Source organism: Uranotaenia lowii, chromosome 2 (assembly GCF_029784155.1).
Source record: "Uranotaenia lowii strain MFRU-FL chromosome 2, ASM2978415v1, whole genome shotgun sequence".
NCBI classification, from domain to species: domain Eukaryota; kingdom Metazoa; phylum Arthropoda; class Insecta; order Diptera; family Culicidae; genus Uranotaenia; species Uranotaenia lowii.
Genome location: NC_073692.1, coordinates 135,571,079 through 135,643,167, shown reverse-complemented (window position 1 = coordinate 135,643,167; position 72,089 = coordinate 135,571,079). Strand labels below are relative to the sequence as shown.

The window sequence follows — 72,089 nt, the reverse complement described above, 5'->3', positions numbered from 1 at the left end:
GGGTGTCCAGTTCGCCCCAGGTGCTTGCTATGCCCTATCTCCCCTACGTGGAAATAAAAGAAGAAGACTAACCCTCAGAAAATATGTATTCTTCAGTCAGAAATTAACCGAAAGAGTAATTAAATGTGAGTTTGTTATCCAAAAGGAGAAATTTGAATGCGTAACGCATCACTGAAGAGCAACATTGAAGTCATGCACTTTTAATTTCTCACGTAGGTACAAGAATGTTTCACAATTGGTTTAAAAATACGAAGATAAATTGCATCAAACTCAATGACCTTTTGTAAAAAAAAAAACGTTCGTGTATACTGCTTAAAATATCAAACAAATTTCCGTTCAAAAAGTTTAAAATAAAATTCTCAGCGAAAATAATTAAAATTTCAAGACGGACAAAGTCATCGAGTTGATTAAATCTTTGCAACATACAACAGAAAAAAGAAGGCAAATTTTTTCAGCAAGTATCCTTCAGCAAAAATTATCCGACAGAGTAATTAAAAAGTAAATTCGTGATCCAAAAGACGAAAGAAGAAATTTAAACGCGTAACGCATCGCTGCACAACGTTGAAGTAATGCACTTTTCATTGCTGTCTGCTAGTAGAAGAATGTTTCACGTTTGATTCTTGAGAAAAAAAACAGAAAAAAATTGCAACAAACTATCTACGGTCAATGAACTCATAAAATATTCATAATACATCCATCAATAGAAATAATTGAAAATAAAATTGTAAAAAATATTAAAGCTTTCATAAACGCAGTAAGTACTCAAGCGTTCCCTCAGCGGAAGATAAATTTGTGTTGCCAAACTAGAACTGTTTGCCAAATGCTAACAACTTGATCGCAGAGTCAAGTCAAAAGCAGCAAAGGGTTAGGTTTGTTTGCTTCTCCTGGGTCGAATTCGCATACATTCGTGGGGTAAGGTGGAGCAATTTGGGGACCCATAAACTCGGGAAATATCTTTCAAGTTTCTTGCAAAAGGGCTTATTGCCCCCCGAGGACCCTGTAAGAAGAGGTACTGCTGCCTCTTCAAAGTGGAGTTCAGCAGTCAGGAATATAAATACATATATTTATATTCTGGAAACATTATTGCTGGAAGAAAAAGCGGCAAGAAGGATTGCTGCTGACTGACGGATGACGGCGCGCAGACTTGGATAAATATGTGCCTCGGTTTGTAGATTTTGGCTGCGGGTACGAGTTGCTTAATAACTCTCCGTGGTAGTTAGTTTGTAAAATTGAAAAATAAAAAGCAACATACAGAGTGTCAAAAAACTTTTCAGCAGTTTTTGAATTAATAGCATTATCATCAAGTTTTGAAATTCTGAAAAGGAATTAAAAGTTTCTAAATTTCGTTACCAGGTGTCACTTGTCAGATCAGTGTTTGGAACCTTTTTTTCATTCACATTCACACAGCACATTTCTGTAGTGCTTCAAAATTTTAAATATTATGATTTTTCCAGTCTGCACACATCATTCAGAAACAAAGTATTTACTATTTAAAAGTTTGTTTCCCTTCCAGGCTTTGAAACCTGGTGTTTTTTTATTCCTCCAACCTAAGTAAGTTAAACCCAGACTGGATTAAAATCAAACAATAAGGGTGTGATAATGGATATGTTCCAGTAGAGCAAATTCGCTCCGAAATTATCATGCTTCCTTTACCTTCTCGGGGGCTGGGTTGGTTTCGTTTCTGTGTTTTTTTTTTTGCTTTGTTGGTATATTTTGTGTGCCAAAGCAGCTTGTTTATTCTTCTGTTTGCACACGCAAAAATATGAGAACGTTTCTGCTTGTCAAATATATGAAGGTATGAATAATGTATGCATACTGAGAGGCTATCTTCATTGGGACGTTGTCAGACGGTTTTTTTTTTTGACTCTGTATGATTTTGGGATTGTTAATTCACCATTAAAACAGCCGAACACTTCTCCTCGGAAATATATTACATTAGAGTTTATAGTTGGAGATTACCTTTATTTGGCTGATGGACTTATAAAGGGTGATACGGTCAAAATTTGGTCAAGGGAAAACGCGTGTAAATCGGTGAAATCGATTATTAAAAAAAATAAAATTAAATTTCTTTTTCAAGTTTAATTAGTATAAAATTCAGGAAAAATATTCAGTTAGGCTTCCGCTTTTCCAAATCCGATTTGCCGGGCCTTACGCTTAACCCCTGCCATCAGATTTTGTACAACCACCTTGTCCACCTTCTTCGCCGCAGAAAGCCAATTTGCCTTGAACTGCTGCTCGTCCTTAGCAGTTTTTTTGGTCTTCTTTAGGTTCCGCTTGACAACAGCCCAGTATTTCTCAATTGGGCAGAGCTCTGGCCCTCCCAACGGTTCTTGTCCTTGGGAACCACCTGCACGTTGTTGGCGGCGTACCACTCCATGGCCTTTTTACCGTAATGGCAAGATGCCAAATCCGGCCAAAACACTACAAAACAATTGTGTTTCTTTAGGAAAGGCAGTAGACGTTTATTCAAACACTCTTTCACGTAAATTTCTTGATTGACAGTCCCGGAAGCTATGAAAATGCTGCTTTTCAAGCCACAGGTACAGATAGCTTGCCGAACCAGATATTTCTTTGCGAACTTTGACAGTTTCATGTGCTTGAAAACATCTGCTACCTTTCCCCTTCCTTTTGCTGTATAAAACTCCTGTCCCGGAAGCTGCTTGTAGTCAGCTTTGACGTAGGTTTCGTCGTCCATTACCACGCAGTCAAACTTCGTCAGCATCGTCCTGAACAGCCTCCGGGATCGCGCTTTGGCCGTCGTATTTTGTTTATCATCGCGATTTGGAGTCACTACCTTCTTGTCAGTCGATAGTCCAGCTCGTTTTTTGGCTCGATGCACGGTTGTAGACGATATACCCAGCTTATTTGCGGCATCTCGGAGAGAGAGGTTAGGGTTTCGCTTGAAACTACCAGCAACTCTCTTTGTCGTCTCAGCGGCTTCCGGTTTTCGATTTCTCCCCGATCCAGACTTCCTGGCTGTCGACAAACGTTCCCCAAACACTTTAATTACATTTGTAACGGTTGAATTGGCAACTTTCAGCGATTTTGCCAGCTTTGCGTGCGAGTGCTCGGATTTTCGCGATGCGCGAGCAAAATTTTTATACGATGATCTTCTTCCTTGGACGGCATTTTGACAACTGAAGAGTGAATTCCAAAATCAAAATAGGAGTAACATTCTACACACACACCTTCAAAATGAGGGGTGTTCAGGGTTTTTAAATGCAAAATTGAAAGAAATACGTCAAGTTGATATTGACCGTATCACCCTTTAAATCCGGGCATTTGATTTAAAAATTGTCGGCCAAAATCTGAGCAATATCATGGCAAATAGCCCAGGAATTACTCGAAAAAATAAAAACAAAACTGTTGAGATTTTTTTTTAAAACTCATTTGCTAATTTTTTATTGCATTTTAGGCTTCCTTAATCCGGGCTTTTTTAACCTTCCAAAGTCGTTCGGGTCAATATGACCCGAAGCGCACATTCAAATCATCATAACTCTTCGAGAAAAAATCGCAAAAATTTGATTTTAAAAACCTCCCTGGGGAATCACTAAATACACAATCTGTAGTACCAGGCAACTTCCTGTGGCCACCGGAAGTGCTCCCTCACAAAAATCCGTAATTAGGCTGTTCGGGTCTATATGACCCGAGAGTTTGCGTAGGTTCCCCTGGCCGTAAATATTGACCGATTTCAATAAATTTTAATTCATTGTATAGATAATTTATTCTAGTTTCTCAATATCTAAAAATTTACTCAAAATATTCTACAAGCTCACCAGTAGCTGATTCCGAATGAAAAAAGTCCCGAAAAAGAGCTCTTTTTAGAATGCTTATAACTTGTGACAGATTCCAAATATTGCGGTGATTTTATAATATTTGGAATTGTCAAGAATAAATCTATCCATGGATGTATAATTTTCTGATGGTCCAAAGGAAGTTTTGACCGCTATCCCGGAACTTCCGGTAGAAAAAATTCTTACTTAAAAAAAGTCACCCAATTTTGGCTTTGCATTGCTGTATCTCGCTTACCAATGCAGCGATTCTCTGAATTTAAATTTTAGTTTTTTTTCTTTAACTTTATTATTATTTTCATAGAACATAGTTGGTTCCTCAAAAATCTCAGTTGTTCAGTATATTTTAATGAAAATCACATCTTTTTTGGCATTTTTCAAACTCCCCCTCATGTCGGTGGGTTTACGGGATTTTGTTAGCGTGATTTCTCTAAAATTTGAACTCAAATTGGTTACTTTTTATATACCTAAAGATTTATTAGAATCTCCTCTTTCGATGGACATACTTTTTGTGTGGTGTTTTGAAAATTTGTAGCAACGTTTTTCGAATTTACTGAAAGCTGTCAGATTTCAACCAGTTTTGCCCACATTTTCAGCAGGTTGGTGTACAAATCTCGCACCCCTCAAGTAGCCGCGGGAGAAACAAATCCTTTAGCTCTCTTTTTGTCGCTCACCAAATCTACCACCCAACCCAGCAGCAGGAGGAACTGCCGTCCCGTTGCGTGTTTTTTTTTCTTCGAGTTTTGATGGCTATGGCAAATTTGCCCAACTCGCCAGCCGCGTGGTTTGTTGATTGATTGTGCTGATGCTGAATACAAAATGAATGTTTTATTGTTGTAGGTATTTCTTGAATCTTTTTTGATATTTTATATTATAAATATTTTAATGGATGGGCAACATTTCTAAAGTTCACGTCCATGATTCCAGATTCAGATTCAGATTGCAGATTTCAGATTTCAGATTCAGATTTCAGATTTTAGATCCAGATTTCAGATTCAGATTTCAGATTCAGATTTCAGATTCAGATTTCAGATTCAGATTTCAGATTCAGATTTCAGATTCAGATTTCAGATTCAGATTTCAGATTCAGATTTCAGATTCAGATTTCAGATTCAGATTTCAGATTCAGATTTCAGATTCAGATTTCAGATCCAGATTTCAGATTTCAGATTCAGATTTCAGATTCAGATTTCAGATTCAGATTTCAGATTCAGATTTCAGATTTCAGATTTCAGATTTCAGATTCAGATTTCAGATTCAGATTTCAGATTCAGATTTCAGATTCAGATTTCAGATTCAGATTTCAGATTCAGATTTCAGATTCAGATTTCAGATTCAGATTTCAGATTCAGATTTCAGATTCAGATTTCAGATTCAGATTTCAGATTCAGATTTCAGATTCAGATTTCAGATTCAGATTTCAGATTCAGATTTCAGATTCAGATTTCAGATTCAGATTTCAGATTCAGATTTCAGATTCAGATTTCAGATTCAGATTTCAGATTCAGATTTCAGATTCAGATTTCAGATTCAGATTTCAGATTCAGATTTCAGATTCAGATTTCAGATTCAGATTTCAGATTCAGATTTCAGATTCAGATTTCAGATTCAGATTTCAGATTTCAGATTTCAGATTTCAGATTCAGATTTCAGATTCAGATTTCAGATTTCAGATTCAGATTTCAGATTCAGATTTCAGATTCAGATTTCAGATTCAGATTTCAGATTCAGATTTCAGATTCAGATTTCAGATTCAGATTTCAGATTCAGATTTCAGATTCAGATTTCAGATTCAGATTTCAGATTCAGATTTCAGATTCAGATTTCAGATTCAGATTTCAGATTCAGATTTCAGATTCAGATTTCAGATTCAGATTTCAGATTCAGATTTCAGATTCAGATTTCAGATTCAGATTTCAGATTCAGATTTCAGATTCAGATTTCAGATTCAGATTTCAGATTCAGATTTCAGATTCAGATTTCAGATTCAGATTTCAGATTCAGATTTCAGATTCAGATTTCAGATTCAGATTTCAGATTCAGATTTCAGATTCAGATTTCAGATTCAGATGTCAGATTCAGATTTCAGATTCAGATTTCAGATTCAGATTTCAGATTCAGATGTCAGATTCAGATTTCAGATTCAGATTTCAGATTCAGATTCAGATTTCAGATTCAGATTTCAGATTCAGATTTCAGATTCAGATTTCAGATTCAGATTTCAGATTCAGATTTCAGATTCAGATTTCAGATTCAGATTTCAGATTCAGATTTCAGATTCAGATTTCAGATTCAGATTTCAGATTCAGATTTCAGATTCAGATTTCAGATTCAGATTCCAGATTCAGATTTCAGATTCAGATTTCAGAAGCTTATTTCTCATTAATAATAAATAATAAAATTTAAGAATATTTGTTACTAAAATCATAGATTTTGTTTCTCTTGCAGTAGACACTGCTTGAAATAAAAGAAAAGAACCATGATAACATTCAAAATAAATGTAGGTATCACTGAAGAATTCTTATGATAAAATATCTTAATAGATTCAAGAAGTTATAATCTTTCTCTATTTTAAAATCAAAACATTTACTACGCAAAGAGGTATCAGCATGAGCACAATCAATCAACAAACCACGCGGCTGGCGAGTTGGGCAAATTTGCCATAGCCATCAAAACTCGAAGAAAAAAAAACACGCAACGAGACGGCAGTTCCTCCTGCTGCTGGGTTGGGTGGTAGATTTGGTGAGCGACAAAAAGAGAGCTAAAGGATTTGTTTCTCCCGCGGCTACTTGAGGGGTGCGAGATTTGTACACCAACCTGCTGAAAATGTGGGCAAAACTGGTTGAAATCTGACAGCTTTCAGTAAATTCGAAAAACGTTGCTACAAATTTTCAAAACACCACACAAAAAGTATGTCCATCGAAAGAGGAGACTCTAACGAATCTTTACGTATATAAAAAGTGACCAATTTGGGTTCAAATTTTAGAGAAATCACGCTAACAAAATCCCGTTAACCCACCGACATGAAGGGGAGTTTGAAAAATGACAAAAAAGATGTGATTTTCATTAAAATATACTGAACAACTGAGATTTTTGAGGAACCAACTATGTTCTATGAAAATAATAATAAAGTTAAAGAAAAAAAACTAAAATTTAAATTCAGAGAATCGCTGCATTGGTAAGCGAGATACAGCAATGCAAAGCCAAAATTGGGTGACTTTTTTAAAGTAAGAATTTTTTCTACCGGAAGTTCCGGGATAGCGGTCAAAACTTCCTTTGGACCATCAAAAAATTATACATCCATGGATAGATTTATTCTTGACAATTCCAAATATTATAAAATCACCGCAATATTTGGAATCTGTCACAAGTTATAAGCATTCTAAAAAGAGCTCTTTTTCGGGACTTTTTTCATTCGGAATCAGCTACTGGTGAGCTTGTAGAATATTTTGAGTAAATTTTTAGATATTGAGAAATTAGAATAAATTATTTATACAATGAATTAAAATTTATCGAAATCGGTCAATATTTGCGGCCAGGAGAACGTACGTAAACTACAGGTCATATTTCTCTAAAATAGATTTGTACGGAAATTTTGCGAACGGCTTTGGAAGGAAACAAAATCCGGGCAACCGGGCTACATCGGACTTATCCAAAAAACATTATATATATTCGGGCAAAACCGGGCAATCTGGCAAACTTATTCTAGAATAATGTTGCCAGACTGCTGATTTTATCTCGGTTAGCCTGGATATTTAATACAAAATTTGACAAATTCCTTTCCGGTCCGGTTGCCCAGGTTTCATTGAAAAAGTCCAGATTTTGCGAAAATTTATTCACTTTACGCCAAAAAAAAACAAATTTTATTTTTTTTTATCTATGCGTCAAAAACGAATGTTTTAGCAAGTTTAAAAAATAATCATTAAAAGTTTATGGAAGCCTAAAATACGATTAAAAAACTGCTTATGGCATTTATTGTCTTGATTTGTTTTGAAAAATTCCTGGGTTTTGACCAAATTTGCTCGGATATTGCCCGGATTTTTAGTCGACAATTTTGTCAACAAATCCCCAGATTTTGCTACGATTTGAAATCCGCTGATTGATGAAAAAAAAGTTTTTTTCGAGTTTTCGTTCTTGATTTTTGTTGAGTAACTCTTGGGTTTTGATCTTATTTGACCGGATATTGCCAGATTTTTGATAGACAATTTCGAAAACAAATGCCCGGATTTTACTAGGTTTTGGGATCAATTTCCCGGATTTTGCCAGGATTTTTGATAAAATAGCCCAGATTTGTCAGGCCCGGGTACGTGCTGAAACATCCTGGCAACCTTATTCTAGAATAAGGTTGCCAGATTTTTTTCAGCACGTATCCGGGCCTGACCAATCTGGGCTTTTTTTTATCAAAAACCTGGCAAAATCTGGGCAATATTATCGAAAACCTAGCAAAATCCGGGCTTTTCTTTTCGAAATTGTCTACCGAAATTCCGGGCAAATAAGGTCAAAACCCAAGAGTTACTCAACAAAAATAAAGAAAAACAAACTTGACAATTTTTTTTCGTCAACACTTATCAGCATATTTCAAATCGTATTTTAGACAGGTATGATTATATTTATAGTACTTGCTCAAAAAAAATCGTTATGGGCGCATTAATAGAAACTTTTTACAACACCATTTGTTTTTTTTTTGTATGATTTGGCAAATAAAGTGAATAAATCCGGGCACAATATGAGCAATTTTGGCAGAAAGCATCCCAAAAACCCCTTTTTTATTTCATATAAAAAGACTATTAAACTTACTTATAACGTTCAATTGATTTTTTTTTGTTTCGATTATAGTCGTTTTACCATCTTTATGGCATTTGCGACTTTATCAACGTTGCAGTTGGCGGACAGTTATTGAAAAACTTATCCGGTACAACTGTGTTCGATGTTTACTCTTGGGCTCGAACTCGCGGACATCGGCTCAGGAGACAACAGACTTGCCAACTGAGCTATATCACAAGCCCATAACGTTCAATTCAGAATACGCATTTTAATTTTGAAGTTGTTTAAAAATGTCCACAACATAAAAGCTCTTGATCACATGCGATTCCTTCTACCCAAAGTGATCTATCTGTGGTCTTTCCTCCTATCAATATTTTTATTTTTGCCTAATAAAAATGTGTTCTGAGTGTTCATTTTTTCTTAGGGAGGATTTTTGGGCACGGGAAATGTGTGTTCTTTCTTAGTAAAGATGAAATCCATTTTAAAACTATGTAGATAATTGCTCATACATCATTTTAAAGTGAGTCAAAACTTATATTATTTTAATTTCTTTAGTTTTTGAAAGGCCAGCTAGTCACAAACATAATCATGTATTTTTATGCTAGTCAATTCAGGTTGGAAATAAGAAAAAAAATCTGTTAAATATACTGTTTAAATATACTCTGACATTGAATTATTTTGCTGAAACATTGAAGTTTGAATAAAACTCAGTAGTTTAATGATTTTATCACGATAAAAAATGCAAACCAGATCTGATCATTGAATGTATGGGAGAGTGGGGAATTATGGGCCACTTTTTTTCGTTGTTCCATAACTTCTTGATTATAAAAGATAAAATGAAAATAAAAAATGGTATGGTTTTATACATTTTCAAGGTATTATGAGTTTTTTTTTATAATTTTTAATAAGTTCTTTCCCCAAATTCTGACTGTTTGAAAAAAAGCAATATTTTTTGGATTTTGAAAAATGGTGGGGAATCGTGGGCCACCAAATCCAAATTGACCAAACAACATGCAAAGTTTATTAGTTGCTTATGCTTGCTTATGCTTATGATACATACACAGCCAGAACTTGTCAGCATCCCGGTGAGTAGTAAAAGTACATTTACTACCCATCTTTACTCGGCCGGGCCCACTGTGCAGTATAAGACGCAGAGACAACTGGAACACAGGGAGGAAGAAACGTGGACAACAGTACCATACGTTCCTGTGATTTTGAATATACAATTAAAAATACCAACGTTGGGAGCACATATGCTAAAATTTATGGTACTCCTTGACGATGGTCCTTGAAATTTCCTTCTTCTGTGGCTGGAAATGAGGTATTTCAGCATAAAAGTTCAAAACAATAGCAAATGGATTGGTTGAATTTGAATGAGATGTTTTATGGTTAAAATTCATTTCTAAATTTTAGGCATGTTTTGAATTTCTGTACGCTATCATTTCTGGTCAAAGACCTTGGTTATAGCGCAGTTACTCGCTCTTGAAAATAAAAATTAAAGAAAAGAGAATCCTAATTAGTAATAACAGCCACAAAACCTTTTAAAATTTACTTTTAGAAAGATTTTGTGGTGAAAATTTAATATTTCAATTCATTATGACCAATTTACACGTTTTCAACCATTCACCCTGCCGATTAAATAGTTTACATATATGAATGGTTATCATAAATAAATAAATAAAATATAATTTTATAAAATACTACATATCCATGTTATGTAATCTACAATATGCAATCAGTCAAGATTTATTAAAACAAAAATAATTCAAAACAAAGACTTATCTGCATGATTTATCCGAGCCATGAACACCGGAACTTCTGTTGTTCTTCTTTAAGGAATTTGCTGAAAATCGTAGCAATCATTGCAATTCTGTGAAGGTTCCATCACCATTGCAGAGAAGCGCCCTTTTCACCGACGTTTTCACGAATATTCACCGTTAACCTGTGGCCTTAGGCCTGTGGAATTTAGGCTAAGCATCAGGGCTCAAACGTAATACTTAGTGTACGGTTCTGTTAATTCCTTCTCATATGCCAACAAACAAAATTTGCTAAATATGGTTTCCGCATGAGTTTTTTTTTTTCAAAAAATACTTGACCGACATACTGATGTTAATACATCAAAACTTTAACCTTTCTCACTCGCGTTGAACACTTGTTTTAGCTTATTATCCCCAGATTTATTGAAATACCTACTTATTATCAGGAATTAGTAAACAAAATCTATTCGCGCTCAGAGGCCCTTTTTTAATCCCACTTACAGTTCACATCTTCACACAACAACTGATAAATATTACACTTTTCACTGCAATACCTGGTTACCTTAGAGCTAAACAACGAATTTATGACTAAAATACAATCACGTTCACTTTATATTATTCAAATTAAAGAATTTTAATTTTGCAGCTCCAAAATAACGCGTGGAAAAATAAATTTCGAAGAATAACGAAGCAAAACGCGACCGTGACAAAAAAACACAACCGCACTCGAGCAACGCCAACTTAGTTCCTCCACAACATGCAAAGTTTATTAGTTGACCCGAAACTGTGATTTCCAAATTCATTTCGTTATTTTGAAGCAATTTCAGATGATGAAATAAAAAAGAGAGCTGTGTATGATCGCATAGATTCCAAAACCTGGCTCGCGAACGTTTTGGCAAAATTTCTTATATAGGATTTACAAAATATTTGTCATAACTCTTCATTTGGCATAAGAAAACTTTACAGATAGGAAAAACGTATTTTAAGTTCTGAATGTGCATAAAAACATAAAAATATAGGTGGTTCAAGATGAGTGGCCCACGATTCCCCACAAGCTATGATTTGCAATTTGGTTGCGTTTGTGTGACTTATTGATGTTTCATCAAAAATTCCTTTTCCATGTGAAAGATCATGACAAAGCTAAGATCGTAAGAGTATGAGCATATTTTTGTTATGCACTTTAGGTTCCCCAGCGATGAAATTAGCGGGTGTTTTTATAATTATGTAAGTAAATTTTTTTAAATTTTTTTTAGCTTGATAAATAAAAGAAGCATATGATGCGTATTTCAGTCAACAACATATAGAAATATATGTTCACGCAATGCGACGACGATGACAGTTGGTTTGAGATTTTTTTATCAACACACATCTGAGATATTAAAATTGGCCTACGTTTCCCCATGGCCCACGATACCCCACTCTCCCCTACTTATTAACACTTTAATGCCCAAGGTTTAAAAAAGTCAGTCCTCAAAACTCAAACAGCTGTAACTTTTATTTCCCTGGGCCGAATTTCACCAAACAAAGGCTGTTTGAATAAAAAAAAAGTGGTCAATCAAAGTTGCGTATAAATCGATTATTTGTTGATTAAAATAATCAAAGTATCTTTCTTTATGAAGTTCAATATGTTAAAAGACGGAAAAATATTCAGTTAAGTTTTCAGTCGAAATTGGCGAGCCTTTCGTTTGACGCCTGCCATTTCTTCGCCGCAGAATGCCAATTTGCTTTGAACTTCTTCTCGCTGCTAACAGTTTTTTGGATCTTCTTTAAGTTCTGCTTTCCTATCGCCCAAAATTTTTCGATTAAGCAAAGTTTGGGTGTGTTGGTAGGGTTCTTATCCTTTGGCATAACCTGAATGTTGTTAGCCGCATACCACACCATGGCCTTTTTTCCACAATGGTAGGATTGAATTTTAAAATAGCATGTTTGAGGACCTGAAGTAATACTTATCTTACGTGAAAATTTCTCAGGAATTCAATTATGCCATCAGATTTTACCTGAGAAATCTGACAAAAATGTTGTTTTGCCTGAAACAGAATTTATGCAAAAAAAATTTGCAAAAATGTAATGGAGAAATTAATCAGGTTTTAATGTGTTAAATTAGAATAAAAAAAACACGTCAAACTTTGGCGTTGATGTTCTAGATTTTCCCACTGTGTTGAACCTTTTGGTTCTTTATGGGAAATTAAATAATTGTTAGTTTCATAAGCTTTTTTACGAATATTTTTATTCTATAAAAATTTCTCTGATCGATTTCAAACCCCGCTTGAGATCGATTGCACACCGTGTGTGCAATGAAAATTTTCTGCTGTTATCAGAATAATCTTTCATTGTGAGTTTACATCAGAATATCATCAGAGTAACTAAACCAGCATTTAACTTCAAGAACTTATTGTTGGAAATGGTTGCCAATTATTTCAACGTTTCGTAATCTGTCAAAACCATTTACAATATCTGTGTAGACCAGATCAGAAACACATAAACCATCATAGAGTGCTCTTATCTGTTACACCAATTTGACATCATTATTGATGGGAATCCAAAATATGTTTAAGTTTTTTTAACGACAGCTGAGATTTCCTGGTTTGAACTTGATAGATTATAGACTTGCAAAGCTAATTATAAAAGAAAAATAAAGTAACATTGGCTAATTCGCATGTTTTTAATCTTTCTGTATCGCGCAAAATAACTGTAATGGATCCCTTCCAGGAATCCAACAAATAGTTCAAGCTATTTTAATTTTGAAATACATAACGACGTAATAAAACACAAAGCACACGCGATAAGAAGAGTGATTAGCTCGACATAACCCCGGTTGTTATTCCTGTAATAAATTCCAATCTAAAGAGGGTTACCCGTTCATTGATCATTCTAAAGTAAATCAAACGACACTCGCAAAGACGACGACTCAAATTTGTAATCAAAGAACTCAATTACAGATGAAAAAAAACAGCCAGCCAAGCCAAAGGTTAATCTGACTTCTGCCCCACCGCAACCGAACATTCTTGAGCATGTGTTAAACATTGTTTTTTCTTCGCTATTCCTCGCTTCGCTTCGATCGAGGGGTTTTTGCGTCTTCCATAGGTTTGTGTTTCGTCAACGACTTGACACGATCGCCGACAAGACTTGAACAAGTGCAGTTCCTCGCCTTCTTCCAGCGACTGCAAACGAGGACGTTGATGTCACCGAGAAGCGCCACCAGTTCAGTTCAAGCGAACGAACGGAAAAGAGAAATCGACGAAGAGCGAAATCGATGAACGTGAGCTGAAGAGAGAGAACCTTTGGCTCTCGCTCTCTGTTTTGTTCGAAGCGACGCTTCGATCGTTCTTCGATGAAGCAAAGCGAAGCATGGCGATGGAGAGGGACGTCGATGCTAGAGAATTTCTGGGCTGGCTTAAGCTAAATCTGGATGCCGGAACAAGCCGGAGCGTCGCAGCAAACGAGCGAGTTAGTTCAAGTTAAGCCGTCTCCGCGATTGGAAGTTTTCCAAAAGTAGTGCACCGGGGAGTACGTTAAAAGTTTGTGAGCAGAGTTCTGCTTGGTTGTTGTCAACCGATAAGTTGGATAGTGCTGTAGTGCTTACAGCAGCAGTGAAAATAAGCGCAAACGCGGCTGACGCGGACACAAGCGTCAGCATTGTTGTGTTTTTTTTTCTGATTTGTGACAGTTGAAGTGCAGTCAGTCCTCCTCAGTGGAAGTGTCCAGCTAGTCGCGATGATAATGCGGCTATTTTGATTTCGCTGACTGGAAGTAATTTGAACCAGAACCAGAACGTTCGACTCGTGGTGGATGAATGTGCAAGGAAAGTGGCGTTCAGTGTCTTATCAGTTGCTGAAAGTTTTGCACCAACACTGTGGGTTTCTATTCTTGGTTTTGCTGAGCAATCTGAGGAATGTCTCTCTTGTTTATGTGAATTGTTGCATTATTGAAAACGGAAAAATCAGACCGTGATAAGTGGCAACGACTCAAAGAAGCGAAATTTATTGTTATTGTTTTGTCGGCGACTAAAAAAAAAGCAATCGAAACAAAGTGAAATATGCAAAAAGCTGTCGCCGAAGTCGAAAGTGAGTGAGCGATAATTCGCTGCAAATAATCGACCCCAAACGAGTGAAGTGATGAAAAAATCATTTAAAGCAGCGATCCAATTTACAACAAACGAAGGGGGTGAATCAAATTGAGCGAGAAGCCGCCACCGAAACACAACACAACTCAAGTCATCTTCTATTTGGGATTAAATTTTAAAAAGCTACCAAAATAAGGAAAAACATCAACCGACAATAAGACCGAAGAAAGTGAGTGAGTTTCGAACGAAAAAAGTTTGTGTGAATAACATCGGCTTATAACTGATGTCTTGAGATACAGGGAAGAAGTCTGAACAATCGAGATCGACTGTCGATTGTCGATTTGCCGGCGAAAAGCGTGGAATAATACGCAGATTTTTTTTTCGTGAGCTACTGAACGGCAGAAGCGCTTACTAAACCGTGACAGGATACCTTATTGGATTTTTTTCCGAGTTGCTGCTCCTCCCTTTGATTGGAAATTTGAATAACCGAACAGCATCGAAACGAAGGTAAGTTATCGAAATGTTTGAATGGAAGGGTTTTTCTTTGGTTAAAAATTTCCTTACAAATGGTTTTTGAGTCAATGTTATGATACCCAAGGAAAAGGGGATTGTGATTGGCTTTTCGTTGGAAAGTCCAATTTTGAAAAGAAAAAAAAATTGCTTGTAACAAACATTATATAAACACTAAGACGAACTAATTGAAATCCAACTGAGAGGTGACGAGTCACTAAACTTGACTCAGACCCCTGGAAGGGGTCTCATAAAACCAATCAAGTCTTGGAGATCAGCAGGTGTTCAACCAAGACCTGACTCATTCTAGATTCATCTTGAAGTTATGCTCGGCAGCCGCCGCCGGCTAAAATAGTCATGCTTCGCCAAGTTCGTTTTGGCATGTTTTCTCCGCAAATGATTCATCATTGTGCTACCTTCTGCTACCATTATCATTCCTAGACGCCTTGCTCATCTCGCGTGAAGAATGACATCACATTTTTGATACGTAATCAAACCTTCGACAACAAAAACGGAACCATAAAAAGTGTTAAAGAATTGGAGAAGAAAGAGAACTGATTATCACAGACTCGGCACAGGTCCTCACCCTTCCGAGAATTCCTTGAAGTAGGGGTACCTGTCCGATGAGATGATTCAAAGAAAAACAGTCAAGAATGTAGCTTATAATTATTCGAAAAATTCTTCTCCCCCAACCACTCGAGTTAGTGAGGTATAGTAGTGTCCCAGACACAGAAATTTATTCATCTGTGTAATTTATGTTTAATTTATTCCAAACCTCACAAACGTAACGAGTAGAACTTTTGTTCGATGGATTCCACGACTTGTGCTCTTTGCCTCTTCGTAATTCGTCGTTTGTTAGAAGCACACGACGAGAGAAGTTCTGTGAGCTCTCCTTGATAGCATCGAGCGAGCGATTCCACGCATCGTTGCAGTTCTAGGTGAAGCACACGCGTCCGTCTGTTGATGCTTTATGGATTCCGCTCTCAGCGTCTTCTTCTAACTATTTAATCTCCTAGGTCCGGATGTTACGCTCCAGAGCTCATCCTCGGCTTAAATCCAGTAATCGCGAACCAAGTCAAGTGTTCTAAATTTTAGAAAATGCGAACCTCTAGCTTAGTATAGCTGTAAACTATGAATGCTCACGCCAAAGCTTGATAGCGGTCGGACAATCTCGCTTAAATTGGGTGCGAAACGGTATTCTTGACTTGAGTGTCTGCTATTGCTTGCTCGTTCCTGAGTCGGTTGAGGGCATTGCTACCCATCGCTGCCGAATTCTCTCGGGCGCGCTCGCTTATCCAAGCGTGGAAAATTTGAACCCGTAGATGGGTTGACGTTGAGCGATGGCCTGTGTCTGGAATTGAGCCAAGGAAATTGAGCAGACGCACTGCTGCTGCTAGCTGATCTGGGGGGTCAGTCTCTGATCCACTTTGTGGTGAAGAGGAAAAAAGATCTGAGAAGCGTGAAGACGAAGATCGGCGAAGAAAGGGCAGTCTAATTGCAGGGTCGCTCAAGTGGCGAAGGTTGTTAGCTTAAAGGTTTTTTTTTCCTGGGGGAGAAAAGTATTGGAATTTGGTACTTGAAAGTCGATCAAAATTCAAATTATTAATCCTTAAAAAAAACCAAACCTTATTGATCGTGTAAGAAAGACCTTTTCTGACTGTTAACGAAAGAAAAATTCTCTCCGAAGACACAAGACAAACAACACCGGGCGCAACGAGGTCTCAATTGAATCGTTGATTTGAGGCTGCTGCTTCTTGTCTTCTAGAAGCAGAAGCAACAGGGCTTGATCAAAGATGAAAGCACCGAATGAAGAAAAATTGATGGTTGCTTCTCAAGTTTTTTTCCCTTTCTTCAGCTGTCAGCTCCACTGTTTTTTTTTTTAATTTTTGGGGAAAGAAGGAGGAATGAATTGATCTCTCATCTTCTGGGGATTTTTTGGGATCTTTTGTTTGCGGAGAAAGATCGATCGCTGAAGGCGGCGATCGGCGGCTTCTCGTTTTTGATAGTAGCAGGAAGAACTGTGGCCATATGGCCGTCTTCGTCGATGCTCTCGAAGCCGATGGGAACTAATGCTGGATTATTTAGCGCGAAGGGTTTACACAAAAGGGTGTTGAATGGCGATTATTGGATGAATGTCTGCTTTTTTGTGGTATGAGTTTATTTTGTTTATCTTTCTCTTCAAAACAGACTTCCTAATAATGGGTTAACAAGCTCTTTCAAGCCATTTTCATGCTAAGGATTTTGTTCGGTGGATGTTTTCCTGTTTGGATTCGTGAGTGTAGTTTTTGCGGCTATAAATAGACAAACCTACTTTGTAGGTTGGAAAAAACCTACAAAGTTGGCTTGATGTGTTTTACAAATGTTTAGCTCCAAGACTACACTACGATTGAAAGAATCACTCCAAAAATCAAAACATCCAACATCAAGCAGCATATCAGAGCCACTTGAAGTCCGTTGGCCGGATCAATCAGCCAGGAATTTCTAAATTGCCCATCGATCTAAAACAAATGGAGAAATCTCCATCGAAAACCCAAGAAGGCCCAAAAGATCATCAACACTCGGGAGGGGTCGTCAATTATTCATCGATCGTTTTCTCCCCCAGCTCCCCAGATGATGACTTAGGCATATCTCCTCGGTTTGTAAGCTATATTGGAAATTCTAAGGCTCTAGACCTGAAGATTCGAAAATAGGCTTCTAAACTCCCCGATCGCCATCGATTTTCTTCAATCATCAACTTTTCTCTAAGCTTCTTACCGCTTCATACCATTTAACCTCGTGCGATCAGCCTCCCAACAGGAGGGGATCAATTATTCGTTCGAAAATGAACTCTTGAAGTAGGGAAAAAACAAAGGTAATTATTAAAAAATTCCATTCTGACTCGTTTTTTCCAGCAGCGTTCAGCTTTCGGATGCTGAGAGGAGTTTTTTTTTGTTTTGCCTCACTTCATCGTTCTGGACTCCCGTCATTGATGATTTAACATCTTGAAAAGAACTTAGGGGGAAAGCTAGAAACGAAGCAGTAAATCTATTTTTACCTCGGAGCATAAGTGTTCTACTGATTGAGGAAACAAACTGTGGAATCGCAAAGCGATTCAAGATTATCCGGTGGGATTAGTATCTCCCTTGAAGTGACTCCGTTCCAAAGGGACTTTTAAAAACAAATCTAAACTTTGTGGTGATTTTCGACCAGGGTTTTTAGAGTCATTTTGTCTAAATGAAGCGTCTGCCCGGGCAGTTAAATTTGTTTCGTAATTACTTTGAAGAGGGAAGCTATTACGCACCTTTTGGCTGCTCGGAGGCGCCTCGACGATGATAATTGTCTCTAGAGACTGTGCGGGTGGGCTCGGCGAATGAAAATGACCCTACCCAACCTAAGCACCTACAAAGTATTAAAAGACTGCCGTGCGCTTACAATTTACGATAATTAGTACAATTTTCAACAAATCATAAGCTAACCTCGCCTTGAGAAAGGCGAGCAAGCTTATTTTGACTATTTTCTCCAACCTTCCGTCGAAACGATCAATTAAAAGTTAACCTTATGAAAGCGCGATCACTCATTGTTGCGTCCGTCGTTAACCTTTGCTTCGGTTACTTAACCTTGCCGTTGCGATCCGCGAGGCGTAGAGTTGCAAAACGACGCTTTTCCATTTTAAATAAGGGGGGTTGATGAGCACAAAAACAACCCGAGCGCGTTTGGAGAAGAATAATTAGCTTTCAATTGAAGGTTGCATGATCAATAAAACGTAGTTTATGCTGTGGAAAAATTTCTGTTTTATAAGATCGTTTTACTATGACTAGTTGGAATGTTGCGGGATCACTGGAAGATCCAAACGGCATGCGTATGAATTTGTAAATGGCTCTTATACCCATTCGATACAGATTTCTTTATAAAAATAAAAAAATCACAATTTCAAATTTAAAATTTTAACAATTTTGACAATTTTGACTATTTGGACAATTTTGAAAATTTTGACAAATTATGACAATTTTGACAATTTTGACAATTTTAACAATTTTGACAATTTTGACAATTTTAACAATTTTGACAATTTTGACAATTTTGACAATTTTGACAATATTGACAATTTTGACAATTTTGACAATTTTGACAATTTTGACAATTTTGACAATTTTGACAATTTTGACAATTTTGGCAATTTTGACAATTTTGACAATTTTGACAATTTTGACAATTTTGACAATTTTGACAATTTTGACAATTTTGACAATTTTGACAATTTTGACAATTTTGACAATTTTGACAATTTTGACAATTTCGAGAATTTTGACAATTTTGACAATTTTGACAATTTTGACAATTTTGACAATTTTGACAATTTTGACAATTTTGACAATTTTGACAATTTTTAGAATTTTTACAATTTTGACAATTTTGACAATTTTGACAATTTTGACAATTTTGACAATTTTGACAATTTTGACAATTTTGACAATTTTGGCAATTTTGACAATTTTGACAATTTTGACCTGTTGTGGCCATGAAAAGCCATAGGACTGTAGGACGGAGGGACCTTGGCAAAACTACCACTGCTTGCCTTTTCCCCCTCAGGGATAAGGCTTTGACAACCCCAGGTGGTTGCCAAACAGTGGACCGCAGACTGTTTGCCTGGGGGCCAAGGCCGGGACAATGTGAGCGCTCGGGAAAACTACCACTGATGGTCCGCTCCCCTCGTGGGATTGGACCTGAAGAGACAACCACGCATGGTTGTCCCATCAGTGGAGGCAGGTCCTCATGACGCTGCCTGGCGGCCGAGGCTCGGGGAGATCTCGATCGCCTGGTTGACCGAGATCCAAACTCTTTCTGGATGGGGCTCTGAAAAGAGCCGATTGTGGCAGCTGGACCCGGGAGCAAGGCGACGGAGCGAAGCAGCGGAAGAAAGCACAAGACACTCTTTCTTTACATTTTTATATTTTCTCGTTCTTATCACTATTTACACTTCCGCATTGACGGTTTGGCGGTTTAATTACGACTGACTCACGGCGCATCAAAGAATGCGCCCTTAAATAGGCTTACGAGCAAGCACACAAGCACGTGCTCGCGCCAGATGGAACCGCCTAGAACATTCCAGGCGCAAACATCTCGCTTTCAGTGAGAGCAACCGTTTCGCTCTCTCGATGCGTTGCTCTTGCGTCTATTCTCATTTCTCAGTCCGCTTGTCGGACTGAACAGACCATTTTGACAATTTTGACAATTTTGACAATTTCGACAATTTTGACAATTTTGACAATTTTGACAATTTTGACAATTTTGAAAATTTTGATAGTTTTGATAATTTTGACAATTTTGATAGTTTTGATAATTTTGACAATTTTGACAATTTTGACAATTTTGACAATTTTGACAATTTTGACCATTTTGACAATTTGGACAATTTTGACAATTTTGACAATTTTGTCAATTTTTACAATTTTGACAATTCGACATTTTTGTCAACTTTGACAATTTTGACAATTTTTGATGATTTCGACAATTTTCAATGGAAAACACCTCTTCAATATGGGTGCATGGGGAAATTTGTAAGATAGTGTATCTATCATCAGTAGGAAAATAGCTGGAGTATTGGAATACCCAAAAGGTATGCGTACAAAATTGGCTTTTGCACCTAATGATCCTCTACTTAATCGCTGTTTTAGCAGCATGGGTGCACGGTTTATTCTGAATGTTCAAAAACTGCTGCTTAAGATCCACTATTTCAACTTAAGGTGACAAAAATCCAAAATAATAGGAATAAAGAGAAGGGGTCCAAGATGACACCCTTGAGGTTCGTCAAAACTGTGAAAATCCGATTCATTCAACTGTTCAGTTTTTAACCAACCGATCAACTTTTATTCAAATTGTGATACGCAACTGAAAGCTTTATCAACGTCTTGCGATCGATCTTCAGAAGACCAAAAAAAGCCGAAAGTTTCTCACCGTTGAGGCGCGCATTCTCCCTGTGATCAATTTGTCCAACATTTATCTGACACAGTGTCCCAAATTGACCGTTCATCGAAACCAATGGGCAATTGGACCCAAAACATACCTACCGTTTACGAATTTGACCCATTATACAATCTAACACCGTAAAACCCAACGACCACTTACATGCGACGAACAACGATCGCACAACGGGGTTTTATGTCATCAAATCAAACCGACCCATCATTTAAATTGAGAGAAAAAAAAAAACAAAACAACACACTCGCCCATACAAAACGGCACGGCTAGGCTCATCTTACCGCTACAATCTAGGAATTAATCTGGTAGCAGCATCCATTCCATCTGCCGGGGGTTTCAGTTGCAACTACCCGAAACTCATTCCCCACAAACAAACGGCACCAGTTACTCATCATCAATCTACATTTCAATCGAGGCGGCTACCTCATCAGCTGTGTTGCCGCCGTTCGTCGTATTTGTGTCCAAAAAACGCTTCTTGAAACCCCCACCCGAGTTGGAGAAGCTCGCGAAGATGATCTGTTACTTGAAGTCCCCCTGTCATTTCGAGCTGAGCGAAATAAGCGACAATTGTGCTCCTCTTAAATCTTAGGTCTAGCTTCCAGCCGTAATCCAGCATCATCTAATCGCCGGTTGCTGGTCGGCCTCTTCCAGACCGGAGGAGTATGAATGTAAATTATAAATTGAAACTTCCTGTCCTGCTGAGTGTGTGGATTCCCGAAGGTAAAACCGGGAACCGCCATTTGTCTTCCATCTTCAAAAGAGGACGGCGGGCAGCTCCAATCCATCAACCGGGGGGCCACCACGGGCATTCCGAAATCCGTTCGGCGATCACTTTTTTTGTTTGGTCTAGGTCAGTCTACCGCCCTAGAGAAGGTCCGGCATCCCCGGGCAAACGGGAAGCCAATTATTGATGATGATCGTAAAGTAGGAGACTTCTTACAATGATGCCAATGACGGTGGTGATGATGATGATAATAATTACAACCTTCGAAAAGCATACGTGTTGGTACGTGTTTTTCGAATGCGCCCCGAGATTTGGAAGATTTAGAAGGTCATTCTCGGTGGGTCCGACCGGGTTTTTTTTCTATCGTTTGGATTTATGTTCCCTAAGAAGAATAAGGGAAACCGAATGAGAGAAAAATAGACGGTAGAAGGAATGCGAAATGGTTTTCTAGCTAGCCGCGGTCCGGCAAACGGATCTGGCTCTAAATTGCCATTCCTCCAGCAGATGGATGAACTGGATAAACGGAGATGAGTCTATGCGTATGTATGTATAGCATTAGGTGGTCGGTAGCCTCCTCAGGGAACTGTGTTCTCCGACTTCCTGGAGGTTGGACGATTGGACCATTCGAACATGCTCGGATGGTAATTAATACTAATGGGCTACATGATTCCGAATTCCTCAACCGTGACTCAACTAAGACTCACATGGTTCGGGGTTATTTTTTCTGTAAAATTTGGCTCCATTCAGAAGCTTCCCTTTTCTATGCGAAAAATATATGTTTGAATATCACGTCTCTGTAAGACGACAAAACGGAAACTTACATCGCACAATTTGTGGTCAACGAGCTTGCCGTACAAAAGCGTCAGGACTCGGTGATTAATGTCCTTCGATTAGAATAGCTCATTATTGTCCCATTATTTACAAGTATGTGTAACCGCAACCGGGCGAGCTGTAACACGTTTTCGGGAACCTTGCCTCATCGGCACACACAAGACCGAAAAATAATGGCGCTCCTCCACCGTCGTTGCGTTATGATTTATGAATTCCGGTTTGAAAACTTTGCCCAAAGTACAACGGTCGCCATGTGTGCTCTGCTTAAACTCAGAGACAAAGAGACAATAGAATGTGATTAGGCTCTTTTTCGGGACGAAACCTTTGAAAGGATTCACCCGAACCAAATTTGTTACAAAAGAGCAGACCGGGGAAGTTTAATTTCCAAAAACGGTTTATAAATTCCGATCCACAGATCTATGATTCGCCCTAACCTTCGTTTTTATCAGAGCCAGCTCTGGGAACGGGTTAAGAGGGAAGCTGCTGCCCGAAAAATTTCGCACCCAGTCTCTCAGTTCCGGAAGTTTAGCGTCGTAGTCGTGGTCTGTAGGAGATAGTTGGAGAAAAAGAAAGAGCGCGGGACCAAAAAAAAACCCAATCCAAACCATCACCGGATGCAGGGCGCAAATTTATTGTTCTGTGAAATTTTATTCGACCCGATTTGCTTCGGTCGTTGGGCCGGAGGTTTTGTTCGGAAGATTCCGTTTCCAAAATGGTTGGGAGGATGGGTGCTTTCGAATTATTATTTTTTTGTTTGGAATCCGTCTCTCGTTATGAGTTTTCGATTATTATTGAATGCGCCTCCGGCCTTGTCCCGTGAATTCGTTCGTTTGGGTGAAGGTAGTTTTTGGCGAAAAATTTAAATATTCGCCAAACCGATCGCGACTCGCGTTGGCTTAATCCAGGTCATTGAGTAATGCCATCCGGCATGTGGAGGAAGCTTTTAGTTTTCTTTGGATAGTCTAATTAATTTTAAGAAGAATTTTAATTGATAATTTTTTTTTTTTTAATAAAAAAAACTGTATGACAATCATAAGCCGGAAGCAGCCTTTCATTTTCCCTACAAAAAAGAGACTTCATTTATCATTAAACGGGAAGTTCATTCCTTCATCGATTGGGAGCCAATAAAAATGCTAAAGCCCTCTAAAGTTTCTAGCAGCATCATTAACAATCACAGCTCTTATCGGATTAACAACATTCTGGGCGTGGGGACACACCGAAAAAAAAATTAACAAAAAAAGAGACGAAACTTCCTGTCTGTTTCACACCTTATCCGGTGATGATGGTACGTGATAGTTCAAACAATGCAGCGGAACAACCCGAACGCATCATCATAATTCTCATTTTCAGCGTCCTGGAGGACCTTCTTGTGTGGCACAATTATCGGTTTGCGTCCTCCTTCTTTCGAGAACCATTTGGGTGCGGGTTCCTCCCAGATTTTTTTTTATCCCTTTCGCTTCCCTTTTTTCTCGATCGAACCGATGCTGGTTGAAAATCCTGTCAGAGTTCATCAATCAGGATCAAATCTTTAAACGGGAAATTATCGATTAGTTGTTTCCTTAAAAAAAAGAACTTTTTAAGAATAAATACACTGAAAAATTTTGGAAAAAGATAATGGTTAAAAAAGTTCTTCGAATAGTGTTCATCAGCTTTAAAGTGCAATCCAAGAAGTTAAGCTAGAGACCATAAATTCGAAGGAAACCATTGATGCAGCAGGAAATCGGCAAAAAGAGCTGTTACATTTTACACTTGATGCAGCTTTTTTGGCTGCAAAAAGCTAACCCAGAAGAACCTGAATCGGTAAAAGACCAAACAAAACACATTGTTTTCCGATAGCCCCCACTTTCAGCAGTAAGTATGAGAAATGGAATCACCCTTTTTTGGGCTTTACCTCCCTTGGAAAAAAGGTAAACTCGATGTAGGTTCTAGCAGAAACTTGCCGACGAAGGATTTTCGCTTCAAGTGTATAACCAACCAAAGCTTTTTGCTGGCCGGTCTGGTTTGTTTGGATTTCTGCTGAAAGGCGAATTTACGAGCTGTGCTAAGAACTGGCAAACCAGAGAGAGAGAGAAAGTGTAGGTAATCTAGTTTCTAGTAGCAGCGGCAGCGTTGATTGTGATTAATAGCCGTTTCGGAAAGTTATTTACATCCTGCAAAGGAAACGGGAGCTTACGAGTTATGAGCTCTCTCTTCTACTGTTGTTGGGAACTGAAAGGATTCATACTTTAAGTTTTGTTGTCCAGGTACAAAACTGATGCTCGGATGAAGTTTCTCTATTTATGGGAATTTTATACGATTTTTTGAAGCATTTGGAATTTTAAAGCATGCCTTTTGGTTTACTTAACGACCCATCCACCTTCCAACTTGTTTTGGTCATGTTGACTTTGAAAGTTTAAATTATTTTTTCTTCTTTTTGCAAGCTGAAGGCTTGAATGCATGTTTTTTGGAACGAAACTTATCCTCGACTGAAACCTGAACTTTATCTTAGATGATGAGATTTTTTACTAATTTTTTAAAGCATTTGAATTTTAAAGCATCACTTTTGGCTTATTATTCACACCCACTACTTTTCAACTAGTAATGGCCATATCAACTTTTAATACTTAAATTCTTGCTACTTAACTTTACAAGGGCAACGATAAGCTTCTTCAAACGGTGATAAACAACTACACCAAAATTAACAGCCCCAAAAATGAAAATTACACGCCTAAACAGTTTGAAACCGGGATTCCAACAGTTCATTTTTTAAAGATTCCCAATTAACCTCATTTTCTTCCCTTTAACCCTTTTTGCAAACAAGCTAAACCTTCATCATATTCCATACGCCTTCTTTTGTCAATCTTCCCAGCCACCCCTTTATCGTATGGTGTTCCAACTTCGGATAAACTCTTTTTTTAGACGCCCACACCCCTTTTCCTCGAGACGATTTCCCAAAGAACGAAACTGGGACGAAAATCGTTGAAGGATGTTTGAGCGAAAAAAAACCTTCTTTTCGTACGACACGGGTTTAAAAAACCGGAAACTCCGATCCGATGACAATGGGATTTATTTTCCGATTCAATCATAATTTTGGGAACCGAAACCCAATTTTGCCCCGATAAACTGTATCTATACATTTTGCAGCAGCAGCACCACCATATTTTTCGGTTCATCCCACGCATTTTTTTTTCGCCGCCGTTCGCTTTTCACTTACTTGAAGCGGTTTTTCCTTCGAGAAAGCGTCAGCCCCGGAAAAAGGTTCAGAAATTCTCGAACAGCAACGGCAGTTTGGTTCTAATTTCCGATGCTACCGGATCCTTAAAGATTTGGTGCGCGGAGAAATTGTATTACCCCGAATCGTCGTCAGTCGCAAAATCCTGCACAGCTTGTTTACTCAGTTTGTTTAGTTTGAAAATAGCTCGAACGAACGAAAATGGTGAAAAAAAAAGAACGCAAGGCGCCAGTTGTTTCAGCGACGATTAAATGCCTTCCGCCTTATCGGGGGTTTACCAGAAACAAAAAAAAAACACGGAAAAGTGAAAATTTCACTTCCTTGTTTTAACCGGCTAGAACGTCAAACATCACGTGACAGTAGCACATTTTTTTCTTCCATTTTCTACAACTAGTACGAGATACTAGAAATTTGCGGTTTCCTCGCTAAGGAAGATAAATGGGGCGTGTAAAGTTGTGGCGCGTGTTTGGCTGTTCCTTCGGGAAGGAAATAAATCCAGGTCCCACCATCCATCCATCGGTTGGTTTCCCGGAGCTCTCGTGGGAAAATCGAGCCTTGTTTTTGGGGGCTGTGCTCGATTTTCGTGTCCTGTCAACGAGCTAGTCAATCAACTAGAACTAGGAAACAGTCGGATCTATCGGGTTGAATTACGATGCTGTTAGCTAGTCGTCCCGGTGAAGGATGGGCCCTGTCGGGGCTGTCGAAATCAGCCACGTTGTCTCGGTTGAAATTTGGCGTCTTAATGGAGTCGCTCTCCCCATGGGAGTGGATTGTGACGAAAGGGTTTCAAGCAGTTTAAATAGTTTAGGCTGATTGGCTGCGAAATGTGCTGGAAAAAAATTGGGTGTTTCTCTCACTTTTAGCATCCAAGGACTAGAGCATCTTAGGACTAGAGCATCTTAGGACTAGAGCATCTTAGGACTAGAGCATCTTAGGACTAGAGCATCCAAGGACTAGAGCATCTTAGGACTAGAGCATCTTAGGACTAGAGCATCTTAGGACTAGAGCATCTTAGGACTAGAGCATCTTAGGACTAGAGCATCTTAGGACTAGAGCATCCAAGGACTAGAGCATCTTAGGACTAGAGCATCTTAGGGCTAGAGAATCTTAGGACTAGAGAATCTTAGGACAAGAGCATCTTAGGACTAGAGCACCATAGGTGTAGAGCATCTTAGGACTAGAGCATCCTAAAACTAGAGCACCTTAGGAGTAGAGCATCTTAGGACTAAAGACTCTTAGAACTAGAGCAGCTATGGACTAGAGCATCTTAGGACTAGAGCATCTTAGGACTAGAGCATCTTAGGACTAGAGCATCTTAGGGCTAGAGCATCTTAGGACTAGAGCATCTTAGGATTAGAGCATCTTAGAACTAGAGTATCTCAGGAATTGATCATCTTAGAACTAGAGTATCTCAAGACAAGAGCATCTTAGGACTAGAGAATCTAAGGACTAGAGCATCTTAGAACTAAAGCATCTTAGGACTAAGGCATCTCAAGACTAGAGCATCTTAGAACTAATGCATCTTAGGACTAGAGAATCTTAGGACTAGAGCATCTTAGGACTAGAGTATCTCAGGAATTGATCATCTTAGAACTAGAGTATCTCAAGACTAGAGCATCTTAGGACTAGAGCATCTTAGGACTAGAGCATCTTAGGACTAGTGCATCTTAGGACTAGAGCATCTTAGGACTTGAGCATCTTAGGACTAGAACTTCTTAGGACTAGAGCATCTTAGGACTAGAGCATCTTGAGGATATAACATCTTGATCCTATAGTATCATCAGGAACATGTCGAAGCTATAGGGACTTTTAGGTAAAGACATCTTGAGGCAATAGCATCTTAGGACTAGAGCATCTTAGGACTAGAGAATCTTAAGACTAGAGCATCTTAGGACTAGAGCATCCTAGGACTAGAGCTTCTTAGGACTAGAGTATCTCAGGACTAGAGCATCTTAGGACTGAAGCATCTTTGGAATGGAGCATCTTAGGGCTATTGCTTCTTGGGACTAGTGCATCTTAGGACTAGAGCATCTCAGAACTAGAGCATCTCAGGACTAGAGCATCTCAGGACTACAGCATCTTAGGACTAGAGAGTATTTCAGGACCAAAGCATCTAAGGACTAGAGAATTTTAGGTCTAGAGCATCTAAGGACTAGAGCGTCTTAGGACTAGAGCATCCAAGGACTAGAGCATTTTGAGGCATCTTGATTCTATAGTATCATCAAGAACATCTATAGGAACTTTTAGGCCAAGGCGTCTTGAGGATTTAGCATTTTGAGGTTAAAGGATCTTGAGGCTATAGCATCTTGAGGCATTAGCATTTCAAGGTAATAGGGTCTTGAGGCAACAGCATCCTGAGTCTATAACATTATTTCGCTAAAGCATCTTGGGACTAGACGATCTTGAGGCTATAGCATCTTGATCCTATAGTATCATCAGGAACATTATGAAGCTATAGGAACTTTAAAGCCAAAGCTTCTTGAGTCTGTAGCATTTTGAGGTTAAAGGAGCTTGAGGCTATAGAATCTCATGACTCAAGCATCTTGGGACTAGAGCATTTGGAAGCTAAAGCATCTTGATTCTATAGTATCAACAGGAACATCTTGAAACTATAAGAACTTTTAGGCCAAGGCTTCTTGAGGCTATAGCGTTTTGAGGTTATAGGAGCTTGAGGCTATAGCATCTTTAGGCTATGGCATCTTGAAGCTATAGCATCTTGATCCTATTTTATCACTAGGAACATCTTGAAGCTACAGGAACTTTTAGGCCAAGGCATCTCGAGGCTATAGCATTTTCAAATTATAGGATCTTGGGACCCTTTAGTCTTATAGGGCCTTGACGCTAAAGCATCTTGGGACTAGAGCATATTGAGGCTATAGCATCTTGATACTATAGTATCAACAGGAACATCTTGAAGCCATAGGAACTTTTAGGTCAGGTTAGGCTTCTCGAGGCTATTGCATTTTGAGGTTATAAGATCTTGAGACTATAGGGTCTTCAGGCTATGAGATCTTGAGACTGGAAAGTTTTAAGTCGACAGCTCTTGAGGCTATAGCGTCTTGAAGCTATAGCATGTTGAGGCTTTAATGTTTGAGGTTATAGTGCTTGAGGCTATAGTATCTTGAGGCTAAAGCATCTTCAAGCTAAGGCTTCTTGAGGCTTTTAGATCTTGAGACTAAAGTCTATAGAGTCTTGGGGCTATAGTATTTTGAGGCTATTACATAATGTTGTTATACGGTCTTGAGGCTGTATTATCTTGAGGCTAAAGGATCTTAAGGCTAAAGGATTTTAAGTCTTACACATATCGAGGCAAAGAACTTTAAATTCGAAAGCATCCCTTTTGGTTTTGTAATGGCCCCTGCCATCTTTCAATGTATGCTAGTAATATCGATTCTTAAAACAGAATTTTATCCATCTCAACTTCAGAAGGACCGAAAATAACACCGTAATTGGTGAATTTTTCACAGTACTTTGTGACTGACAAAATAATTTTCTCGACAATAAAATTTTAAACAAAAGTGTTTAATCTCAACCAAGCTTACCGAATGAAGTCATAAAATTGGGCACCCTCAGCAGTAATGACCCCCTCGTGTTAAACGGTAAATATAAAATCAAACTGGAGCCCAGTTCCAATGACCGGTTCCAAGGGCTAAATGGAGTCGCGTAATGTTCCCAGCGATAGAGAGCAAAAAAAACGCAAACTAGGCAGCTACCTATATATGTTGCATTCCGCTTAGCTTGACGCTTCGCCGAAAAAAAAAAACGCGTCAACTGACTGATGGACAATCTCAAACAACTCGAGCCGCCAACCAAATGACCCAACTGAACAATGTAAATGGATGGCAAATTATTCATTCTCAAAGCTTTGTTGTTTTTTTTTTCAAATATATTTTGCTGCGATATTCAAAATTTTCTTCGCCTTCGCTGAAGGCTTTTGTTTCGGTGGAAATTTTCTGCTTCGAAGGTATTTTATTGTTGGGTTCTGCTGAAGAAATCATTCTTCTTTCATCCAGTAGCTGAGCGACAATTCGTCAAAGTTGCTGCATGCAGCAACGCGGATCACAATTAGCATAAGCACCGACTACAAGTATGGCTGCTAGAACACCGCTAGAGCGGAAATCAGAGGTGCCAGGTGTACTGATAAATCAGGTTTTGTCCTGATTTTTTGGAAAACCGTCCTGATATTTTAATTTGTTTTAATTCGTCCTGATTTTTGAATTTTTTTTAGAAATTTACTGAATTGTTCTGATTTTAAATGGTGTTTTTCCATATAAACTGCAGGCCAGCCAAGATTTTACTCGCCTCAGTGCATAAATTAAGGCGTCTGCATGTATTTAGCCTTTATTTATGCAATTCAAGCAGAATTTGTGGTGTACTGAAAAATCCTGATTTTTTTCACATTTTTTGAGAGACATTCAGCCTTCGGCTGGGTCGTCTCTCTGATTTTTTTCTTCATGTTGTCCTGATTTTTGAAAAAAAAAAAACCACCTGGCATCCCTGCCGGAAATGCAGCTGTTCTGTGTGACAGAACAGAAGTATTATAATCGCAATCAGTGCCTTTAGCATAAGCATAAGCAGCTAGATCCTGTTAGTCGTCTCACTTAGCCTGATTGATGCAAATTGCTATGCATACACACACAAACACGGAGGACGACGGGAGAATTAAATTCACATCACTTGTAGAGTTGCAACGGCATCGAGACGCTCGCTCGCTCGTTCTGACATGGGGCTGATGATGATAATTGCTTATGCAAACCAACCGCAGAAGCTCCGCCGTCTTCGGTATCAGCAATGTTTTGAGGGCAAGTAGAAGGCCCGAGGAAGCGCCAAGTTACATCAGGAACGATTAGTTGAAATTCCATATGCTTACCGGGTGCCATCATCAACTTGTCGCCGCGTAAGAGTCGAGCTCCAGAAGTCAGCTTTGTGATATGACGATGAGGACGATGGGAAAAACTTACTTTCCTACTGTGTTCAGTTCAGCTCCGCTCAACTTTAAGAACAGAAACTGACGAACGAAGTCACTTACAAATTTTGAATTTTTTTTTCGGTGACACGAATGAACGCTGAATTAATTATTCATATTCCACACATACTCGGAGACAATCAAGCAGACAGACAGACGAAGAAGCAATTACTCTTTCCTTGATGGGGCGCACATAAATTCATCAATTTCTTTCGGCTGTACCGGCGTCATCTTTTTTCTGGTGGATTACTTTCAAAAGTTTCCGGGAACTTATCGCTGCTAAAAACCTAAGGGCTGTGTGGATGAAAGGCGTTATGAAGAGCTGTGGAATGAGTAATGGGTACTTTTATCGTCCATTTGAAGAATGATGAACCGACGTTTAAAATTTTGTTTTGAAAAAAAGTCTCAATTTGCGCCTAAAGTTTTGCTCTATTTCATAAGTTGGTATCAGAGGCATTTTTAAACGCCTGAATACAGGCAATAATCAATTTTTTGTTCCTAATCAACACACCTGAATGGAAATGTTTATCATTCATTTAACAGTTTTAAAATCTTGTCAAACACCTTCCACGAGATAGAAGAAGAAAAATAACTGGACTGATCAGTTCAGCTTGACTCCTAATAACTGTCATTCAACCGTTCGAACTCATTCAAAAAACTGACCCGAATGGAATGCATTTACGCAACACACGTCAGATATCGCACCTCAATCAAATCGGGGTTTGCCTCCACGAACAGCGGGAGATGTTCGGTCGATCGGATATCAATTAAACAAATTTCATTCACATCTTTTGGAAACGGGCGAGTTCATCAGCCGCCTAGCCCGAGGAACTGATAAGCGGGTGCACGCGAACTATGTTCGTTCACCACACCGATAGGTTGTTAACGTCTCAATTTCCGCTGCTCTTTACACCCATCTGTCAAAATAGGATCGAGGCTTCTTTTTATGGACTTTCCCCAAAATACTTGTGTTCCTAGGGCTTATGGGGATCAACTAAGGTTGGAGAAAAAGGGAAAAAAATTAAATCATTCTAATATCTCTCGGACCGGTCATAAAAGCCCAATTTTTACAACTCAATATATCGTTTTGGATTTGGAATGATGACGGACCACCTTCGAAGAGTCGATTCGTCACGGGACAGCGCGGAGTTTTTGCTTTTCTTTTCTCTCTCTGTCTCTGGAGATGATGAACCCCAAATTGGATGAAACGCTCCGACGCCTGTAAACACAATTATCAACGGGCTGTCACTGCCGGATTTGGATGATGATGACGAGTTGAGCTGGTTTTGGGCTGGACGTTCATCTCTCGTCCTTGTCGTCGTCCATCGACGAGAAGGATAACGAAGGGTTGATGGCTTTGTGTTTGAGAGTCTGTCGCTCTAAGGTGCGATCCGGTTCGAAGGACCACTCAGGTGGAAAATTGAGCAACATGTCGCTTTTACTGTTGAAGAGGGGGATAATTTCTTTAACAAGGACTCGGGTCCTGTTTGAAGTTGCTTTCGCTGACGGATTGAGTAAAGTGTAAGAGTTTAGCCGAATTTAACGCTCAATTGGCATCGTAAATCAGCCCTCCCGGGGGAGGGAAGGTGACAGTTTCAATCAATCACAGAGCCCGGATTGATGGCTGCCCACCCGCCAAAATCGGATTCCGGGGGTTCTTTTGCTTGACGTGCTCGATTGTTGGGACCGGAGGTAATTCAACCGATTTGCTTCCCAACTGGAAAACGCAATCAGAATGCGGTTATCTTTCGGTGTCCGTCAATTTGAAAGAAACGTGCTTTCGCTGCTAGCTGCTAGGAAAATTGTACCAATTGATTAAATTGGTGACAAAACATGTGTGAATCGATAGACTTAGAATCAACAAACAAACGACTGATTGATAACGATTGAGGCTCGCTATTTGAGCTTTCTCATTATCACAAACGCGCCTGAATGAGGGCAATCAAAACAATTACTTGTATTGACAGTTGCCTTTTCGTTGACTGATGAGTTTCACTCGATGGTTTGCCAAGTTGTCGACAATGTTCGAGTACATACTGATACTTCAAACAAATCGGGCAATGTCCCCCTGGGAGAGAGGAAGAACACCGTTGTTCTCACAAAGCGGTAACATATCTGGTGCTGCAGCAACTAATTGTTAATAAGTACACGGGCCGAACGAGAAGGGAAGTCCCAATCAATACGGCTCTTTGTGGTCCCCGGGTTACAACAAGCAACCAGACTTCCGTTCTCGGATGCATTTCAAGCCACCACAACACACCGCTTCTGTAACGGAATGTAAACAACAGAGAGACAGAACGAAACATGCCGCACAGCAGTACAGAGCGGACGGAATATTAAACTATCGGATCGAACACAAAAAAAAACATCGGGTAAAATTTTCATAAACTCAATCTCACTTCTAAACCCAAAACAGAAAGAAAGAAAAAAAAATGATTTGATTATGCCGGTGGCGTGTCGGTTTATGTATTTCGGGTGTTGGCTGTTATGGGTGTTGATTTTCATTGAATCCGAGCACTATTTCCGGTAGTGAAGAACAGCAACGCAACGCAACACGCATCACGGATCTGCTGATGGTAGCGGTGAATGTTGTGAAGGGAGATTTTATTATTTTTCCTCCGGTGTCTCTCTGCGATGGAACCACAACATCGCTTGCGCTTTTTTCATGTTAACTCAACTCTCGGTAAACAGAGAACGACGACGACGATCGAGGGGTCGTCGAGGATCCGGTGTGGGGTTTTTGACAGAGTTCGGTACCCAGGGCAGGCAGGAAACTCCCTTTCGGCGGATGTCGGAAGGGCGAATGGAGTTAATTAAATTGTTGAACTGGTCTGAAACAAGCGGAAAAAATTGACGCACAATTCACGTGTTGGTTCCCGGTTCAGTTTTTTCTTGCGTTCTTAAGACGATGACGATGGCGACAACTCGCAAACGGTAAGTGCAATAAACAAAAACGGTCATAAATATCAATAAAATGTGCTGCTGCATCAGAGGCTGCACCGCCTTTGTTCAAGAGATGAAGAACGGGGACGCGTGTGTCTTCTTAATTGTGGACGATCACCGTTGATAACCCTTTCCGGTTTAGTACGAATGAGATAAACACAGGACGTGGAGGCATGGCGCGGAGGTACCAATTTAAAATGGTTCACATTTTTATTGTCATCATTCGCGCTGCCAGCTTCCTCCCGTTTTCCGTTTAATGGTTCTCTCGAATGGTGGCCGGACGATTCTGGTGAAAAGTGACAGGAAAACGCAGAAAAAACACACATACTCGGAGCTTCCTCTCGAGCACATTCGCTCTGATTCCATCATTCTTGCCCCTGTAAGGCGGCAAGCTTCTATGCTGCCGTTGGCATAGTTGGCGTGCGACATATGCCCTGATCGACTCCGCGAAGCGCAACGCTCTTGAAACTGGAAACTGGTTCTTCGATACTTACGAGAGTAGTGCCTTTGCCCATTGACGCGTAGCGCGTCATCGTCTGCCTGCCTTCATCGGAATGTGCCATTTGCGCGATTTCGCCGAGACGAGAGCTGTGAAGGCCAACAACAAGACCCTTCGGAAAACGGGATCAGCAGCAGCTTATTATGCATCGCTGAGTTCTGAGGTTGCGTTGCGACTTTGAAGCGACAACCAGAGAAACAGATTGTGACCCATCTGCTAAGGGGCTGACTGAAATAGGCAAACAGGTGGAACTAATTTGCACAGGATGTCAACCGGTTTCGAGACAGAAAACCGGGACGTCGACGATGCTCTCCAGCAATCAGATAAGCGCGGGACCATCGTCGTCATCTCGTAGTCGCGGAATGACCTGGAATGCGCCCCATCAATATCCAACTCATTAGCACTGCTGCCAGGCAAAAGTTGAACCATTTAAAAAAAAAGCAGTTCAATCGAAACCCAAAGGAAAAAGTTCACCCTAGATAGAAAAAAAACATCTCCCGGTACCATGTGAGACGAATGGCAGCTCAAAACTTTTTTCCCATTTGTTACCCTGTCCATTACACGAAACTTTTCTTTACTCTGGAAAGGAAATCCTCCGGTTGAAGGAAAAAAAACCTTCAACCAATAAAAAAGCGGATGTCCTTTGCACCCCGGAATAGTAGTTAAGCTAGGAGAAAAAGACAGGAACGAAAAACTAATCCAAACATACGCTGCTGGCTTCATACACAGGAAGCGCCCAAATGCAAACGAATAACAAACGAAGGAACAGCAAACAGGGACAAAAAAATCTAGGAATCCTTATTGCACCCAAAGTAAAAGTAAAATAAAAAATCCGAAACCGAAAAAGAAGTGCCCGTTCTGTACCGGTCCATGTGTTTCGCCTCCGTTTTTTTTTTCACTGGCTCATCGAAATTGACATAAGCTCGAATAGTTTTTGAACTCCTACTCTAGTTTGGAATGGAAGACGAGACGACACAAGGCAGAGGTCACGTCCAGATTAAATTTTCGCCGTTTTTTTTTCCCTTAGATTGGAGGAACAAAATCTGGTGAATTAGTTTTTTTTTTCGGTACATTTTGTTTCAACGAGGTTTCATGTAGAAGTGATGTAAATGTGACTCAGTTTAGATCACTTTATTGATATAACATGACTTTTGATGACCGCTCTCTTGATTTGGAACAGTTTTTTTCTGTATTTTTTTATACTTTGATAAAATCCGATAATGCGAATCAGCTCCGAGATCGATCAGAGCTTTGAAACGCTTTTGGTCAAGAATTTTATCGAACAAAACTGGTCAATTTTGACTCAACATTATGACCTTCCAGCTGGGTGTCAGGTGGTTTTGTCAAAAATTAGGACAACGCAAAGAAAAAAAAAACCAGGATTATTCAGGACACCTATGAATTCATGAGAAAAAAATGCAACTCTGCGTAGATTGCATGAATAAAGGCGAAAGACGAGTGCTGTAAACGCCTTAATTTATGCAACAGACATGAGCAGCTTCTTGGCTGGCCTGTACCATTGAAATATCATCTGAACCGAAGATTATCATCGGTTAAAACGAGTTTTACTTTTTTATTACTGATCTCATAGTTCAATTACAAATTCAATAATATTGAGATATTTTTTTAAAAAAAAAGCCAGGATAATTCAAGACATTTTAATGACAAATTTTGAAAACTCAGGACAATTTGAGAGTTTTTGAAAAATCAGGACGATTTCGAAAATCAGGACAAATTATGATAAATCAGGACACCTGGCATCGTCTAGTCACTATAACAGTACTTATTACATAAGCGATAGCTATTTGTCAACCGGGAAAGTACTCATTTCTCAATAAGTATTCCGATAAGTCTACTCATTTCTATCTGCCAACACTGCGGTGCTATTGTTAACCACAGTTTAAGGAGGATGATGTAAATGTAAATGATGATGTAAATCATCAGCAATGTTTTGGTTCTGCTGCAATCGGCAGCAGTCTTCAAGCGGTAGATCGGGAAGATCAGTTCCGAATTCCACAACTGGATCCGAAACAAAACGGTGAGTTTCAACAGATTGTATATCGTTTTGTTCATCAAGCTCTGTCAGAGTGTCAATGATATCGTTTTGTTTTCAAGCAATCGAGCTGGGGTCTTTAAAATCGGACAGATTTTGACAAATTTCGAAACTTTTTAGCACATTTTTTGGTATATCCTATTGAGATAAGACTCCGGAGTCCGAATAATATAACCGGAGAGGAATAATATAACCGAACAGACCAGGATAAATCCAATTTATCGTGCAAACTTGATGCTAAGATTCCGGTCAAAAGTAGGACCGAAATCGGTCCGATTTCGGACCGGTTTTGTAACAATCTGCATCGATTTACAATTTTAATAGATTTGTACGGACGATTAAGTTCAACCATATTGAAACAATTTGCAGCCAACACGTGTTACGTTTAGCAGCCAAATTGATTCAAGAAAAATTAAATTTAAACGATGCCTCAATTATTATCAGTTTTTTTCTGCTATTTCAAAAGCTCGTCGAATCATAATTGATTTCCCTCTCACACAGTAAACGGTTTCGTCATGATTGGACACAACAATCAAACGTCTCCGTTGCATCTTTATATCTATCGTTCCGAAGAAAGCAATTAGATCAAATTATTGCGCCATCACAACACTAGACAATCGCCTTCGTCGCCTCACCTTTTCCCCATGGAACAACCTATGGAGAAAGAGGAAAGGGTCGAAGTAACTCTCCAATCGATCCGTGGAGCATTCCATTGTTTTCGAACCAACCAACCCAAGTTATAACACCCTCCTCAATGGGGGGCGCCATCATTAAAGAGGAAGTGTGGCACCACCTAGTGGCAGCATCTCACAACAACCGTAGCAGCAGCATCAGCAAACACGTCAAGCTGGTGGACTAATTTGAATCTATCATATTTGTTTTCCGCCAGCCATCGTCTCTTCGGTAATTTTTTACCTAGACGTCAGGGTTGTGTTTGGTGGGGGTCCACCTTACCCCTAAATAGTGGGAAATCTCCAAAGGGTAGTGCCTAACCTAGACGATTTATATTGTCTCTTCGCTGGGCTGCAAAACAACGACTCGTTTTGTCGATCTAGTTGGCTGTTGTGATGCTTCTCTCTGGGTGGGGTGCTGTGCTTTGTTTCAACGTGATTTACCAGTCTACTGCGTTTACATCATCCTCATCTCGAATGGGTAACAAGCAGTTGAAGTTGTTGTTTGGCGTTCCACCGCGCCGCGGCCATCTTTGTTTTGAGTTTTGACTAGCGTGTCCGTCTCACCCCGCCTAGGAAATTTATCCATTCCAGTCGGCGAGTTTTCCCAGCGAGCCCAAACAATAGTTTCGAATGACCTCGGATTCAATGAGTTGCAATTTCATAAACACTCAAGAACCGAGACGACGACGACCGATGGGGGCCCCACGCTCGGCTAAAGTTTCTCAATTACTTATGTAGATCCCAACAACGGTTTGGAACAATTTTTCGCGGATTTGCTATACCGTGGACACACAATCGCATCAAAACCGCGAAGAATTTTCCCACATAAATTAGCATAAGTGCGCTTAAAGTTTATCAAAAGTCGTCATAGCGCAACGGTTTTTGTTTTCATTGGTGCTTATTTTTGTCCAAGTGTGTTTATTTTTTTTCTGGTTAAACAAAGGCGACATCTACCGGAAGGTTTGCGAAACACTCCTGGTAGTAGTAAAAGTGGCACAGCAAAACGCAAAAACAGAACCTGTCACCCGAGCTTTTGGAGGTTAGGTAACTGTGTTTTCCGGTAACCGAACGGCACGGCGCGGCCCAAAACAATTGAGGAAGCTGTGCGTCGTGTTCCCAAAAACGTAATCCAGCGCACAAATTGCGTGTTCGTCGCTCGCTTGGGCCCGGGCGCCATTGTCGTCGAGAGCTCCGGTGTCGGGCTACATTACGCGACATTAAAATTAATTAAAATACTTCATCATCATGAGATCTCTGGGGTGCTTTCTTCCTTCTCCGGTCTGGGGTCTGGGGAGCGGGATTTCAATTATTGCCCGTTCGTATAAGACTAGGAGGTTGTGCATCATTCCATCTCTAATGTGTGTGCCCCCATCCACAGCGTTTGGTGACGCATTTTTCTTTCTTCCCAAGATGCTGCCTTCTTTGTGGTTTGATTTTGTTGCTGCTGGCGTGCGTGGAGCAGAAAAAAAAACATAACACAAAGATACATTTTCGTTGACAGCTTCGAGAAAAGCACTTGGCTGATCTGGCGGTCCGGCTAAGCTCGAATAGCTTCTTTATGAGCCACATTCCTTCGGAGGTCCATTTCCGAAATCTCCTCAGAAGAAAGCGAGTTTCTCAGAACGAATGCAGCAGATTCTTTCGGGCGTTTAGTGTTTTTTTTTTCTAGATTGGAATGCGTTGTCGTAACATTATTCTATCCGAGAAACGATATCCCCGGTTGTCCCCTGGGAACTTCTGGGATCATCTCCCCAAAATAAGAAATAATGGAAGAGAAAACCCGAGAGAAAAAAAAAAATAAACTAAAACATGCATCAGCGCCATGCGTCGTCATCTTCCTACGTAGGTGTAGTGCGGCGACCCAGGCGTTTCCAATTCATGAAATTAAAAACCCGTCTGGCTACGTTTACAAACGACCTTTGAAGGAATGCTGCCTAGACTAGCTAGACGAAATCTGAATCAACACACCTCGCGCGGGTCCCGCGGTTCGGAGCACAGTTCATTAGTGAATGGACCTCCCCGCCGAAATAAATCTCCCACACCGGCTTTAGTTAGGCTGGCTGGCCGGGACGGGAAGAATGCGTCCGGCCTTTCGAGACGATTTGAAGCTAGTTGATGGTGCGATCTCGCTCGTAAAAAAAGACTTAAGCCAAGGTCCGAGTAAGAAGCAAAGAAATTTCGGGTAAATAGATGTTTCCTCCCGGACTAGTTGGGATCACATTCTTTTCCCCGCACATTCGTGACCCCTAAAGCTGATCTGCCCCATTCACAACCTTTCGCTAGAGAGCTAGAGAACATGAATGGGGAGTTTGGGAATCATCATCACCGTTTGAACATGTTTTGACAACCGGAGGCCTAGCGGTTTCAAGTTTCGGGAACAATTCGTTGGAAATATTTTTGTTACTGTTTTTTTTTCTCGTTGGGAAACGCATCCGTTCGGATGTTTTTTTTCCTGGTTAATCTCTCGGAATTGTGCGCTGGGGTCGTTAATTTGCATAGAATTTCTGCTGCCAAGAGGAGAGGGGTTCCCGCCGTGAGTTTTTTTTTTCGGTATTTAAATGTATGTTGTGGTTGTTGCGGTTCAGTCACCTTCCTTCCTGGCTTCAGCTCGGCTTCGAAATTGACCCAGATCAGATGTAGGAAATTTTTGTGAATGTCACTGCCGGACACAGGACATTCGATTACGGTGAGAAGGCGAAGCTGCGGTTTTTGAATCAGTCTTTCGAAGCACTCTTCTAGGCCTTGAAATTATTCGCTTGGTTCGGAATTTGGACACCGGAACTGGGTTCTAATTGTAATCCGGATTAAAGGTTGGCTCTCGGATCTGATTGTTGATGTAAATAATTGAGCTCCAGTTCGACAGTTTGTGTTATTCAATGGTTTTGATTGCTTTTAATCAGATTTAAAATAAATAACGTCCTTCGGGTTTTTTATTCGTTGAAATTGACACTTGGCGTATGTTTATTTTTGCATACTCACAGGCGCATTTTTTTAAGCTTGTTGACGGATTAATTTTTTCTGCTTTTTATAACAAAACAGTGAGGAAAATTATCAATTAATCAACCTAAATGAACATAAATCAAACTTAGACGACAAAAGTTGAATGACATTCTAGGTCACTTTTGGTCAATCAAAGCCCTTAATTAACGCTATTTTAGCTTTCTGCATCTGCAGCTCTACTTTAAGGTTGAATTAAATCTCTTTTATTTGACCAAAGATATGTTTTCATATTTTTTTTCCATAAGTAAACTTGTAACGTTACTCGGTAATGCATTTTTATTTTGTTTTTCCGAAAGTCATGTCAAACATAAACTAATTGAGCATTTCTAACGTTTTTTCGTAGTCATCTTTCCTCCGATAAAAGTTTATCGATATCACACGTACATCAAACGTCAACAAAAATTAAAAAATCTGAAGAAAACTTCATAAACTTTTTCTCTGTAGCTCATGATTCTGTGACGAAAATTAGCTCAAATATTATGAAATCATTGATTTTCGTTTAATTTCGGCAACCCCATCTCTACTTTCAAATCATATGTTTGCAGTAAAATTTCAATTGATCTGCTTGAAAAAAGGATTTTCTCATTTTTTACAATTTTTGGACAATAAAAGTATACAGTAGAACCCCGGTAATCCGAGGTAGACGGGAGCAGGACTTCCCCGGATTACAACGATATACATCGACAAACCCCATATTTTTTGTTATGGTATTGCATATCATCCAGGCGCATGGCCTGGTGAATGCAAAGATTATTTTGTGCTATTTAATCGACGTTTTCAGCAAATTCAGATGGTACATCTTGAATCACAACTTAACATCGATTTTTTTTATAAAAATGTTGACTCGGATAACGCGGAATCTCGGATAAGGGGGGTTCTACTGTATAATGATTTGCATACCTTCAGGCGCAATCGATACAGTCTAGCATTTTTGTCAACTTCGTTTAAATTTAATAGGAAAATCAATCTGGACTAAAAGCATAATTTTACCATGTTATGCCATCAGTACCAACTACATTTACTGTTTTCCTGTTCAAGATTCGAGCTTGTCTTTCTCAGTTAAGATTTATTGACATTCCGAATCGCCTTTGAAACGCAATACAGTCATTTGACAACCCCCGAATAGACGTCCATTATTTGAGCTCGCTCAATTTGCAGCTCAGCATTCGGAATCACATTTTTCCAACTGGACTTCAATTGATGGAAATGGACCACCTCATTTTGATGCAAATTCAGCAAGACGGGCTGCACCTGACCGATAAAGAGAATAAAAAAAAGAGCACCCCGGAAACGACAACCCAAAACTTGGCACCGAACACTTCCGGGGACAGGTCGGTAAGCTGTCCAGATGTCAACAGAACTCCGGGCTTCTTTCCGCTGCCAACAAAAGTATGACCCCAAAAAGCACCGGATCAAACATTCGGTGTCATTCTTTTTTTCCTGAGTTTCCATAGTCAGTGGAACCTCGAAGTTTTCTTCGGGACGAGCTGCTGCTCCAGTTTGTCGGTTGAGTGCACCCAAGCTATGTACGACTGTCTGTCTGCCGAGTTGTGTTTATCGGGAAGAAAACGACGAAACCCGCGCTCTCCATTCGCATTTCTGCCAAGGAAACTAAAGACCCTTGAGAAAGTGCAAGGTTGGTCGTCACTGGAGAGGTGTTTTATTTTTACCTTTTCACTGTCCTGGCCCTAAAGATTGGTGTGGGAAGCGAAATCAGCAGCTGAAGCTAAAAGGAATCGGTAGCCTGATGGTTCTCGGTTGCAGGTTTTGCTGTTGAAAGCTTGAAATGTAATAATGTGAGTGTGGCTCTGTGGGAATTTTTTCCGGGGTTTCCTTGTGGTCCGGGTTTTCGCACTTGTTCACATGTTCCTTCTGAAAGAATGTGCATTTTTCCCATGGTCGAGCATTTTTTTTTCTTCTTATGTTTCAGCAGGTTGCAACGGATGTTCCACTTTCCGCCATATGTTTCCAACTTCCGAGGAGAGTTGAGTGTCCTTCAAAAGGATCTGCACCCACGCAGTTTCGCATTACGCCTGGAAATAGAGTTGAATTTTGGAGATTCTTTTCTTAAGATTATAATTGGAAATACGCCAAAGTTCGTTTCACACTTCAGAAGGTTTTCTAACAATCATAACAGCCCCCTAGCAAAGTTGTTACGCTTGCAAATGGCAATCGTTCTAGTAAATCACTCCACAGTGTACTTTCGTCGGGCTTTCCACTTCAGTGAATTATTGTTTTATTGTGATTCAGCGGAGCGTGATTCCTTGCATATCTCCCGCTGACTAGCTGCTTGTTTCCCCCTAAAGCTAGGCTAGGCCAATCACAGACCTGAATGCTCGATGACTTCTTGCCTGTTAGCCAATCGTTCCACGAAACTCACGCTTTCCGAACACTGATTCTCTGACTCTCGAGGGGGGCATGACTTTTGAAATACATGGTCCAACTTTTGAGGTCTAGATCCTAACTTTTCACATACGTTCGTTTGGGCTCACAAATGTTTACGAGCCCCGGCAATGAAAATTATGGCAGAACTTTCCCGCCCCAAGCATGTTCAAAATTTTCCGGAAAGCGTCTTTCAACGCAGGCAGTCGGGGAACTTTTCCTGGTTCTCCTTTTTTTGTGTTCCGATGATTGATTCGATTTAACACCACTCGCTCGACAGTAATGGTTCCACCAAAACGGTGTCGACGTACGGATTTCGACTCCATGAGTGATGCAAGTGACGCTCCTCAGTTTAGGCAACCAGCAGCAGCCACGGAAAACCGGAAACGAACCATCCCTAGTCAGTCTGTCAGTCAGCCAGCTTCTGCTGAGCCCTCCAATAAATATGCAAATCCAAATTGGATGTGAATTTTCAGACTTCTCTCCGTAACGCTTCACTGAGCTCCGATTGAAATATTCTGTACTAGTCCTAGTTCAATGAGCTGATTTGGTTCGAGCAGCTCTGGTTCGGTGAGACTAGCTCTAAAGGGCAAGTGGTTCGATTGTTTCGACCTTATCGACGGTGCAATTTCAATTGAGAGATTCAATCTTGTACATTTACACGCTAGTTGATTTATTATCAAAAATGCAAAAATGCTTGGACTTGAAATCTTAATTCAAATTCTAAGTGATATTCGTTGAATTTTAATTCATATTTAAAAAAGAATCTCAGTTGGTCCTTTTTTTCAGAATTTAAGCAAGGTCTTGTATCAAGCATTCTTTTGTTGCCTACCCAAAGGCGCTTTTTAACATCAGTTCTATTTTTAAACCTGTTCGACCAAATTTATAGTATACAATTAGGCGCTTAAAATCCACTGCTACCGAAATATGAGTAAAATAATTTAAGGTTATCAATTCTAAAGTCTCAATGCAACAGTGTCACCTAAAAAAAACATGAAAAAAATGCGTTTGCTTCCGCTAACAATCTCAATTTTTGCGTGGGAACCCCTTTTTTCGAAGTGATGATTCTCCAATTAACCAATTGTCCCGATAAGATAATTCCGTTCAAACGACTAATGTTGCTCCGGAAGCAACGGCTCTAAACGGAATGCAACGCGAGTCTTCCTCCCAATTAAACGCATCATCAATGCTGACCAGTAGCTGAAACCTCCTCCTTCTGTTAGGGTTGTGACCGGAACATTCTTCCCACTGAAAGCGTTTTGCTCATCTTAAATCCATGGGAATTCCTTGCGCTTTAGCTTATTTTGAGGAAAAATAAAACAAAACGAAACAAAGCGCGATTCATCGCGGTCCAACCGAACTGATTGACGATTGGGATTGACGAAGACGAATCGGGAGTTGGACGTACTTCGGTCAATCGGAAACCCAACTTTACACCTGCCTGAAAGAAAAACCGGGAAGCGAATAAATCACACCATCCGAAAAGCTGAACCGAAACTAAATCCGGAAGAATCACATGAATCACCAACAACGTCGGGGATGCAATCAATGGGTTTTTGTTTTATGACCAACACCATGGTTGGGAAGAACGACGCGGCTCAATCGCGGTGGGAATTGGTCAGTTGTGTTTGGAAAAGCGCCAACTCAACGATACTTTTTTCCTCGCCCGCCTCAGCATTTCTTAATTAAATTAAGGCTAAACGAACCACGTTCAGGAAGCTGGCTTGGTGCTTGGTTGGTGTTTCGTAATAGAGCACTTTTGTCTTAAATTTGATGACTGCTTCAGCTAGCACCTTCAGCTCAAGTTGTTAGCCAGTCAGCTTACAGAGACGGTGTGAGATTTATTTCGGTTCTCTTCTAGGAACTGTTTCGGATGTTTTCATTCATGATGGGGCTCCACCATCAGTTGAGGGGAGGGTGGGGGCCGTTTTATTCTGATGAACTTAACCGGAGCACCCGCCGCTGCTACTTGACGCGCTCGAGTGCCAGTTGAGCGATCCGAAGAGCTCTTGAAAACTTGCATAAGACCCTCTTCCACTCTTCTTCGGAATTGTTTGTTGCCTGTTGGATGAGCTCTATGGAATCAACTTCAGCCTATGAGTAGGCTTAACAGAGGAGGGTAATATTGTCAAATAACTGCGTAAATTGAACGAGAATGTGCAATAAGTCATGGTGCCGTGGAGTATGCAACCAGCTGGATGACTTACCGTATAAAATTATTTTTATTGACTAACCAGAGCGCTCGGTTCAGTGAGCGGAAAACGATCCGGTTCCCATAATTGGCCAATTAGTTTACGTACACGCCAAGTGAAGAGCTAGTTGTCCAATCGAAGGTTGGAGCTCAGGGTGATGCTTCAAAGTTTTGTCACACAGAGACAGTTCCGTAGACACGGACGCGCATCTCTCAGACAGAGCCCCCATCGAATTAACCATCATTAGGGAATGCCTAGCGCCTCCACGAAACAAAGTTTGAATCGCAGAAAAAATTTCCCCATTTTTTTTTCAAACATCCGTCCATCGAAATTTCTGGAAAGAATTAATTCATCGACCCCAACCCCAGACTCCACCATCAAAAATTTTCCTCTAACATTTTTCTGTCTTTTCCTTTTTCCACTCACTTTCAGATGTTGAAACACGTCCAGATCTCGCCGATGCGCAGCCGGGCCGATTCGCTCTCGATGCGGTCGTCAACCTCCTGCGCCTCGTCCCTGTGCGGAAGTCCGGAACCGCCGCCGAGCGAACAGCTGCGGAGCCACTCCCGGGCCAGCAGCTACAGCAGCCTCAACGAAACCATTCCGCAGGTGAGTTTCTTAAAGCAGATTTTTTTTTCCACGACCTAAATTGGCAACCGCCCAATCAAGCGGGGATTCAAGGTGTAGATACCTTCAAGCGGGAGGACACTCTCACAGCGGAATTCCTTTCCGGCTCCGAAAGCGGGCTCTTCTGGTTTTAATTATTTTTTGGGGGGAAAGGAGCGACCTAGGAATGAGGCCAAAGCAAGAGGACATGGTTTGGCAAATTTCCAATTCACTTTCCTTGAATTGTTTCTTTTGCTTTTCGGGACGGAGAAAAAACATTGACTGGAACTGTGAACCAATTGTCAGTTTGAATTTTCCGTTTTCGAAATTCGATGTTGAACAATTTAAAAAAAATGTACCTTTGAAGTTAGTCATAGTCTACATGCAGGCGTTTGTTTTTGGACAACATTCAAAATTTCACTTTCCTTTTTTGGTACTCTAAATTCAGTTTGACCGAAATTAACAATAAAGTTCGATTCTATGAACTTAAAGTTTAGTTCCATTTTTCCTCCTGATGGTTCAAAACGTAGTTCGAACTGCGAACTTGAGGGCTGCCACTGAAGTGCTGTTTTGAACCAAAACAGCCTAATTTTGAGTTTGGCATAAGGAGCGTGTAGTATGAACAGCAGGGACATTAAACACTGCTAAATAACACAAACGAAGTCTAGCTGATTGCACAATGCAGTCACCTGCATGTCATTTTGTTCAAAGCGCTGCCTACTTGCAGGCGCAAAATTGCAGTCGAAAGTAAAAATTGGATTTCTTTTCACTTTTAAACCAAATAAAAATCCCTTTAATAAACATGCATGAGATGCCGCCGCTCGACTCTAACCCCGATTCCAACATCAGAAGTTTTCTTAAAAAAAAGAAGAATCCAAGCGCCCCTCAAACTCGTAACAATGGACGCTCCCTTCTCAAGTAGCAGCATGCTTTCGATTGAAACAACTTACCCAACACATCATCGGAGGGGGTCCGACCTTGCCTCGTTTCTTCTTCTCACCAGAAGCAGAAACATCGTCAAAGAAGATTTAGGAATCACGCGACTGCAAAAATTCATTCGCGCTTCATTATTATCTATTGTTCTGCTGCGCGCCTCTGTCACGTAATCAAGAATTCTAGCTTGTCGATGAAGATCGCGCTTTTCGTTTCTGACAAGACTAGGGGCGAACAAAAAATTTAATTATGCAGCTTCACTCGATTTGAGCGCCTCTTCAACGAACTCCAAACCGACTGGAATGGTGGGGTCGGTGGATTTCTCTCTGTTCAGTTTTTAAAACAATTAAAATTGAAACCCCTGACATTACTGGTGGATGAATAAACTTGGCCGGCAACCGTCGAGGGGAAAAAAATCTATGCCATCGACTTCGGAGACCCCAGAATGCATCCAAGGGAACAATACCCGCACATTAGCCGCCGTAAAATAAAGAGAGCTGTAAGCAGCATCCGCAACTGCATGTGGAGAACACACATTTTAATTGCGCAGAAGAAAAAAAAAATGATACCTACAATTTTCTCCACGGAAAGAGATTCCCGGTGTTTGTTTTTATCCCCATTCTTGCGCGCGAATCCATAGAGCTCGCGGAATCTGTGAACTCGAAGAATTTCATTCCAGTTTTGCAACACAACAAAAAATCAGAAAATCTGTGCTACCATTCCGAGTTGCTTTCGGAATCCAACCCAGTAGTTTGGCGCCTTATCTTCAATCGCTGCTGCGGATGCGCTTCGGTGGGAGGCTAATTCTATTTTACTCGCGCTCTGTGCAAGTAATTTACAATCAGTCGCGTGTTGTTGGATTAAATTTTTTGCTGCCATCAATCGACAGAGGGATCGGAATCTGATGACCCACAAATCCAACGCGTGACCTATAGATGGATGGATAGTGGCAGCGCCAGCCGAGCTATTTAGGTAGTAATTTGCACGGATTTTTTTTTTTTGCTGAAAGTTCCATAGTGAAAACGGAAAGTTTTACTTCCGGCGCGTGTGGCGACGCGATAGCAGAGCAACAGCTCACATGGCATAGCAAAATGAGGTTTTGATCAAATGATCGAACTGAATGATTGAACTGGAGAGTTAATCATCTCAGTGAGGGTCATCAGTTGTGCAAAATATTGGTTGTGTTTGAGTTTCATGTTGATCTTACAAGATTTTAAACAAAAGATCGGATTGAAAATTCATGTTTCAGAATCAGGATTCGATACGAGATAAATTTTTTAAAGTTAAAATCCGTTTATAACATTTTTTACATTTTGCTTTTTATTTAAATCTTATACTCAAACGAACTAACAGAAATTTTAACTGTATGCATACTTTCAGGCGGTTTAATCTTATATTTTTTGAAATTTTTTAACAAAATCTCTCTAAATCTTTTTTCAAACCTCGCAATTGAAATAATGTCCCTCACTTTTGGTAGTTTATATACAGTTTCCTGAAACAAATAAAAACAAATTTTGTCATGCAAAAATACATTCTGAAAAACTCTTACGTAGTTTATATGGATTTTCAATCGTCCACCTAGAATTTTCACCTTGAATAATTTTGAATTCATGTTTCAGAATCATGATTCGATAAGAGATTTATTTTTTTTTAAGTTAAGATTCATATTTCACTTTTTATATCTTGGTTTTTTTATTTTACTGTGAAATTCTAACGAGATCACAAAAATTTTTAATTTATTGCATACTTTCAGGCGGTTTAATCTTATCATTTTTGTATCTTTGAACAAATTTTGAAACAAAATCACTCAATAACATTTTTAAAACCTTCGCAGTTTTACCAATGTTTCTCACTTAAGGTTATTTCAATTCAGTTTCCTGAAAAAAATAAACGATGTTCTTGAAACCAAAATACATTAAAAAAAAAACGCCCAGGAAGGAAGGGATTTTTAATCATTCACCTAAAAATTGTCCCTTAAATGGCCGGGATTCGACCAGACCGAACTGAACGCCAATTTGAAAAAAATTGAGTTATCTATTGCAGTGGATGCGAAACATGATAAACTACCTGTCCAATGAAAATCAGAACATTTTTCCTATTTTTTCTGATTTTATTAGAAAATTTCAATGTTGTAGACAGTGGAAATGGCAAAAATGCGTTGCGCCAAAGTGAACTGAGAGCCACCTTAGAGGTAAAGACAAAAAGTCTGATTTGGTTATGAAAACTAATTTTGTGCGAAATAATCTTATTTGTGTTGGTTTTTTTTTTATTCAAAACAGTTTTTCTGCTCGTCTCGAACTCATATCTGCTAAATTAAATGATAAAAAACGTCCCCGTGGCTAAAAACTTTATATTTCGGTTTTTAGGCATTTGTTAAAATTTCGCTTCGCCAGACTGAACCGAATCCCTTGAGTATTGTTTTCCAATTTACTCAAGAGGATGTTAGAATTTTTAACATTTATCGATAAAAGATACTTTATTTTATTGCTTACTGTCGTTCTGAACGCAACCGGTAAGTAACAATCAAAGATGTTCCGGACTTCAAAAGTACGAAATTTGTATGGCTCGGTTCACTCTGGCTCAACGAAAAAAAACATTTTCGAAGCATCAGCCATACTTGTTGGGTGCTGCTCGTAAAGCGCCTAATAGTAGGCTCCTACGTTTAGAATAAATTGCCCAGTCAAATGATAGCGCATGGCAATTTTTCAAACATTTTGGTTCGACCAGAGTGAACTGGGTGCAAACATATTGCTATAAAAATTCAGTTTAAGGATTATTGTGTAATCAGAAATCGACCAGTATATGCTCGACGGCTTTATAAGAGTCTAAATGTGATGGTAAAATGATTAAATGAGATATCTAATAAAATGGTATCAATTGGTAGGGTTGTGAACTTTGAACTTGATTTTCTCGAAATCAAGTTTATGGCGTTCAGTTCGGTCTGGTCGAATCGCGACCAAATAACGACTTTATCTGAGATTGAGAACAAAAAGGATGCGTTTTCATGATATTTTAGGAAAATTATTTTGTTTTGAATGTCTTGAACTTGACAATACTGTATTCCTAAGTTCTCGACCGGGAAGAAAATTTGAATTTTTTGTATTTTTTATTTTCGATGCCCAAATATCTAATGTCTAACGTTTTGCTGACCGCACTGTCCTTGAATGTATTTTTTATTTCTACTTTTCGTGGATCTCACAAATTTGATTGCTTACCCGTAGGCGCAAATTATTGCTCTGATTGGAAGAGTCCGAATTAGGCAAAGGTTCAAAGGCGTCAAATCCGAATATTGTTCAAAAGTAGGGCTAAGAAGGGTCTCAGTTAGATTTCCACACTTTTCTCCTCTGAGCCTGAGGAAAAAAGACTACCTTATTTTGGCTCTTAGTTGTGTCAAGTTTCGTTCAAAGAATCGGATTTCAAATTCATGTTTCAGATCAGGATTCGATAAAAGATTCATGTTTCAGTTAAGTGAAGTAAAGATTCAGGTTTCAGATTTCAAACCATGTTCTTGTAATTTTACTGAAAATAATGCCCCACACTTTTAGTAGTTTAGATAATGTTTTCTAAAAAAAAACAAAATGCTTCAAGACAAAATACCGTTGGAAAAACTCTCAGGAATTGTAAATGGATTTTCAATCATCCACAAAAAAATTTCACCTTAAATAACGACTTTACCTGAGGTTGAGAACACGAAGGATGCGTTTACATGATATGATAGGAAAATTAATCCTTTTTTTTTACGTGAACTTGACAATGTCATTTCTTTTTTCTTTCTTCTTATGTTCTAGACCAAATGGAAAGGAAATTATTTTTTTTTTCTAATTTCCTATTTTTTTCAATTTTTTTTTAATATATTCGATGCCCAAATATCTAATGTAGAATGTTTTACTGGCCGCACTGTCCTCTGCATGTATTTTTTCCTACATTTTGTGGATCCTCACAAAATTTATTGCCTACCCATAGGCGCAAATTATTGCTCAGTTGGAAGGGTCCGAATTAAGCAAAGGTTAAAAAGCATCAAATCCGAATGTCGTTCAACATTCAACTTTATGAAGTCATGAGGAAAGAAGACACCTTAATTCCAGTAAATTGTTTCGCGACTTAGTTGTCCATCAGTCAGTAGAAAGTTCACTCGTAAAGCGTCTTTCGATTAGGCATTTTTGTCACTTACTATATTCGATCAGTGAATGCAGCTTTAGCTTTCAATCAGTGTCAGTGAAAGATTGCTGATAATTTCAGTAGGAAATTGTTTTTTTTCCGTTTTTGCAAACTGTGAACAGGGATTGGAAACGAAAACACGACTTGAAAACTATTGAGACTATACGATTATTCAAAGGAGGGACGAATAAAAATTTCTTGAGGATTGAATTTGTGGCAATTAATAATGACAAAAATAAGAGAAATGTGGTAAACATATGACGAACATGACAGAAAAATGAAAAAAATTTGACGAATGTTGTTAAAAAATGATAAAATCTCGCGTGAGCCTTCATAACGTCGTATAAAACATCGTAAGAATTCACAGAAAACTGCTGCAGAAGTTATCACAACATTTTAAAATTTGTTTTCTACACATAGAATATGTTGTCCAGGCTACAAATATTCTAAATGGAAAGAAATTGCGACTAGTTTATGTCAGTTTTTGTATTTTTTCGTGATAAAACTGTTTGTTTACATTTCTTTTCATTCGACGTAATGAAAGCTCACCCGAGAAATAATGACCAAAAATATGATAAATGTATTGAAAACATGACAAATTTATGACAATAGTAGGATCAAAATCTGACAAATATGACACAAAATTTACAATAAAATGCCAACAGTCTATCAACCATGACAAAATTATGGCAAAAATATGACAAAAAAATTGTCTATAGAAGTACAAAATATGGCAAAAATCTGACAAATATGACAGAAATAAAAATATGACAAAAATATGATCAGTATAACAAAAATATAGACAAATTACGGCATAAGTATGACAAAAATAATTATAAATACAATGACAAAATATGGCAAAAAAATTACTTAACTATGACAAAAATCTGACATATATGACGAAAAAAAGTCAAAATTTTGACAAAAATATGACAGAATTTAACAATAAAATGACAAAAATTCGATAAACCGTTGTCAAAAATATGACAAATGTGATAAAAGTAAGAAAAAAGATCCGACAAATATGACAAAAATATCATCAAATGACAAACCAAGGCAAACTTATGACGAATGCGGTAGAAAATGACAACAAATTTGAAAAATACCACATTGGTCATATTTTTATCCTTTTGTCATATTTTTACAAAGTTTGACGACATAGTCGGATTTTTGTCTTTTGTTTTTCAATGCTTGGCATATTTTAATCATAATTTTGTCATATTTATCAGATATTTTTCATAAATTTGTCATATTTATCACCATTTTTGTCTTTATTTCTACATTTTTTATTATTTTAATGCCATTTTTTGTCATATTTTTGCCACATTCGTCGTTTTTTTGCAAATAAATTGCCATATTTTTGTTACATTTTTTGTCATATTATTGTAGCTAAATTTTTTAGCACATTTGTCATATTTTTGCCAAATTTTTTGTCACTTTTGTCATATTTTGGTCAAAATTTTGTCATATTTTTATCACATTTGTCATGATTTATTTATTGAGAATATTTTGTCGTATTTGTGTCATCTTTTTGTCGTAATTTTGCTCCCCCCCTAGCCCTTCCTCCCACACGCTCCTTCAACTTTTCACCATAAAAGACGTATTTTCTATCAAAATTCTTAGGAAATAGCGATTCCTGAAGCAATAAAATTTCCGCAAACCTAGCGAGTCGACAAGCTTTGTCACTATTCAACTAAAATTAATGATAATTACTTTATTTAGTTCAAGACTGGGCTGACGACGAGCAAGCACAGCATTTTTTTGAGTAATGAACGGATTTGTACAAAGTTCTATTTATTGAAACATTGAATTTTCGGTGAAACCCAAAAAATTAGGGAAAATCATGTTTATTTTTGAAAATTAGGGAAAAAACGAACCTTATCAGGTTATCAGGATGGGCCTTCGAAAATCAGCAAATCCTGAAAAGTCAAACACAATGGCATAAATATGCTCTGGTCAGTTGATAAACGATTGCTATGACGAACGGACGCAATGCGAGATTTGTTTGACTTTTTATCAAACTCGCTCAAAAGGGATTGTAAAAAACTCTTTTTCACCCTCGACAGCAACTTATTTTGGTTATTTTTAGAGTTCCAAACAGTAATTTAATCTCAAACATATCACAATCCTCACCATTCTGCCCTTTGTTTGTAAATTTGTTTTTCAAACCAGCGATAATTTCAAAGGAGCACCAGTTTAGTGATTGCATACTTAAAGGCGCCTTCAAATTGATTGAATTGATTTTTGTTTTGTTTTATAAATTGGCAAAGTATTCTAAATAAAAAAAGTAATGCTATAAGTTTAATTTTATTTAAAAAATACCTGTAGTTTAGTCAATGTTCGTTCAATGAGTTTCGTGAGCAGAATATCAAAGGTTCTTCGTAAATTAAGCTTTGTACACCTGCACCCGTAAAACATCGTAATTCGTATACCCAACAGGTGTTACTAGAACAATCAAACGCCGGCTCAACCTTAAAGCACACTGAGTTCTAAAATTTCACTTAATTATTCCGGTGCTTGATTGTGCGCCAAAACCGGGAAACAAACCAATCTCGGTAAACCATTTTTTCCCCTTTCCAAAATGGGAAAGAACGTTATAAAAAAACTGCGTTTAAACTTAAAACGAAAAGACATAATCCATCCGTTCAAACCTAAAAAGCCAACTTCCGGCCCGAGGGGGGGACCACATGTGTTCTTGGCGGCTTGACGCTGCGGCAATTATTATTAATGCCACTGCTGATGATGAACCTGGCCAGGAGCGCACGTGTTCATCGTTCGTTCCTCATTTCGTTTTCAAGTATGTGTACATGTACCTCCATCGGATAAAAGTTTTTAATTTCGAAAAATCACGCTGCTGTTACGGCTTTCGGGCGCTACGTTTTAGAATACGCGAGGGGTTTGGTGGAATGCACTTGCGTGAAGCGGTGATCTTTCGAAACAGGCGCGTTCGTCGTTTGTTTTGTTTTTGGGGAAATTTTCGTTCTGAAAATGTGTTTAACAAAAAGACCGGAAGGACGGTTGATGGCACACGGTTTCGGCTTTGCGGATGTTTTTCCCCTAGCTCTGTATCTAACAATTTAGACTCGAGAAGGGGCAAAGGCAAAGGCGAGGTTAAAGGTTTTTCGGGACCACCGTATCATTACGACCGCGCCGCCACCGAGGTTTAGGTTTTAGAATCTGATTACGGCCATCGCAACCGGTTGCAGGTTTGCGCACGTGGATTTTCCATATATTTACGGTCCGCTGCAAAACGCGCTGTCAACCGGAATGTGATTGTAAATGATTGGAAGGACGATTTGGCAGATGAACACGTGCCGGTGTGTCCACCGGCGGCGGCTTTCGGAGCTGTTTGTTTGATGCTGCTGGTGCGTCAAACCGAATGCGACGCTCTACTGACAGCATCGAAACACTTTGTTTTGTTTAACCAGAGCAGAGGTAAACTTCATCGGAAGCTTTTTAGGTATCAATGCAGGTTCTGAACTTTTTTTTTTTTCTTGAATTAATCAAATAAAAAACTTATCAATTTTTGGGTACGAAATTTTGAGCTCAAATTTGGGCTCAACTTTTTAAACAAAGTATAACTTCAGGCGTTTTCTTGAGTATAACTTTAGTAATAAAATTCACATCAATTAACATAATTTCTACCTTTAAATTTGAACCCATTACCTAAAGCTGCCTCAGTAATCGTTCAATCACCTGATTCAGTTGTGGCTCAACGTTAAAATCGTGTCATTGTTTGGGCAGCTTTGGAAATAATGAAATGGAAATATCGATAAGCAACTCAATTTTGGGACCTGCTACTAATTAAATGACCTCTAAATTTGCTTGGAGCAGCACCCAGAAAAGCGCTGCGTTGAATATTCATGAAAGTGCAGTATTATATTAGAGCAATGGTTGCATTCTACTATGTTCGATATATTTCGATGGGTTTTTCGTTGTTTTATTCCGGACAACCTTCAGGCGTTTACAGATCTGAAAATCCTCACAAATCAGACAAAATTTGGATTCTGCAATTGTAAAAGAGCACATATTTGCACGTTTCGAGCATTAAAAGTGAAACAGCATTGCACGGTATTTTTCTGAGTAGTTTTTCCCGCTTATCCAATCTTATTTCAGTCAACGATCACAATCGTCCGGATACCATCTTTTGTTTTAAAACTTACTCAAACAACGAGGGGGGAAAAACCTTCAAAATTTTCCCACCGGGCTAGCGAGGGTGCCAACGCCGTCAATTTCCTCATGAGCACCCATACACAAACATCAAAGGTCGTTCGCGATGCTAAGGTAAATTATCGTTGCAGCAGCTGGAATCGTTGCCGTGGTCGTTGGGCTTTATATCGCGCTCGACAAACACGCGAATTTTCAAGCAACAAAAATATCCCACGCCCCCACCTCGCAGCTAAAACGTAACATTACGCGTTGAGACTATCTGCAGCAACAAGCAGCATCAGCTTCACATCAGATTTGAAATAGTTTAGGGTACCCCTCGCTCGCACCAAGTTCTGCGGCAATCGAGGGGCTTTGTTGTTTCGGTAAAACCAAAGCAAAGTAAGGAGGAAGGCACCCGAACTCAGTCAAAAAGCTAAGCAGCATCCGACAGGGGTGAATTAAAACAATGACTTTTGGTTTGGATGCTCTTGTTGCGCTGATGAAACAAATTAAAAGCTATCGCGCCGTGCCAATGGGTTTTTCTCGCGCTTTCTCCTTCCCTTTTTTTTCAGATGCAACCTTTTGCACGATGGGTCTTCTGCCTTACGGTAGACTAGATTGCTGTTTGCTCATCGCGAAATTGTGCATCGTCACACACACATGTGTGTGGGATGTTGTTTTTGAGTGGGGATTGGGTAAGCAAACGTGCAAGCATGCAAGCGCCAGTTTGATTTTCCGCTTGGGCCAAACGAAAGTGAAGCTTCAGCTAGCTTTTCTTTTCTGGAGTCTCGCGAATCTTCTGCCAGCTCCGTGATTTCGTTGTTAGATAATGGTCCGATCCTCTTGCTTACGTTACGATGTAATAGGAGGTTAAACTTTCCCCCGGGCCTTACCGTGGAAAGGGCGCGGACGGGTTGTGATTACTAAATTTGCATTTCCGCGGACGGTTGAATCACTAAGATTGCGCTGGAGCAATTAGCTTTGTGTGTAATGTCGTTTTTTTTGAAAGAGTCCCAACCAAGTCTTGAAGGGTTTCCGCAGTTAAAAAAGATTGTTCTTAGATCTCTTTCTTAGTCTGAGAAAGATTTCATTAGAATTTTATTAAAATTTGAACAAATTTTATTGCAACACGACGACGGTTGAAAACGCCTGTATGTATACTGTATAAGAAGCCAGTTTTCCACAACAACTGCGTCAGCAATCTTTTGATTTGGTGAAGTCAAAAATTCTAACCTACTAAATTTTAAATATTGGAAGAGTCACATAAATATATGTTATTTTTTGTACAGAGCAATTTTCAACAATTGTAATGAGTATACTGGACTACAGATTAAACGCCTGCTCTTACACAGTTTTTGGTAAATTACGATTTTTATGAGACAAAGAAAACAAAAGCTGAGTCCAACTTTCAACGATCACAACCTGAGTTAACATGCCCCGAACGCGTGTTTACGCAATCGAATTACAAGCGAACTTCCTGCGCAGCAGCCCAAACAGAAACAGAAAAGGTTAACCGCACCATCGATTTTGTCGTTTCCTCGATAGTCCGGCCAGGCCGCTGCCCCGGGGCCAGAATTCGATCGATTCCGCCAGTAACTCACCGCGGAGCAATCGAACGTACCTTTCGCCAATCGACCATCTTAAGACGTCGCCGAATTAGCTTTCTTCGAAAAGCCCACTTGGGAGAAATTCTCGCATATCTCCCTACCCGAAACATTGGCTAATTATATTCCACTTTGCGTTCATCGTTGTCATTTCGAACTGTTGCATTCCTTTCGGTGACCGACTATTTGTCCCTGCGACTCAGTAGTTATCTCGAACTTCGACGACAGACAACTTTCCCTTCCAAACGTCTTGGACTTTGGCTAAAATTCAATTTTACACTGCACCCGAAGTTGCCGCTGGGCGGACACAAATTATCTACCTATCAAATAGTAATTTAGTCACCTGCTTCTCAGCGCCCTTTTGGGCGACAATGCTGAAGTTTAGAGAATGATTAGCGAGCGGCAAACGGCGGCTGATCTCCGGAGTTTGGCCCCGGAGGGCAAGGCAAACCGACGACGACGACGACGACAATGTTATCTTGGTGTAATTAATTCCGAAATACGATATGATAACGGCTCGCGGATTCGAACTGAAGCGAGAATACACCGATTCCAATTGGGGGAATGCGGCTTTTCGATACTGGTTGTCGGGATGAATGAAGGGACTAATTTTGGGTACACAATCGATGGTCACATTTCCGGTTCCGGTGCCACGCAGTGGGAATTGATTTTTGGGAAGGTTTTAGGTGCTGGTTTTGGGTGTAAATTACCTTGGCCAACGCTTTTGCGCCCCATAATTGCCAGTTAGGAACCAGGTAATTCGATCTTCACAAACGATTTAATCAGTAAATGGAACACGATTCCGATAAAAATTGGTATTCCGGCGGAAGAATTTTGATTGCATACGCATAGGCGATTTCAGCTTAGGCCCATTGAGCGTATCTCGTCTAGTAGGCAGATACTAAGTTACTGTCATAGTATAAATGCAGGCGCTTTTTTCTACAATTATTCAAATAGCACTTCTGTTGTAATTGAAAAGTTATTTTCGGTTTGTAGAATTCAACAAGGCTCTAATCAGATAACCAGATAATTTTCCAAACTATTTTTACTCGAATGAGTGTTTCCCAACACCTCCTATACGAACAGCAAAATCAAACAAACCAACAACTGAAAGCTAGGCCAGACTTTTGCGTAAATCCTATTGATCATGATCCATATTTAGCAGCAGCATCTGGAAAGCTACCCACAAGAAGAGAACATTAGTCGATGGTTTCCTACCTTTCCATTAAGAGTCCACACTTCCTCCGTCTGGATCTCTCCGTTGATGACAAGAATCGGATCAATCCGGTAGGCAAACATCGACCGGAGAAAATGGAGGCACCGGTATGAGATGAGAAATTGGGTATCCGACAACCATTTCCGCCCCCAACTTCGAGATGGAAACTGCCGGCCGGCCAAAAGACATATGAGTAGCGAGCAAGCATAAGCTTCGATTCTGCATCGGCTTCCTCAGGATAGTTTGTTTGCCTGTTTTGCTCCTTTTTTTCGGGTTTTTTTTCCTTTTCGATTTTGAATGGGAACAGCTGCCTTGCGAGACGGTGTGGTGTGGTCAAACAAACAATCAGGTATCCGCATTGCGAAATACTACCCAATAGAGAAAAGAGAAAATAAAAACGGGAAGGAAGTACCCCCGAAAGGTGTCTTCCATAAATTTTAAGGTAAGCTGTTTATAATTCTAGGTGGTCAATCTTAGAATAAAATCTTAAAAAAAATGTGAAGGTTAAATTTTGATTTCTATTTTTCACAATCTGAGGATGACCCCCTTGTTTCGGGAGTTCATCTGTTAAAAGCAACTGTTGCCTTTCACCCACGCCTTTTGGGTGGCAAATGGTTCTCTGCTGTTGAATTTTTCTTGCTGACGATGATGAAAAGTGATGTGCGAAAATAAATCAACCACTTCAGGTTGCGGTTGCCAAACAACTTTTCTTCACCGGTTGGTTCCTTGGGCCCTTCGAGACTAATCGAATTTCGGGGGTTTCTTTCGGCTAGAAAATTAATTGCCTACATTAGGACTGCGCTGCAGACGTTCGCAGAAACCAAGGCTGATTAAGGGTCACTTGTTTGTCCCACCTAAATGGGCTTTAAATTCAACGGAACAAAGGTGGCCGAAAGTTAAAATTGCTAGGGGATAACGGTTGAAAAATTGGACAGAATTTTATTTGCTTTTCCGACTTTCCATTCAACAAACTGTAAATTCTTAACAATCTAAAAATAAACACCGCTCGCAGCTGCGTCGCAAAACGAAAAGCTGCATTTCCCGGGATCAATAACTTCGACTGGGGGCGGAACAGTTCTTCCGAAATCTTTCTCCCCCGTTCCTGAACCAAAAATGTTGAAAAAAATGTGCACAATGTGAGGGAAGCAGCAGCAGCCACAATTCAACAAATGCTTTTGGCAGTTCCGCAGTTCTACAACTGTCAGTATTTTCCCACCCTCGCTCACATAACTTCAGGCGGGGGAAATTGAAATGCACATGGTCTCACTGGTTGATGGCACATGCAAATGTTCAAGTCTGTTTGCTGATCAATGGACTGGTCCACTGTTCAAATTCTTTACGGTTTGCCCACCAGAACAAATGCGTGTGTTCTCCTGGCTCGGGGAAAGGATTGAATTACTTGCAGCTGTTTGAAACTTCCTCGAGCAATTATCCAGAAAACGGCACGTGTTGTTCGTTTCCGCGTTTAAACACGCCTGTCATTTCATTTCTTTTGAATCAATTGCTTCTCCCCTCAAAGAAAGAACGAAAATCAAGAAAAAAAGGCCATCAAAATTCGAGTCCGACAGGTGCAATTTAAAGTACGTTCCAACTTTTCTCCGGAGAGCCTCTTAGCCCTTAATCCCCAAAAATACCTGAGCCGGAACGTGCTGTCTTCATTAAATCACAACAGCCAAGGTCCGAGCAATTAATCCCGAAGCTTACGATTCCGTTTTTCAACACTTTTTTTTTCTCGTTCTCTTTCTTTTACAGACTACCATCAAAATTTACACCGCTTGTCTGCGCCAGGACATCGAGTACAAAACACTTGGGATTTCGTACGACGCCACCAGCAAAAGCGTGGTCCAGCAGCTGCTCCGAAGGTAAGGATTTTGAACTTTCCACAACTTCCCCATTTTTGGGGGAAAAACTTTCAAAGCACAGTGAGGAAAAATGAGCTTAAATTTCAAAGTTCTAAATTGATTAACAAAAAGGATCTAAAAAGTGCTTTTCATCGATAAACATTTCAAAGAGTACAAAAGTAAACGTTGTTGTCAAAATTCGTTAGAAATTGCCTATGCAAAGGCGCAAGTCATTGGTAATATTTTTTCCTTTCTAACAGAAAAGGTTTTTAACCGGAAGGTATCGATTAAAAAAGCACGATGATTAAAGGGGAAGAATCAACCTAAAGGATGAAAATTCCGGATTTAAAAGCACAATGATTTGCGAAGCCAAGATTTGTCAGTGTAGTTTTGTGTATGTATTTTTTCACGTCTTTCTAGCGAAACTGGGCAACACAATATAAATGAACTTAGAGTTTAAATTTTTGATTTTTTTTCCCTTTAAGGAACCTGCTAAAATGAGAATCAAATATTCAATACATTTTGAAAATTTTGATTTTTTAAATTTAAATTCATTTAAAGAAATTTCTTGCCTATGCAAAGGCGCAAATCATTGGCCTCATTTTTGCCATTTTTTACCGAATTGTACAGCCATTCACTAATCCTCACTGTGTCATCAAAATCCGGAAACAAAAACGAACAAAAATATTGATTAACGCCTAACAATTTGTCCGCTTTCTTCCGTTTCTTTTCCTACCAGATGCAAAATGCGCCACCGGGACCCACGGCTGTTCTACCTGACGATGGAGGTGACGGTTCGGAGGCCGGGCGTTAAATCCGTACTGGAACTGGACGACGAGGCGCGGCCGGCGCTGCTTCAAGCCTGCCACCCGAAGGGCGACTCCAGGTAAGGATCACACCCACCACGGCGATGATTATTAGATTTTTTTTCCTCTGAGCTTGTTTGGAAGTTTGTTGTTGTTGTGCAGGAGAGATAAGTCGGTTGTAATCCGCGTGCCCGCCGTTGTTGTTTAGATTGTTTGTGTTAAGGCTCGCGTCCATTTCAGATTGGTTTCCGATCATTTGAGGGGACACTGATCTGATTATGCATGGTTCGGTGCGATGAGTTGGCTATGAATATTTTGAGGTTTGATTTCGGTATCGGATTATCCCAATCATGATAGAATGGAATTTGTGTCGATTGAAACATTTGTTGCCTACACAAAGGCGTTTTGTATTTAGCTCACTTGACATTGATTTAATTTTCAAGTAGAACTGCAGGCGCATTAAATTAGGAGACGAATATTTCAAGCCAACAACGACAATAATCATCAAGACCAGATTGCTTTGATTCAGTAGAATTATTAAACCAAGTAGGCTCACAACAGTCACAACCTCACAACTCATATTCGAGCGAGATCATCTTTATCATAATAGCAAACGAAAAATATTAATTGAACTTTCCCTTTCTTCCAGATTTTGTCTGCAACAAAAACCTGGTGGTCTGATTCGGGTTCACACATCGGCGCTGCAGCCCAACTCCCAGTACAAGTCGCTGCTCATCTCCGAGGACACTACCTCGGACGAGCTCCTGTCGCTGCTGCTGACCTGCTACAACTCGATGGAACCGGTAGAACAGTTCAGCCTGTACGAAGTTTGCCCCGGCCAGGAGTACCAGCGGAAGTTGCACCCCGACGATCTGCCCCTGAAAACGCAAATCCAACGGCAGCAGAAGAACGAGATTATGCACTTTCTGGTCCGACGCAATCCAAACTATCCCCGGAGGAGACAGATGCTGGCACCGATTTCGGAGGCAAAACATTTCATCCTGGGCCCCGGGGGATTGGGACACAACCGGCTGTCCCTGCATTCCACCACCTTCCCGCTGACGGCCGTCACGACCCCGACCAACACCCTCATCTCGGACATCGTAGACGGAGTGTCTTCGCTCAACAATCTCAAGGAAACGAAAAGTTTAGCCCTGCGAGAAACATCCCTACCTGTGTGCACTTCCGGTTCCGGTGGAATTGTCAGCAGTTGTGACTCGGCGGAAGACATTAACAATAACAAACGGACAACAAGTTGCCATGAGTGCAAATCGACATCGGAAAGTTGTCCCCACACCGACAGCAGTAAACCTCCCGTCATCAAGGGCAAAAACTTGGACCGAAGTTCTCAGGCACCGCCTCGACCTTCCAAGGCCGGTCTGCTGCCATCGCTCCTGAGCAGCCCCAACTCCTCCTACAACCCGGTCTACAACATCCGTGAGATCCGGACCGTATGCCATTCGTTCTCCTCGCTCGGCATCGACAAAAAGCTGGTGGACATCGAACGGAGCCAAGGTGGTTTAGTCGTCAAAGAAGCCGTCAACACTGACCCGATGAAGGGGGTGGGTAATTTCATTTACATCTAGATTCCGGTTTGATACCCGTGGCCATTGCCGACACTTGGAGGGATGGACGGACGGGATCGGGTCAAAGGTCCCAACGACCTCTCGCTGTATCTTTGATAATAAGTTCGAAAGTACAATTCCCCGGTCGGGTTCGGTGTGTTTCCGGAACACTTTTTTTTTAATCGGAATCGAAATCACAGAGCTATCGAATTTAATTGGAGTATCGAACTTCAATCAGTCGTTAATCGTCACAAAATTCAGTCTAGAAAGTTCGAATTTCCACAATCCACTAACAGCATTTTCGAAAATTCTTCTCAGAAACACACCGCGTTAGGTCAAGACTACCCCGCGGGATCGAAAGTAAACCGAAACTCAGATCAAAGCAAATTTCAGTACTCGTGGTTCGTCCTTTACCCCTTTTTGCAATCCACCATCCCCACGAAACTCCCACAAATCCCAAATGGAATCGAAACCAATCCTGGAATGATTTTCCTGGTAAAAAATATGAACGAAAATTGACGCCAAGTATACTGAACTCAGAAAAAAATCAGCTCCTTTATTATTATATATATTGTTTCATCCTAGTCAAAGTTATTAATATTATTATATCGATTTTATTGGATGTTTTTCTCTGAACCGCCCACCCCTTAATTTTTTTTGCTGAAATAAATCAAAAGCGATCACCGAAGAGCGCAACCACATGATGTTAGGAATAAATAAAAAAGCACCCTCAAACAGGAAAAAAACATGAGAAAGCAAACAGCAGCAGCAGCGAATCAAAAAAGTTGTAATTCAAGCCAAAACAATCAAAACTCCTCAGAGCAAACAACACAAACTAAGGTTAGAAAAAAAAAAACAAACAAACAACCAACACACAAAGAAGAGAAGCTCAAGTAAAGCACGAATATCCTCCCGCGCCAAATCAATCAATTTTAGTGTGAGAAGAATATAGGGGTAAAAAAGTAATATATACGTATAGAGAGGGAAAAAAACAAAAAAGTTGAGACGGTTCGGGAGTTTTGTACAGAAGCAGAATTAATCAAAAAACGAAGAAAATTGTGAAATGTAATTTATAGGAAAAGTCTTATGAAATATTCAGCACCAGAGGGCGCCTCAGAAGAAAGAAGACGCCGTGTGTGTCCGGTGAGGTCAAGTATAAGAAACAGACACACACACACAGCGAAGCGAAACGAAAGAAAGGAAAAAAAACGAGCGCTACCATGCCAAAGAACCAAAAAAGTTTTAGCGTGTAAGACGGAGAAGACAACAAAATCCTTATACTAAAAATTGTACATATACAAAAGAAAGTTTTAGCTTAAGAAGACGCTACCCTAACTAAGTAAGGCTATGGAGGAGTAGAAACCAAAAATGTACACACCTACAACTACCTACATACACTCAGCTTGCATCCAATAGAAAATTAGCATTCACAACAAATTGTAAGGTTCTCGAGAATTGCGATTTAACTTAGAGCAAAATATATCCCTAAATAGTGCATATTCCAAATAATTCACGCAAAGGTTTAGCTTGTTTTTTTCTTAGTCACATGAATACACACCTACACACAAAGATCGGTTTAAATCAAGTTTACTCGCATTTATCGCAAAGAGAAATCCACACTTTATTTAGGCAGTCAGAAGTAAAGCTCAACCCCATCAAAGGATGTGATGGGGTGTGCTTTTATTTTGAAGCTTGTTCCGTTTGTTGAAATAAATTGACACTAAACGAATTGATTGAGTGAAAATCTAAATTTGCCTTTGAGTTGACTATTTGTTTTTTCTTTTCTAGAACATCCGAAAAACCTCTTTAACTTGCTGACTTAGGTAGCTTACAATATGCTCTTTGAATTGGTAAGGCAAAAAGTTTACAATGGTGCTGCCTAACAGATGCACTATTAGGCTTTCGAAAACTTTTCCGTTTGTTTCTTCTTTGGTTTTTCCGGTTCAGCTTACAAATGGTTTTAATTTGGTGTGATTTTTTTTAGATAAACTTCAACTATCATCCTTATTCTGATTTCCGATCGAATGACATTTGTACGATAGCTAAGAAATTTTTTACTCTCGTTTTCGTTGGAACCGATGCAAAAAAACGACAGGTACCAAAAAGCTTACTCATCCCCATTATGAATCTGAAGTAGGGTTTGTGCGGCCCAAAATATAAGCTAAGAACTTATAGGTTCCAAAACACAACAATTTATCAAGAAACCAAAACCTTTTTAATTACTTTTCAAAAAAGTAATATTACAAAAATTAATGTTTACGCTTAGAGCTGCAATTTCAAACATTCAATAAAATATCTCAAATATGATTGATTATTTTTTCTTCTAACTACTCGCCCTGAGAATTTAGTGAAAGTGACCAAAAAATCTCAACTGAATGGTTTTGACCGGAATGAAGTTGAGTTCAATAATCAATTGGAGTTCAAACAAACTGTGTTTGTTGGAATTTTCCACCATTATGCATACATTTACAACCACATAATCATCCAATCCATCATCCTAAACAAAATTTAAAGGAAGTGATTGGCCATCTAAAAAATGCGAATCATCTTCAAGGGATTGAATTCAGTTAGGTCGTTGACTGTAGAGAAGGAAAAGAATGTCCAAAAATAATATTAGTTTAATTGTTTCCGATTGAATTCAGTCAGCATCTGAATAGTCAAGTTGTTGAATTAACATTTAAAATTTCCGATCGATCGATTTTTACTACAGCAACATAAAATGAAAGATTTGATTATTTTCTTTATCAATGCAGTTTTTATCAAACGGTCGCGCTTCAAGCTCAGACTTCTTGAAGAAGGCACTAAAACTCTAACCAAATCAACAATCGTTTTGATATCTGAATCTGAAATCTGAATCTGAACTCTGAATCCGAAATCAGAATCTGAAATCTGAAATCTGAATCTGAAATCTGAATCTGAAATCTAAATGTGCAATCTGAATCTGAAATCTGAATCTGAAATCTGAATCTGAAATCTGAATCTGAAATCTGAATCTGAAATCTGAATCTGAAATCTGAATCTGAAATCTGAATCTGAAATCTGAATCTGAAATCTGAATCTGAAATCTGAATCTGAAATCTGAATCTGAAATCTGAATCTGAAATCTGAATCTGAAATCTGAATCTGAAATCTGAATCTGAAATCTGAATCTGAAATCTGAATCTGAAATCTGAAATCTGAATCTGAAATTTGAATCTGAAATCTGAATCTGAAATCTGAAACTGAAATCTGAATCTGAAATCTGAATCTAAAATCTGAATCTGAAATCTGAATCTAAAATCTGAAATCTGAATCTGAAATCTGAATCTGAAATCTGAATCTTAAATTTGAATCTGAGATTTGAATCTTAAATTTGAATCTGAGATTTGAATCTGAAATCTGAATCTGAAATCTGAATCTGAAATCTGAATCTGAAATCTGAATCTGAAATCTGAATCTGAAATCTGAATCTGAAATCTTAATCTTAAATTTGAATCTGAGATTTGAATCTGAAATCTGAATCTGAAATCTGAATCTGAAATCTGAATCTGAAATCTGAATCTGAAATCTGAATCTGAAATCTGAATCTGAAATCTGAATCTGAAATCTGAATCTGAAATCTGAATCTGAAATCTGAATCTGAAATCTAAATCTGAAATCTGAATCTGAAATCTGAATCTGAAATCTGAATCTGAAATCTGAATCTGAAATCTGAATCTGAAATCTGAATCTGAAATCTGAATCTGAAATCTGAATCTGAAATCTAAATCTGAAATCTGAATCTGAAATCTGAATCTGAAATCTGAATCTAAAATCTGAATCTAAAATCTGAATCTGAAATCTGAATCTGAAATCTGAATCTGAAATCTGAATCTGAAAGCTGAATCTGAAATCTGAATCTGAAATCTGAATCTGAAATCTGAATCTGAAATCTGAATCTGAAATCTGAATCTGAATCTGAAATCTGAATCTGAAATCTGAAATCTGAATCTGAAATCTGAGTCTGAAATCTGAATCTGAAATCTGAATCTGAAATCTGAATCTGAAATCTGAATCTGAAATCTGAATCTGAAATCTGAATCTGAAATCTGAATCTGAAATCTGAATCTGAAATCTGAATCTGAAATCTGAATCTGAAATCTGAAATCTGAATCTGAAATCTGAATCTGAAATCTGAATCTGAAATCTGAAATCTGAAATCTGAATCTGAAATCTGAATCTGAAATCTGAATCTGAAATCTGAATCTGAAATCTGAATCTGAAATCTGAATCTGAAATCTGAATCTGAAATCTGAATCTGAAATCTGAATCTGAAATCTAAATCTGAAATCTGAATCTGAAATCTGAATCTGAAATCTGAATCTAAAATCTTAATCTGAAATCTGAATCTGAAATCTGAATCTGAAATCTGAATCTGAAATCTGAATCTGAAACCTGAATCTGAAATCTGAATCTGAAATCTGAATCTGAAATCTGAATCTGAAATCTGAATCTGAAATCTGAATCTGAAATCTGAATCTGAAATCTGAATCTGAAATCTGAATCTGAAATCTGAATCTGAAACCTGAATCTGAAATCTGAATCTGAAATCTGAATCTGAATCTGAAATCTGAATCTGAAATCTGAATCTGAAATCTGAATCTGAAATCTGAATCTGAAATCTGAATCTGAAATCTGAATCTGAAATCTGAATCTGAAATCTGAATCTGAGATCTGAATTTCAAATCTGAAATCTGACATCTGAATCTTAAATCTGAATCTGAAATCTGAATCTGAAATCTGAATCTGAAATCTGAAATCTGAATCTGAAATCTGAATCTGAAATCTGAATCTGAAATCTTAATCTGAAATCTGAATCTGAAATCTGAATCTGAAATCTGAATCTGAAATCTGAATCTGAAATCTGAATCTGAAATCTGAATCTGAAATCTGAATCTGAAATCTGAATCTGAAATCTGAATCTGAAATCTGAATCTGAAATCTGAATCTGAAATCTGAATCTGAAATCTGAATCTGAAATCTGAATCTGAAATCTGAATCTGAAATCTGAATCTGAAATCTGAATCTGAAATCTGAATCTGAAATCTGAATCTGAAATCTGAATCTGAAATCTGAATCTGAAATCTGAATCTGAAATCTGAATCTGAAATCTGAATCTGAAATCTGAATCTGAAATCTGAATCTGAAATCTGAATCTGAAATCTGAATCTGAAATCTGAATCTGAAATCTGAATCTGAAATCTGAATCTGAAATCTGAATCTGAAATCTGAATCTGAAATCTGAATCTGAAATCTGAATCTGAAATCTGAAATCTAAAATCTGAATCTGAAATCTGAATCTGAAATCTGAATCTGAAATCTGAATCTGAAATCTGAATCTGAAATCTGAATCTGAAATCTGAATCTGAAATCTGAATCTGAAATCTGAATCTGAAATCTGAATCTGAAATCTGAATCTGAAATCTGAATCTGAAATCTGAATCTGAAATCTGAATCTGAAATCTGAATCTGAAATCTGAATCTGAAATCTGAATCTGAAATCTGAATCTGAAATCTGAATCTGAAATCTGAATCTGAAATCTGAATCTGAAATCTGAATCTGAAATCTGAATCTGAAATCTGAATCTGAAATCTGAATCTGAAATCTGAATCTGAAATCTGAATCTGAAATCTGAATCTGAAATCTGAATCTGAAATCTGAATCTGAAATCTGAATCTGAAATCTGAATCTGAAATCTGAATCTGAAATCTGAATCTGAAATCTGAATCTGAAATCTGAATCTGAAATCTGAATCTGAAATCTGAATCTGAAATCTGAATCTGAAATCTGAATCTGAAATCTGAATCTGAAATCTGAATCTGAAATCTGAATCTGAAATCTGAATTTGAAATCTGAATCTGAAATCTGAATCTGAAATCTGAATCTGAAATCTGAATCTGAAATCTGAATCTGAAATCTGAATCTGAAATCTGAATCTGAAATCTGGATCTGAAATCTGAATCTGAAATCTGAATCTGAAAGCTGAATCTGAAATCTGAATCTGAATCTGAAATCTGAATCTGAAATCTGAATCTGAAATCTAGAGCTCATGTAAACGTTATTTAAAAAATCGGCAAAAAATCATGCATGAGTTTTTAACCAAAACAATGCTTTTTAGACTGAAGAGTTCGAGAAATTCAAAAGTTACCCCAAATCGATTCAGTATCATAACCCGTCACTTGAACAGTATTCCTCTGAATGCCTTTCATGAGTTGTTGCTTCAAATTTGTTGCTCGCATGAATTTTTTAATAAGCAAAATAGAAAAAAAAACCCCAGCTATATACATCAACGGAAAGTCAAGCCAAACTTTTCCACCGCCGCCGTTGTTGAAAGGATGCTGTCGGTGTGCTGACATAGCGCTGCCAATATCCGGTTTGAGTTAAGTTTCACTTTCACAGTCCACTGCATCGAGGATGGGAGATGGAACACGGAACATCGGTGTCAAAATGTGATGCACACCTACACACGCCAGTTTGTTGAAAATATTTAGAACATCCTGGAGGCATTCGCAAGAAACTTTTACAACATCATCACAGAACCGTGAGCGAGTTTGAGAAGATTTTACCCGGCCCTTTCTTGATTCATTGATCCGAAAAGTGTCTTGGGATCGTTGGGAAGCAAGAAAGTTGAAAGTTTTAAAATTTAAGTTTTTGAGCCAGTTTTTGAGTAAAACAGTACGAAAATATTATACTAATCGTAAAAATAAAAAAATAAGAATGTTATGATTATCTTGAGCTGTTCTAAGAGTTTGAAAAGTTCACTCGATCACTCATGGATATTTCAATTTTTTCTTGTATCACTAGCGACAAATACAGGCAGCTGATTCAGAATCGTAGCGTTTCAATGTTATCTCTTTGCGGAAGATATAGGGGAGAATGAGGATACTTGATCCCTGGGGATACTTGATTCCTTAGCTATATTTCGAAACTGGAATGTCTTACAAAGATCAAATGTTCTAGAAAAATGTGCCAAAATGAGCAAAATAACAATGCTTGTAGTTTAAAAAATTTTAACAAAATAATTGTTTTAGTAATTGAACTTTTTTTGAAAAATTTCACAAAATGTAACTTGAAGATCTTTTTTCAACACTTTAAAATGTTCCTTACATGGGAAAATTATGAAAAAAAATATTTGTTCCAATGTATCAATCGTTCGATCGTAAAATGAACTTCATTATGCCATATTTTCAAAGCAATGGAAAACTCTCAACTTTTTTCAAAATTTTTTTTCTAAAATGTTGATTATGGGTGCAATTGATCCCCTAGAGTTGGGTACAATTGATCCCCCTTCCAAACGGCATATTCTTCTTCTGAATTGATCGTTATGATTGCTGATAACGAAATAACTAATATTCATCCAAAAACTAATATTTATCAAACAATTGTCTGAAGAAAAGAGCAAAAATAATTAATTTTCTCTTGATTATAAAAAATAGCGCCTTTTAGTATGCAATATTATTAGCGTTGAGACCAAGTTATAGAATTTTCTTCTTATGTCTTCTATAAATTGTGAAATGAGAACAAACATGACCAAAATAGTCAATTAACATTCTATCTTGGGGTTTTGTTTGATTTTTATACAAGGATTAGAGCTTCCTGAATAAAATATCAAGTCTCCATCAATAGGGAATCAAGTCTCCCCTAACTTCAGAAAAATCGCAATTTTTTTACTCCCATGAAAATGCTTCTAGATTATCAACGGGTTCAAGTATCGTTCTAATTTTTGGAGCATAGAAACTTGAAGTTACAAGCTGTCAGAAAATGTCAAAGACGGCGAGTTGCTAAATTTTTCCAAAAAGATATGGTGAAAATAAGAAAAGGGGATCAAGTATCCCCACTCTCCCCTACTGATTCGATGGCGATCGTCGAAAATGGCAAATTTTCTCCAAGTTTAATCCATCCGTCATCAGATTTTTTTTCCTGGATTGAAATTCGGTTAGTCTTAGTAATCTTTATCCATTGATTAAATTTCTTTGTTTATAGTAATAAGTCTTGCTCGAGAAACATTTTCAAATCAACGACGAAAGTGAAATCTTTAAAACAAACGTTCGACAACACTCAGTTGTTAGACTAGATAAACAACTTGGAAGGATATTGGATGCAAGAGGGTTCGTAATCTTCTTGGGAGCCATCCTATTGCCAAAGAAATCCAAATCCTTCTTTTGTCAACCAAAACCTAAACCGACGTTTGAAATTTGCCTTTATTAAAAAAACAACGAAAGACTATGTCTATCGGTTTGCCAGCATGAGAAGAAGACACAAAAATTTGGCAAATGAGATGCCACTTAAGCTTACAGAATCCCTGATTCTGCTTTGCCTTCTTGGCACTGGATTTTAAAAAGGGCCTAATGTTTTTGCTGCAATTAAAACTTCAATTTTCCTTAAAACAGTTTTAAATAGGACAATTTGCATTCAACTATTTTTAACCGCGGAACAATAATCAATTCCATTTTGAAATACGAGCTGAAAATCGACTGTATTGTCTGCGTTCTATGAGTATCAAACCAAACCGGCAGCAGTCGCCCACTCACGAAAAAAGGCATTAGGGGAAACAAATTAATTTACGATGCTTTGTGATTTGCTATTTTGGAAGGAAATGAATTCCTTCGGAGTCGTGGTGGAATATTGGAACCAATCCTAGATCTTGTGTTTGTCGTCCGCGTTAAGCTACGAAAAGAAATTTCCCCGAAGAAGTGTGCCATCCAGTCTGAGGAATTGACATTTTCCGCTTTTTTTTGTTCTCAGATTCATTTGTGAGAACATTGTTTGAGCATTTTGATATGTATTTTCACTAAAGGTTTGAGTTCAACTCTTTTACTAAAAGGGCTTTGATAAAAAGTATCGGGGCAGATATTTTTATGCTCAATGGCTGCGAAAAGGAATGTTCTCATGTTTGGTATGGTTATATTGCTTTCAAAATATGATGTACAAAAGGGTGGTTCAAAAATAGGAAAATATACCAGAATGAAAACTTTGGGGCTTGGGGGCTGAAATCGTTCCTTAGCCTGCCGGAATGTCCCATTAGACTTAGTCGATTTGGGGTCATTTATGAATTTCTCAAACTCTGGGGTCTTAAAAGCTTCGTTTTTGTTCAAAACTCATCCATAATTTTTTGCCGAATTTGCCGAAACTACGTTTACATGAGTAAATTCGAACTTTTATGATTGTAAGTCAATTCATAAATTCATGAAAGGAAATTTTCGCTGATCAACTTTTTCGGAGATCGTAACTTCGTATCTTATTAGACAAAAAAGTTATTAGCTATTGAACGGGGACTGTTGGCATTGAAAAACAATCAATTTAATTGACATCACTGCTGGTGCTTAGCGAAGTATTGCTTGAAATGCATAGTCATATCAGCGATGTCAATTGAAAAGATTGATTGTCAATGCCAAAACACAAGCCCTTTTTCAACAGCTAATAGCTTTTTTGCCTAATAAGATACGAAGTCTTGGACAAAGTTGTTCAGCAAGGAATTTCCTTTCATGGCACAAAACCCGTACCTTGGCTCGGTTTCACAGAAGAAACAAAAATTATGTTGATTTTTCAGAACAAAATATTCTATTTTCCCATACAAACATATAAGTTCAAATTTACTCATGTAAACGTTACTGAAAAATTCTGCGAAAAAAAAAATTTTGGATGAGTTTTGAACCAAAACAAAGCTATTTAGACCCCAGAGTTTGAGAAATTCAAAAATGACCCCAAATAGACTCAGTCTACTGTCCCATGCCAAATTTTAGCTCATTTGGCTAACTCGAGGCCATGCATAAAAGTAAAAACCAAAATAGGGGATTTCGTAGTTTTGTTAGAACAGCTGAAATTTGGCATGGGACCTTCAGATAGACAAAGGAACGATTTGAGATTTGAGAAGGTTTTGATTCCGGAACATACCCTAATTTTTGGACTGGCCTCATTTTCTAGCCCATTTTCTAGTCTTTAGATGAAAGTTGTCACTCCAAACGAGCTACAAAATAGCAGAATATTTAATGATATAGTCAGGACTTTTAAGCACATTCTAAAGTTTTTTGAAAAAAATCTTTATTTTCGTTTTATCTAACGAGGGATCAACCATTTGTTGTCAACACAGAAATTCTGATTCAAAAATACTGAAAGTTTTGTAGATATTTATTTTGGGCTGGTGGTAAAATTTCAATGCGTTTCGATGTGATATTTTATGATTGCAGTTGAAAAATGACGAAAATATTTGACTTAAAAATTTATTACTTTTCATCACAAAAACTTAAACCTCAAATATATTGAAAACTAAATTAATAATTGATTAAAAAAAACATATTTTTAAGTTGCTGAAATGGACCAAATTTAAAGATACTTAGAAAATCTGGGAACCCTCGGCGCGAATTCAAAGTATCTAATTTTTTCGCTTGACGCAAGTGGACTACACTGAGAAGCAATATTCAAATGTGATGTATGTTTTTTTATATAAAAAAAAATCTACATAATTGTGTACAGCACTTTCGATAGCTCAAAGATACTAAATTTGTAAAATTTGGTCCAGTCATTTCTGAGATTGAGAATCTTTTTCGCGATCTTTAATGTGTTAAAACCCCCAAAACATTGAGATAAACTTATTCCTATCCAATATAAAGTTTGCTTGAAAACTCCATCTAAGTATTTTGTACACTTTTTTTCAGTATAAATTTTTCTTTTCTCACACCCACATGGTCAAAATTTATCCGAATTCCGAAATACGCGTTTTCAAGATTGATTGTGTTGCGATTCCTAAAAAAAAGTTATGAAGATTGAGAAAATTTCGATACAAAGATTTAAATTCTGATCATATACATAAACTTGCAAACATTTATAGAAACTTGAAAATTAACAGGTTAATTTTTATTTGCAACATCGGCACA

At 38.8% G+C, this 72,089-nt stretch overlaps 1 protein-coding gene across 1 annotated transcript; it reads left to right on the top strand.

Moving 5' to 3' along the window:
* The first annotated feature begins 13,775 nt into the window (after positions 1 to 13,775).
* On the top strand, positions 13,776 to 62,946 carry LOC129747647 (uncharacterized). The gene is made up of 5 exons (XM_055741947.1): positions 13,776 to 14,882; positions 44,751 to 44,927; positions 58,737 to 58,846; positions 59,565 to 59,711; positions 60,281 to 62,946. The coding sequence occupies exons 2-5, from the start codon at positions 44,751 to 44,753 to the stop codon at positions 61,215 to 61,217; spliced, it is 1,371 nt and encodes a 456-aa protein (XP_055597922.1). The 5' UTR covers positions 13,776 to 14,882; the 3' UTR covers positions 61,218 to 62,946.
* The last annotated feature ends 9,143 nt before the right edge of the window (positions 62,947 to 72,089 follow it).

Bases quoted from the DNA above. Each gene is read 5' to 3' on its own strand.
- LOC129747647 (XM_055741947.1), top strand. From the start codon at position 44,751: ATGTTGAAACACGTCCAGATCTCGCCGATGCGCAGCCGGGCCGATTCG. The intron at 44,928-58,736 runs GTGAGTTTCTTA...TTTCTTTTACAG, and splicing joins TCAACGAAACCATTCCGCAG to ACTACCATCAAAATTTACAC. The intron at 59,712-60,280 runs GTAAGGATCACA...CCTTTCTTCCAG, and splicing joins CACCCGAAGGGCGACTCCAG to ATTTTGTCTGCAACAAAAAC.